General features: G+C 36.8%; 1 non-coding gene across 1 annotated transcript; it reads right to left on the bottom strand.

Moving 5' to 3' along the window:
* Nucleotides 1-34,205: 34,205 nt before the first annotated feature.
* TRNAH-GUG (transfer RNA histidin (anticodon GUG)) lies at nt 34,206-34,278 on the bottom strand. Its single transcript has one exon. It is a non-coding gene; the product is annotated as a tRNA-His (tRNA).
* Nucleotides 34,279-72,089: the final 37,811 nt, after the last annotated feature.

Genomic DNA, 72,089 nt, shown 5'->3' with positions numbered 1-72,089 from the left:
CTATTATTAAGAAAGATTATTATCTTAATTATATATATTCATACAGTTGTTACATAAGATTTCAAACATAATTCTTAGTAAATATTATGGACCATTCTAAAGAGTAAGAAGAATGGAGTTATATATTGGTACTAAGTTAAAAAAAATCAAATTGTTTGCTACTAATTGATGTACATACTACTTTGTTCTTTCATAAAGGGAGTTTTTTATTTAAAATTATTTTTAAACAACCTCATAATATTCTTTATGTATCAGTTAAGTAACTTTGTATTGAGTGAAGGAAAAATACCTTAACTTTGGGGTCTTGCTCTGTGCATTAAATTACATTTGTAAATGCTTCACTGAACAGTATTTTTCAAATATAATCCACATATAGTAATCATGTTTAAAATATAATTTTTCATAGTTACTACCCATCTGCTCAATACTGATAAGAAGTTCAATAAAGCTGGCTGTAAAAATCAATGCTGTTAAATGTTTATTAATTATCTAACACATTGCTTAGCTTACTGAGCACATTTAATACCCCAATACATATTTCAAGGTATATATGGAAATTTTGTACTTAGGTTTAAAGATACATTTTAAGTATCCTTTCAGCTAGTTCTCTTAATCCAAATTTATAAGCATTGCTTTTATTCCATTTAATCTGATCTTTCATTGAGGATACAGTTTCGCTGAAGGTAAGGCAGACAATTTCTATCTGGGGAAAAAAATCTTAAAAGTACATTGTACATTAAAAACCACTGAAGCATAATGTGCTAAACTGCACATGGACCAAATTTCAACATTTGCCAAAATTATCAGTAAATTTAAGACTCATTCTAATTTTCTCAGCCATTATTTTAGACTCCAATAGCACTAGGAACTGATTTAATCAGGCAGTAAAGCATAAAGTATTCAGGTCAAGTAGATCAGCACAAAAATGTTTTCTAATTCCTTTCATTCTCATCTCATGGAGGCCTTTTGTCACTAAGATTATTAGTGCTTGGGTTCTAAAATTATTTCTCTTTCCAAGCTGTATTAGTGTGTTTTAAGATAGTACCCCCCCCCCCAAAAAAAAGCCATTTTAACTATTGAGGAACTAAAATGGAACAATAAAGTTTAATTCATATCTACTAGCAGCCCTATTTTTTTGCATCTGTACTTCATGATCCTTATTCCATTCCCACCTCTGCCTCTTCATCTAACTTCATGCCATAGCAATAGTAAGTAACCTAATGCTCTAGCATCTAACATAATGCCTTAAACACAGTATCATTCCAGAATGCATGTTTTAAAAATATGTTGAAATAGATGTTCACAATTCTGGTGTCAAACTCATGAGGTAAGAAACTTAGATGGTTTTGGTTAATAAGTGTGTTTTGATCTTACCATTGTCTTTTTCTGTTAACATGGTATCTAGCAAAGAGTTTATTAATGGTGATCTAAAATGAACTAGATAAAATTTTACATACTCAATGCCTTTCCAAGTCATAATGCCTACAATTCTTTCATTAAGGACTTACTCTCTGAGTTTGATGCTTTTGAGAAGTCTACAAGTTATACTTGGGCTATTTTGGTGGCCTAGCCACTTCTGGTTTCCTGGCCATTCTTTATATAGCCATCAGGATGAGCTTCTCATAGTTTTCACATTTGATTATTTGTTTCCCAGTGTAATACTAGTGGCTCTTCCATTGCCAGAAGGATAAAATCAAAACTCCATAGTAATATCCACATAGTCTCCATGTGTTTGCCTCGGCTTCTCTTAACAGATTTGCTCCCATGAATGTTATACTCTCTTCCCATCTATCCATGTACCCTCCTCCGTCATGCATCCTTTATTTCTTAATTATCCATTCATGTACCCCATCTATGACTTTATATTACACTCTTACCTATCCCTGTAGTTTCAATCATGCATCCTAGGTTGTCTCCCCATTGAACTTTTCACTGTTTCTGATGTTATCTCAGAACTTTGTATGTTTTATGTGATGTGCCTAGAATCATGCTGTTGTTGATGTTTTTCAGTTGCTAAGTTGTGTCTGACTCTTAGTGACTCTATGGATCATAGCCTGACAGGCTCCTCTGTCCATGGGATTTCCCAGGCAAGAATACCAGAGTGGGGTTCCATTTCCTTCTCCAGTTGGATCTTCCCAACCCAGGGATTGATTCCATGTCTCCTGCACTGGCAGGCAGATTCTTTACCACTGAGCCACCAGGGAAGCTCTATGCCTAGAATATCTTCAACCAGATCTTTCCTGTATAATGCCCTCCTACACATTACAAATAATCTAAGCTCATAGTTCATATCTTCTGTGAAGTTTTCCTGACAACTTCTGGATTTTCTACCTGTCCTAAACCCTACACACTTTTCCCTCCTATCATTTAACTCTTTCTGGGATCCATGCTCATATTTTATCTCCCTTCCATTTTTAAAATAATCCAAATAAATTCATTTCAGAATTTATCATGAAGTTCAATAATTTAATTCATTTCATAATTTAATATCTTTATATGGCTAAATTTAAGAAAGACCTCACCTTAAAATGTCTAGTACAAAGCATTATCCTGTATTTATTATTTGTTATTTACTAGCTACTGTAAAAATGATAGAACAAGATGAATCATTAAGAGACTACTCAGGAATATTCTTAGGAAAACTACCTTGAGTTGTAAAGAGAAAACAGTCACCTTTATCTTAGTTTGAACACATTAAGTAACAAGGAAATAAAATAAATAAATAAAACAAGGAAATAAAGCAGGGCTAAACTTAATCTAAAATGTAATACTCTTTAGCTGTCATGTTTTCAGAAATTGATCTAAATGTTATAAATTTTGAGCCTTTTCCAGGGGCTGTTTTCTTGTGATTTCTGCATTTTAACCTGTCTACTGTGACACTGTCTCACTGAATCTTTCCAACTGCAAAGTGGTTCTTTTAGGGGCTTTAACTTTGAAAAAGCAGAGCAAGTTTTTGTACTGATATGTGTTTTACTAACCTAATATCTATGAGGAGTGTGTGTGTGTGTGTATGTGAGTGTGTACGTGTATGTATTTGATGCTATGTACAAGTCTTGATTAAGACTTGAACATCTTATATATCAAGTAGATATAACCTAAAATTCATCCATTTTACCAGGGACTTTATTACCAAGCTTCCTTTTGAAGAACAGCAAGAGTATTACTATAGAATTAATGTTAGTTATCTTTTCAAACCAAGTGCTTTGGGGACAATAGAAGATAGAGCAATATAATACATGTAAAAACAGTAGTAGAACAATTATTTGAAGAATATAAAAGATTATTTTCCATAAAGTATTAATTTTGTTTATATTTTACTTATAATCAAATAAAGTGCAGACAGTGTATTCTTCCTCCAGTATAATTACTACAAAGAAAACTTAAATTGCTAATAAGGGGCTAACCGCTTGGGGCCATATACTGCTGATGGATGACCAGAGGATAATGATAAATGAATCTCATTCTAAATTCTGTCAACGAAATAAATCACAAATGTCATCAATTTCATTAATATATTAACATTCCACTTAACCAGCATACATACCTCTCGAGTGCCTGTTCCAAGGGAGCCCGTTCATTTTAGTCATATTTACCCTGAGCTTCATGGATCTGGAAAATTGTTATTAATTGTGGTCACTCTATATAGAGAAGCCTTTTGGTAGGTGTTATTTGTGGAGAACTGCCCTCTATTTTCAGACTACATAGTCACTCATCCTTTAGGTGATAAAAACATCATTTCTCAGAAAAATGGGCAAAGTTCTTGGAAACTATGTGCAGGAGGGAGAGTTCCTATTTCTTGAGAGCGTGTTTAGTATACAGACATGAGAATATCTGGCTTATACAGAAGAGAAAATAGTCATAAATAAAATGCCCCTCATGGATACTCTAATAACACTGCAGATTATATTGTGTTGAAAAACACAGTTGCTGATAATCCTGAGTTGAAAGTATAGTCAGATAAACTGGATACTAAAATGAAGAAGGTTTACGTATATCATCTTCAGTTTTTTCCACTTGCATTTTCTTTTTATGAGTATGCAGGAGAGTGACATATGATTAAAATCTAGGTCTAATTAGTTTCAAAGATCTCTTTCATTAGATATAAAATAGCAATTTAAGTAATGAGAGGATTTTGTTAATATTATTGGCAGTACTTTTAAAGTAGTGATTGTATTAGCTACATATCTACATATTGCTCAAACTTAAAGGTCTTAAAATAAAAGTTAACAGGTATTATTCTCATAGTCTCTATAGGTCAGGAATGATAGTTGCTTTACTGGGCAGTTTTGGCTATCTTCTCTCATAAGATTATAGTAAAAAATCAGCTGAGACTGCAGTTATTTGAAAGCCTAATTGGAACCAAATAATTCACTTCCAAAGTGACACACTCCCAGGGATGGCCAGTCGGTGGTGCTGATTGTTTGAAGGAAGCCTCACTCCTTTCTATGTGGGCATCTTCACAGTTTTCATGATATTCATGGTTGCTGACTTCCCACACAGCAGGCCACTCAAGAGACTTAGACTCATTGTTACTTCTGGCACATTCTATCCCTTAATAACCATCTCATCCGGCTTCCACTGAAGGCTCATTGCTAGTTCCAGCATCTTTTATTCATTAATAATCATTTCGTCTGGCTTCCATTCAAGAGGATCAGAATTACACTCATTTGTTGAAGAGAGGAGTGCCAGAGAACTTATGTATATCTTCTAAAGCCACAATGTGGTAAACTAACAATATTTTTATGCATATTATGTTACAGAATCACTGAAATATAATAAGTCCTATGGTGGTGGGAGGAAACAAGCTGAGTTAGATAGACTGAGCATAACAAGGTTCTGCTACTTTAGGAATGGACTTTTTGAAGTGATGAATAAGAAACTGAACCAAGTGAAAAATCTGTAGGCAGGTTCCTAGAGCAAAAGCTGAAAATATCAGGGTACCTGGATGCACAAGAAGTTAGCAAGGAAACTGGTAGAACTGCCTTATGTATTTTCCTTTAGGGTATTTTTAATTGGAAGATAATTGCTTTACAATATTGTGTTGGTTTCTGCTGTACAAAAGGATGAATGAGCTATAAATATAAATATAACCCCTCCCTCTCCAATAGGATATATTTAAGTGACTTTAATTAACAACTGACATTTTAAGGAGGAACTGTAAAGATGGCGGAGGAATAGGACGGGAAGACCTCTTTCTCCCTCACAAATTCCTCTAAAGAACATTTCAAAGCCGAGCAAACTCCACAAAACAACTTCTGTAGGCTGGCAGAGGACATCAGGCAACCAGAAAAGCAGACCACTGTCTTCAAAAACAGACTTTTAATCTTTGCTCTTAGGTTTTTGTTGTCAATTTTGTACATTTAAAAACCCAAACTTCACTACTCAAGTTTACCTGAGAGCGAGATTACTGGCTTGACCACTCTCTCCTCCTCTGGACTCTCCTTTTTCTCCACCAGGTGGCCTCTGTCTCTTTTCTCCCCCATCTCTTCTCTATCCAACTCTGTGAATCTCTGTGTGTTCTAGTTGGTGGAGAACACCTAAGGAACTGGTTACTGGCAGGATTTTTCTCTCTCCTTCTCATTCCTCTCTCTTATCCTCCTGGTCACCTCTGTCTACTTCCTCCCTCTCCTCTTCCCCATATAACTCCGTAAATACCTCTGAGCGGTCCAGACTATAGAGCACACATAAGGAAGTGACTACTGGCTAGCTTGCTCTCTCCTCTTGATCTCACCGCATCTCATTCCAGTTACCTCTAACTACCCCCTCCATCTTCTCTTCACCTTGTAACTCAGTGAACCTCTCTGAGTGTCCCTCAATGTGGAGAAACTTTTCATCTTTAACCTAGATGTTTTATCATCGGTGCTGTATAGATGGAGAAGTCTAGAGGCTACTGTAAAAATAAAACTGAAAACCAGAAGCAGGAGGCTTAAATCCAAAGCCTGAAAACATTAGAGAACTCTTGAATTCAGGGAACATTAAGCAATAGGAGCTCATCAAATGCCTTCACACCTACACTGAAACCAAGCTCCACCCAAGGGCCAACAAGTTCCAAAACAAGACATACCACTCAAATTCTCCAGCAACACAGGAAGACTCCCCTGAGCTTCAATATACAGGCAGCTCAAAATTATTCCAAAACCTTTGATGTCTCATAACCCATTACGGGTCACTCCACTGCACTCCAGAGAGAAGAAACCCAGCTCCACCCACCAGAACTCCAACAAAAGCCTCCCTAACCAGGAAACCTTGACAAGCCACTGATAGAATCTCACCCACAGTGAGGAAGCTCCGTAATAAAGAGAACTCCACAAATTACCAGAATATAAAAAGGCCACCCCAAACACAGCAATATAACCAAGATGAAGAGACAGAGGAATACTCAGCAGGTAAAGGAACAGGAGAGTTGCCCACGAAACCAAACAAAAGAGGAAGAAGTAGGGAATCTACCTGAGAAGGAATTCCGAATATTGATAGTGAAAATGATCCAAAATCTTGAAATCAAAATGGAATCACAGATAAATAGCCTAGAGACAAGGATTGAGAAGATGCAAGAAAGGTTTAACAAGGACCTAGAAGAAATAAAAAAGAGTCAAAATATAATGAATAACGCAATAAATGAGATCAGAAACACTCTGGAGGCAACAAATAGTAGAATAACGGAGGCACAAGATAGGATTAGCGAAATAGAAGATAGAATGGTAGAAATAAATGAATCAGAGAGGAAACAAGAAAAACGAATTAAAAGAAACGAGGACAATCTCAGAGACCTCCAGGACAATATGAAATGCTCAAACATTCGAATTATAGGAGTCCCAGAAGAAGAAGACAGAAAGAAAGATCATGAGAAAATCTTTGAGGAGATAATAGTTGAAAACTTCCCTAAAATGGGGAAGGAAATAATCACCCAAGTCCAAGAAAGACAGAGAGTTCCAAATAGGATAAACCCAAGGTGAAACACCCCAAGACACATATTAATCAAATTAACAAAGATCAAACACAAAGAACAAATATTAAAAGCAGCAAGGGAAAAACAACAAATAACACACAAGGGGATTCCCATAAGGATAACAGCTGATCTTTCAATAGAAACTCTTCAGGCCAGGAGGGAATGGCAAGACATACTTACAGTGATGAGAGACAAGAACCTACAGCCCAGATTACTGTACCCAGCAAGGATCTCATTCAAATACGAAGGAGAAATCAAAAGCTTTACATACAAGCAAAAGCTGAGAGAATTCAGCACTACCAAACCAGCTCTCCAACAAATTCTAAAGGATATTCTCTAGACAGGAAACACGAAAAGGGTGTATAAACCCGAACCCAAAACAATAAAGTAAATGGTAATGGGATCATACTTATCAATAATTACCTTAAATGTAAATGGGTTGAACGCCCCAACCAAAAGGCAAAGACTGACCGAATGGATACAAAAACAAGACCCCTCTATATGCTGCTTACAAGAGACCCACCTCAAAACAAGGGACACAAACAGACTGAAAGTGAAGGGCTGGAAAAAGATATACCACGCAAATAGAGACCAAAAGAAAGCAGGAGTGGCAATACTCATATCCGATAAAATAGACTTTAAAACAAAGGCTGTGAAAATAGACAAAGAAGGCCACTACATAATGATCAAAGGATCAATCCAAGAAGAAGATATAACAATTATAAATATATGTGCACCCAATATAGGAGCACCGCAATATGTAAGACGAATGCTAACAAGTATGAAAGGGGAAATCAACAATAACACAATAATAGTGGGAGACTTTAAAACCCCACTCACACCTATGGACAGATCAACTAAACAGAAAATTAACAAAGAAACGCAAACTTTAAATGATACATTAGATCAGTTAGACCTAATTGATATCTATAGGACATTTCACTCCAAAACAATGAATTTCACCTTTTTTTCAAGTGCTCATGGAACCTTCTCCAGGATAGATCACATCCTGGGCCATAAATCTAAGCTTGATAAATTCAAAAAAATCGAAATCATTCCAAGCATCTTTTCTGACCATAATGCATTAAGATTAGATCTCAATTACAGGAGAAAAACTATTAAAAATTCCAACATATGGAGGTTGAACAACACACTTCTGAATAACCAACAAATCACAGAAGAAATAAAAATATGCATAGAAACTAATGAAAATGAAAACACAACAACCCAAAACCTGTGGGACACTATAAAAGCAGTGCTAAGAGGAAAGTTCATAGCAATACAGGCTTACCTCAAGAAACAAGAAAAAAGTCAAATAAATAACCTAACTCTACAACTAAAGCAACTAGAAAAGGAAGAACTGGAGAACCCCAGAGTTAGTAGAAGGAAAGAAATCTTAAAAATTAGGGCAGAAATAAATGCAAAAGAAACAAAAGAGACCATAGCAAAAATCAACAAAGCCAAAAGCTGGTTCTTTGAAAGGATAAATAAAATTGACAAACCATTAGCCAGACTCATCAAGAAGCAAAGAGAGAAAAATCAAATCAATAAAATTAGAAATGAAAATGGAGAGATCACAACAGACAATACAGATATACAAAGGATCATAAGAGACTACTATCAGCAGTTGTATGCCAATAAAATGGACAACGTGGAAGAAATGGACAAATTCTTAGAAAAGTACAATTTTCCAAACCTGAACCAGGAAGAAATAGAAAATCTTAACAGACCCATCACAAGCACGGAAATTGAAACTGTAATCAGAAATCTTCCAGCAAACAAAAGCCCAGGTCCAGACAGCTTCACAGCTGAATTCTACCAAAAATTTTGAGAAGAACTAACACCTGTCCTACTCAAACTCTTCCAGAAATTGCAGAGGAAGGTAAACTTCCAAACTCATTCTATAAGGCCACCATCACCCTAATACCAAAACCTGAAACAGATGTCACAAAAAGAGAAAACTACAGGCCAATATCACTGATGAACATAGATGCAAAAATCCTCAACAAAATTCTAGCAGTCAGAATCCAACAACACATTAAAAAGATCATACACCATGACCAAGTGGGCTTTATACCAGGGATGCAAGGATTCTTCAATATCCACAAATCAATCAATGTAATTCACCACATTAACAAATTGAAAAATAAAAACCATATGATTATCTCAATAGATGCAGAGGAGGCCTTTGACAAAATTCAACATCCATTTATGATAAAAACTCTCCAGAAAGCAGGAATAGAAGGAACATACCTCAACGTAGTAAAAGCTATATATGACAAACCCCACAGCAAACATTATCCTCAATGGTGAAAAATTGAAAGCATTTCCCCTAAAGTCAGGAACAAGACAAGGGTGTCCACTTTCACCGCTACTATTCAACATAGTTCTGGAAGTTTTGGCCACAGCAATCAGAGCAGAAAAAGAAATAAAAGGAATCCAAATTGGAAAAGAAGAAGTAAAACTCTCACTGCAGATGACATGATCCTCTACATGGAAAACCCTAAAGACTCCACCAGAAAATTACTAGAGCTAATCAATGAATATAGTAAGGTTGCAGGATATAAAATCAACACACAGAAATCCCTTGCATTCCTATACACTAATAATGAGAAGGCAGAAAAAGAAATTAAGGAAACAATTCCATTCACTATTGCAACGAAAAGAATAAAATACTTAGGAATATATCTACCTAAAGAAACTAAAGACCTATATATGGAAAACTATAAAACACTGATGAAAGAAATCAAAGAGGACACTAATAGATGGAGAAATATACCATGTTCATGGATCAGAAGAATCAATATAGTGAAATGAGTATACTACCCAAAGCACTTTACAAATTCAATGCAATCCCTATCAAGCTACCAGCCATATTTTTCACATAACTAGAACAAATAATTTCAAGATTTGTATGGAAATACAAAAAACCTCTAATTGCCAAAGCAATCTTGAGAAAGAAGAATGGAACTGGAGGAATCAACTTGCCTGACTTCAGGCTCTACTACAAAGCCACAGTCATCAAAACAGTATGGTACTGGCACAAAGACAGACATATAGATGAATGGAACAAAATAGAAAGCCACGAGATAAATCCACACACATATGGACACCTTATCTTTGACAAAGGAGGCAAGAATATACAATGGAGTAAAGACAATCTCTTTAACAAGTGATGCTGGGAAAACTGGTCAACCACTTGTAAAAGAATGAAACTAGATCACTTTCTAACACTGCACACAAAAATAAACTCAAATTGGATTAAAGATCTAAATGTAAGACCAGAAACTATAAAACTCCTAGAGGAGAACATAGGCAAAACACTCTCAGACATAAATCACAGCAGGATCCTCTATGATCCACCTCCCAGAATTCTGGAAATAAAAGCAAAAATAAACAAATGGGATCTAATTAAAATTAAAAGCTTCTGCACAATAAAGGAAAATATAAGCAAGGTGAAAAGACAGCCTTCTGAATGGGAGAAAATAATAGCAAATGAAGCAACTGACAAACGACTCATCTCAAAAATATACAAGGAACTCCTGCAGCTCAATTCCAGAAAAATAAATGACCCAATCAAAAAACGGGCCAAAGAACTAAATAGACATTTCTCCAAAGAAGAAACAAACACATGAAAAGATGTTCAACATCACTCATTATTAGAGAAATGCAAATCAAAACCACAATGAGGCACCACTTCACACCAGTCAGAATGGCTGCGATCCAAAAATCTGCAAGCAATAAAGGCTGGAGAGGGTGTGGAGAAAAGGGAACCCTCCTACACTGTTGGTGGGAATGCAAACTAGTGCAGCCACTATGGAGAACAGTGTGGAGATTCCTTAAAAAATTGCAAATAGAACTACCTTATGACCCAGCAATCCCACTGCAGGGCATACACACCGAGGAAACCAGAATTGAAAGAGACACATGTACCCCAATGTTCATCGCAGCACTGTTTATAATAGCCAGGACATGGAAACAACCTAGAAGTCCCTCAGCAGATGAATGGATAAGAAAGCTGTGGTACATATACACAATGGAGTATTACTCAGCCGTTAAAAAGAATTCATTTGAATCAGTTCTGATGAGATGGATGAAACTGGAGCCGATTATACAGAGTGAAGTAAGCCAGAAAGAAAAACACCAATACAGTATACTAACGCATATATATGGAATTTAGAAAGATGGCAATGACAATCCTGTATGCAAGACAGCAAAAAAGACACAGATGTGTATAACGGACTTTTGGACTCAGAGGGAGAGGGAGAGGGTGGGATGATTTGGGAGAATGGCATTCTAACATGTATACTATCATGTAAGAATCGAATCGCCAGTCTATGTCTGACGCAGGATACAGCATGTTTGGGGCCGGTGCATGGGGATGACCCAGAGAGATGTAAAATGTTTCACACAAAGTCTGGAAAAAAATGAGTGAGTGATAGTTGCTCAGTCATGCCTGACTCTTTGCAAACCTATGGACTGTAGTCTGCCAGGTTCCTCTGTCCATGGAATTCTCCAGGCAAGATTACTGGAGTGGGTTGCCATTTCCTTCTCCAAAATGAATTGACTTACCTCCTAGATATAATAAAATTAATACTGTTATTATCAATGTGATAATCTTTAGGACTCTGTTCTATTCAGATTTCATTTGGAGGGATTATCTCTGATCTCACACACATAGACGTACATCAGTTCAGTCCAGTTCACTTCAGTTCAGTTGCTCAGTCGTTTCCGACTTTGCAACTCCATGAATCGCAGCACGCCAGGCCTCCCTGTCCATCACCAACTCCAGGAGTTCCCTCAGACTCACGTCCATCGAGTCCATGATGCCATCCAGCCATGTCATTCTCTGTCGTCCCCTTCTTCTCCTGCCCCCAATCCCTCCCAGCATCAGAGTCTTTTCCAATGAGTCAAGTCATTGGCCAAAGTACTGGAGTTTCAGCTTTAGCATCATTCCTTCCAAAGAAACTGCAGGGCTGATCTCCTTCTGAATGGACTGGTTGGATCTCCAAGGGACTCTCAAAGAGTTTTCTCCAGTTCTTCAGCGCTCAGCCTTCTTCACAGTCCAACTCTCACATCCATACATGACCACAGGAAAAACCATAGCCTTGACTAGACGGACCTTAGTCGGCAAAGTAATGTCTCTGCTTTTGAATGTTATCTAGGTTGGTCATAAGTTTTCTTCCAAAGAGTAAACGTCTTTTAATTTCATGGCTACAGTCACTATCTGCAGTAATTTTGGAGCCCCCAAAAATAAAGTCTGACACTGTTTCCACTGTTTCCCCATCTATTTCACATGAAATGATGGGACCAGATGCCATGATCTTCGTTTTCTGAATGTTGAGCTTTAAGCCAACTTTTTCACTCTCCACTTTCACTTTCATCAAGAGGTTTTTTAGTTCCTCTTCACTTTCTGCCATAAGGGTGGTGTCATCTGCATATCTGAGGTTATTGATATTTCTTCCAGCAGTCTTGACTCCAGCTTGTGTTTACATATATATGTATGCATATATGTGTGTGTGTGTGTGTACATATATATATATATGTGGGTGTGTATGTGTATATATTGAGAAAAGAAAAAAATTAGGAGCATTGGAAGAAATTCATTGGAAGTTATGTTTAAAGTCATTTAAAAATTAAAATGTATAGCAGATTTATTCAAACATAAATGAGGTTTCTTAAGAAATAATTATTTTATTTTCACAAAAATGTGTTCTATCATAACCTAGAAAAGCTCTTGACATAAGTCACATGCATCTGGTGAAATTGCATTAAACGGTCTGTAATTTCGCTTCCTATTTTGAGATTCTACAATAATACGGCTGCTCTGATTAGAGAATGAATGAGCTATCCTGTCTTCACTCCATTTCCCCTTTCTTTTTCATCCCCTTTAATAACTTCTTATAACACTGAAACAGTTGAGACACTGTATTATTTTTGACATCTACCAACCTGGGAGTAGAATGGGAAGTAAGTATGAAAGTAGAAAGTGATGACTGGTGCTGTGCTGTATTCTTATCTATGCACCAAAGTCTGTTGTCCATCTTCTTGTGTTTACAGCTGGTGGGATATTTGGGTTGGAATGCTAGTTTAGAATTCCTGTTTATGTAAGAAAAATATAGTCAAAGTGTAGATGACAAGGACAATATAATGGAATTTAGTAACATGGATTATTCAGGGACAAGCAGCAGATTAATTTTTAAGATATTAACTTCAAGCATTTGTTTTCTTAATTCCTGATAGTGAAGTATGAGAAAAGTAGCTTCTGCTCTTTGGGTCTCAGTTTTCTTTTGTGACATGGGAGGAATTATTCCAGATGGGCTCTAAATTTCTTTAAATCTCTAATATTTATGAGTGTATCGTACATGTATGAAGTCTTACAAACCATCTTATCTCAAATTTTTATTGATAATTTTTATTTATTTAAACTAACTTGAAAAGGAAGACTCAGTTCAGTTCAGTTCAGTTGCTCAGTCATGTCCGACTTTTTGCTACCCCATGAATTGCAACACGCCCGCCTCCCTGTCCATCACCAACTCCCGGAGTTCACTCAGACTCACGTCCATCGAGTCCGTGATGCCATCCAGCCATCTCATCCTCTGTCGTCCCCTTCTCCTCCTGCCTCCAATCCCTCCCAGCATCAGAGTCTTTTCCAATGAGTCAACTCTTCCCATGAGGTGGCCAAAGTACTGGAGTTTCAGCTTCAGCATCATTCCTTCCAAAGAAATCCCAGGGCTGATCTCCTTTAGAATGGACTGGTTGGATCTCCTTGCAGTCCAAGGGACTCTCAAGAGTCTTCTCCAACACCACAGTTCAAAAGCATCAATTCTTCGGCACTCAGCCTTCTTCACAGTCCAACTCTCACATCCATACATGACCACTGGAAAAACCATAGCCTTGACTAGACGGACCTTAGTCGGAAAAGCAAGAATATTCAGTAGTAAATATCTGCAATAATTTTAACTGATACAAGCTTAGTTTAGTGACATGGCAATTTAGCTTTTATTTTCAGTGTAGGTTTTCAATGTAGCCAATCCCAATAATGATATTCCCCTGTATGTCTTCTATCGTTTTAATGGTGTGCATATAACTACAAAGAATTTAATATGCTCCTGGATATTATGAAGTAAACCATGTAAGAGCAATTATATTCATATACAATAAAAGATAATAGGCATTCACCTGACATTTTATTTCTGTACAATCTTATTAATTTCTCTCTTTCAGAATTGAAATAAAATATTCATGTATCTCAGTGTAACAAACGGTTTCTCATTTCTTTTATCTCCTCTCAATGTTCTTTTCTTTTTACAACTGTTGAGTGTTTTTTCCATCTTGACTTGCCAAACCAATTTATACATATTCTTTCCTTTCAGAAGCAATAAATGGTTATATGATAATTGTAGAAAATTAATAAAATTGCAACTCTAAAAATATTAAGGCCAGATTAATTGTAATCTATCAAGAAAGCTCTGTTAACATCTTTGGATTTCTTCCACTGGAACCTATTAAATCAGGCCAGTGACATAATCTGACATGTTAAATCAATTCAGTTTGGTTGCTGTATGCAGAGTACAATGCAAGGGCAAGAGTAGAAACAGGGAGATCAGTTAGGAGGCTATTAAACAGAGCAGGAGGCAGAATATATGTTTTGACCTAGGATGGTAACAACAAAACTGCAGAGAAATGGTTAAATGAAAGGGAACTATAATTTAAATAGCCAGAAGAATTTGATAATGGAATGAATGTGGGATATTAAAAAAAAAAGGAGGGATAAAATTATGATCCTGAGCAAATGAAAGGATAATGAAACCATTTACTGAAGTGTAGAAAGCTAGGGAGGAGTTAGATTGACTTCTGCTTTGGATATGACAAGTTTGAGATGCCTAATAAATATCTAAGTAAAGATTACATTGCTAGTTGGATAAACAGGTTGAGTGCAAGGGACTTATTCAGGCTGGAAATATGATTTTAGTGATCTCCCTAGAAATACTTATTCTACTAAAAATTTAGAGAGAACTAACACGTATCCTACTCAGACTTATCCAGAAAATTGAAGAGGAAGGTAAACTGCCAAATGAATTCTAAGAGGCCATCATCACCCTAATACCCAAACCAGACAAAGATGCCAATATTACTGATGAACATAGATGCAAAAATCCTCACAAAATTCTAGCAAATAGAACCCAAGAAAATATAAAAAAGATTATACATCATGCTGCTGCTGCTGCTAAGACGCTTCAGTCATGTCTGACTCTGTGCAACCCCATAGATGGCAACCCACCAGGCTCCCCTGTCCCTGGGATTCTCCATGCAAGAACTGTGTAGTGGGTTGCCATTTCTTTTTCCAATGCATGAAAGTGAAAAGTCAAAATGAAGTCACTCAGTTAACTGGTAGCGACTCCATGGACTGCAGCCTACCAGGCTTCTCTGTCCATGAGATTTTTCTAGGCAAGAGTGCTGGAGTGGCTTACCATTGCCATCTCTGCATATATTGTGACCAGGGCTTTATCCCAGGAATGCAAGGATTCTTCAATATTCACAAATCAATCAATGTGATACAGCACATTAACTGAAAGATAAAAATGATATGATTATCTCAATAGACACAGAGAAAGCCTTTGACAAAATTCAACATCCATATATGATGAAAACTTTCCAGAAAGCAGGCATAGGAGGAACATAGCTCAATATAATTAAAGCCATATATGATAAACTCACAGCAAACATTGTCCTCAGTGGTGAAAAACTGAAAATATTTCCCCTAAAGTCAGGAACGAGACAAGGGTGCCCACTCTCACCACTACTATTCAACATAGTTTTTGATGTTTTAGCCATAACAATCAGAGAACAAAAAGGAATAAAAGGAATCCAGATTGGAAAAGAAGTAAAACTCTCACTGTTTGCAGATGACATGATCCTCTACATAGAAAACCCTAAAGACTCCACCAGAAAATTACTAGAGCTAATCAATGAATGTAGTAAAGTTGCAAGATATAAAATCAACACACAGAAATCCCTTGCATTCCTATACAATAACAATGAGAAAACAGAAAGAGAAATTAAGGAAACACTCCTATTCACCATTGAGACAAAAATAATAAAATAGGAATAAATCGACCTAAAGAAACAAAAGACCTATACATAGAAAACTATAAGACACTGATGAAAGAAATCAAAGATGACACAAATAGATGGACAAATATATCCTGTTCATGGATCGGAAGAATCAGTATAGTGAAAATGAGTATACTACCGAAAGCAATATATAGATTCAATGAAATCCTTATCAAGTGACCAACGGCATTTTTCACGGAACTAGAACAAATAATTTCACAATTTCTATGGAAATACAAAAAACCTCAAATAGCCAAAACAATTTTGAGAAAGAAGAAAGGAACTGGAAGGATCAACCTGTCTGACTTCAGACTATACTACAAAGCTACAGTCATTAAGACAGTATGATACTGGCACAAAGACAGAACTATAGATCAATGGAACAAAATAGAAAGCCCAGAGATAAATCCATGCACCTATGGACACCTTATGTTTGACAAAGGAGGCAGGAATATACAATGGAGAAAAGACAATCTCTTTAACAAGTGGTGCTGGAAAAACTGGTCAACCACCTGTAAAAGAATGAAACTAGAACACTTTCTAACACCATACACAAAAATAAACTCAAATTGGATTAAAGATTTAAATATAAGGCCAGAAACTATAAAACTCCTAGAGGAAAGCATAGGCAAAACACTCTCTGATATAAATCACAGCAGAATCCTCTATGACCCACCTCCCAGAGTAATGGAAATAAAAGCAAAAATAAACAAATGGGACCTAGTTAAAATTAAAAGCTTTTGCACAATGAATGAAACTATAAGCAAGGTGTAAAGATAGCCTTCAGAATGGGATAAAATAATAGCAAATGAAGCAACGGACAAAGAATTAATCTAAAAAATATACAAGAAGCTTATGCAGCTAAATTCCAGAATAACACCCAATCAAACAATGGGCCAAAGAACTAAACAGAGATTTCTCCAAAGAATACATACAGATGGCTAACAAACACATGAAAAAATATTCAACATCACTCATTATCAGAGAAATGCAAATCAAATCCACAATGAGGTACCATCTCATGCCGGTCAGAATGGCTGTTATCAAAAAGTCTACAAAAATAAATGCTGGAAAGGGTGCAGAGAAAAGGAAACCATCTTACACTGTTGTGGGAATGCAAACTAGACAGCCCCTATGGACAAGAGTGTGAAGATTCCTTAAAAGACTGGAAATAGAACTGCCATGCTTCTGCTGCTGCTGTCAATTCAGTCGTGTCCGACTCTGTGCGACACCATAGATGGCAGCCTACCAGGCTTCCCCGTCCCTAGGATTCTCCAGGCAAGAACACTGGAGTGGGTTACCATTTCTTTCTCCAAAGCAAGAAAGTAAAAAGTGAAAGTGAAGTCACTCAGTCGTGTCCAACTCGTAGCGACTCCATGGACTGCAGCCTACCAGGCTCCTCCATCCATAGGATTTTCCAGGCAAGAGTACTGGAGTGGAGTGCCTTTGCCTTCTCTATAGAACTGCCATACAACCCAGCACTCCCACTGCTGGGCATACATACTGAGGAAATCAAAATTGAAAGAGACACGTATACCCCATTGTTCATCACAGCACTGTTTACAATATCCAGGACATGGAAGCAGCCTAGATGTTCATTGGCAGATGAATGGATAAGAATCTGTGGTACATATACACAATGGAATATTACTCAGCTATTAAAAAGAACACATTTGAATCAGTTCTAATGAGGTGGATGAAACAGGATCCTATTATACACAGTGAAGAAACTCAAAAAGAAAAATACCAATACAGTATATTAATGCATATATATGGAATTTAGAAAGATGGTAAAGATGAACCTAAATGCGAGACAGAAAAAAGACCCAGATTAAAAAAATAGACTTTGGACTCTGTGGGAGAAGGAGAGGATAGAATGATTTGAGACAATATTATTGAAACATGTCTATTCAGTTCACTTCAGTCACTCAGTCATGTCCGACTCTTTGCGACTCCATGAACTGCAGCACACCAAGCCTCCCTGTCCATCACCAACTCCCGGAGTTCACTCAGACTCACGTGCATTGAGTCAGTTGTGCCATCCAGCCATCTCATCCTCTGTCGTTCTCTTCTCCTCCTGCCCCCAATCCCTCCCAGCATCAAAATCTTTTCCAATGAGTCAACTCTTTGCATGAGGTGGCCAAAGTACTGGAGTTTCAGCTTTAGCATCATCCTTCCAAAGAAATCCCAGGGCTGATCTCCTTTAGAATGGACTGGTTGGATCTCCTTGCAGTCCAAGGGACTCTCAAGAGTCTTCTCCAACACCACAGTTCAAAAGCATCAATTCTTCAGTGCTCAGCTTTTATCAATTCTTCGGCGCTCAGCTTTCTTCACAGTCCAACTCTCACATCCGTACATCACCACTGGAAAAACTGTGGCCTTGACTAGATGGACCTTTGTTGGCAAAGTAATGTCTCTGCTTTTCAATATGCTATCTAGGTTGGTCATAACTTTTCTTCCAAGGAGTAAGTGTCTTTTAATTTCATGGCTGCAATCACCATCTGCAGTGATTTTGGAGCCCCCCAAAATAAAGTCTGACACTGTTTTCATGTTTCCCCATCTATTTCCCATGAAGTGACAGGATCAGATGCCATGATCTTCATTTTCTGAATGTTGAGCTTTAAGTCAGTTCAGTTCAGTTCAGAAGCCCAGTCGTGTCCGACTCTTTGCGACCCCATGAATCACAGCATGCCAGGCCTCCATGTCCATCACCAACTCCTGGAGTTCACTCAGACTCATGTCCATCGAGTCCATAATGCCATCCAGCCATCTCATCCTCGGTCGTCCCATTCTCCTCCTGCCCCCAATCCCTCCCAGCATCAGAGTCTTATCCAATGAGTCAACTCTTTGCATGAGGTGGCCAAAGTACTGGAGTTTCAGCTTTAGCATCATTCCTTCCAAAGAAATCCCAGGGTTGATCTCCTTCAGAATGGACTGGTTGGATCTCCTTGCAGTCCAAGGGACTCTCAAGAGTCTTCTCCAACACCACAGTTCAAAAGCATCAATTCTTTGGCGCTCAGCCTTCTTCACAGTCCAACTCTCACATCCGTACATTACCACAGGAAAAGCCATAGCCTTGACTAGACGGACCTTAGTTGGCAAAGTAATATCTCTGTTTTTGAATATACTATCTAGGTTGGTCATAACTTTTCTTTCAAGGAGTAAGCATCTTTTAATTTCATGGCTGCAGTCAGCATCTGCAGTGATTTTGGAGCCCAAAAAATTAAAGCCTGACACTGTTTCTACTGTTTCCCCATCTATTTCCCATGAAGTGATGGGACCAGATGCCATGATCGTCGTTTTATGAATGTTGAGCTTTAAGCCAACTTTTTCACTCTCCACTTTCACTTTCACCAAGAGGCTTTTTAGCTCCTCTTCACTTTCTGCCATAAGGGTGGTGTCATCTGCATATCTGAGGTTATTGATATTTCTCCCAGCAATCTTGATTCCAGCTTGTGTTTCTTCCAGTCCAGTGTTTCTCATGATGTAGTCTGCATAGAAGTTAAATAAGCAGGGTGACAATATATAGCTTTAACATACTCCTTTTCCTATTTGGAACCAGTCTGTTGTTCCATGTCCAGTTCTAACTGTTGCTTCCTGACCTGCATACAGATTTCTCAAGAGGCAGGTCAGGTGGTCTGGTATTCCCATCTCTCTCAGAATTTTCCACAGTTTATTGTGATCCACACAGTCAAAGGCTTTGGCATAGTCAATAAAGCAGAAATAGATATTTTTCTGGAACTCTCTTCCTTTTCCCAAGATCCAGCAGATGTTGGCAATTTGATCTCTGGTTCCTTTGCCTTTTCTAAAACCAGCTTGAACATCAGGGAGTTCACAGTTTACGTACTGCTGAAGCCTGACTTGGAGAATTTGAGCGCGGGCGGCTACGAGTCAGCACACTAAGCACAGCCAAGAGGAGCTACCCCCATGTCTGAGGTCAGGGGCAGCGGCCTAGAGTGCCAGGCTGCGACAGCCCAGGAACAACCGAGAGGAGCTATCCTGCATCCGAAGTCAGGGGCAGTGGCTGAGAGGAGCTAGCCCTTTTTTGAGGTCAGTGGCGGCCAGGAGGAGTCACCCGGCGTCCGAGGTCAGGGCAGCGGCCAGGAGGAGCTACCCCGCTTCTGAGGTCAGGGGTGGCTGGTAGAAGCCACCTTGTGCCCGAGGCCAGGGGCAGTGACCCTGAGGAGCCACCCCGAGCCCGAGGCCAGAGGCGGCAGCTGGGAGGAGCCACCCACGCCCGAGGCCAGGGCCCGCAGCTAGGAGGAGCAACTGGAGGAAAAGTGGCTGAGCAGGCACAGGAGGGCCTAGAGGAGCTATCCCACGTTGAAGGTCAGGAGCGGTGGTGGTAAGGAGATACCCCTTGAACAAGGAAAGGAACAGTGACTGTGCTTTGCTGGAGCAGCCGTGAAGAGATACCCCACGCCTAGGGTAAGAGAAACCCAAGCAAGATGGTAGGTGTTGCAAGACGGCATCAGAGGGCTGACACACTGAAACCATACTCACAGAAAACTAGTCAATCTAATCACACTAGGACCACAGCCTTGTTAACTCAATGAAACCAAGCCATGACTGTGGGGCAACCTAAGTTGGGCGGGTCATGGTGGACAGGTCTGACAGAATGTGGTCCACTGGAGAAGGGAATGGCAAGCCACTTCAGTATTCTTGCCTTGAGAACCCCATGAACAGTATGACAAGGCAAAATGATAGGATACCAAAGAGGAACTCCCCAGGTCATTAGGTGCCCAATATGCTACTGGAGATCAGTGGAGAAATAACTCCAGAAAGAATGAAGGGATGGAGCCAAAACAAAAACAATACCCAGCTGTGGATGTGACTGGTGATAGAAGCAAGATCCGATGCTGTAAAGAGTAATATTGCATAGGAACCTGGAATGTCAGGTCCATGAATCAAGGCAAATTGGAACTGGTCAAACAAGAGATGGCAAGAGTGAACATCGACATTCTAGGAATCAGCGAACTAAAATGAACTGGAATGGGTGACTTTAACTCAGATGACCATAATATCTACTACTGCAGGCAGGAATCCCTCAGAAGAAATGGAGTAGCCATCATGGTCAACAAAAGAGTCTGAAAGGCAGTACTTGGATGCAATCTCAAAAACGACAGAATGATCTCTGTTCATCTCCAAAGCAAACCATTCAATATCATGGTAATCCAAGTCTATGCCCCAACCAGTAACGCTGAAGAAACTGAAGTTGAACGGTTTTATGAAGACCTACAAGACCTTTTAGAACTAACACCCAAAAAAGATGTCCTTTTCATTATAGGGGACTGGAATGCAAAAGTAGGAAGTCAAGAAACACCTGGAGTAACAGACAAATTTGGCCATGGAATCTGGAATGAAGCAGGGCAAAGACTAATAGAGTTTTGCCAAGAAAATGCACTGGTTGTAGCAAACACCCTCTTCCAACAACACAAGAGAAGACTCTACACATGGACATCACCAGATGGTGAACACCGAAATCAGATTGATTATATTCTTTGCAGCCAAAGGTGGAGAAACTCTATACAGTCAACAAAAACAAGACCAGGAGCTGACTGTGGCTCAGGTCATGAGCTACTTATTGCCAAATTCAGAATGAAATTGAAGAAAGTAGGGAAAACCGCTAGACCATTCAGGTATGACCTAAATCAAATACCTTGTGATTATGCAGTGGAAGTGAGAAATAGATTTAAGGGCCTAGATCTGATAGATAGAGTGCCTGATGAACAATGGAATGAGGTTGGTGACATTGTACAGGAGACAGGGATCAAGACCATCCCCATGGAAAAGAAATGCAAAAAAGCAAAATGGCTGTCTGGGGAGGCCTTACAGGTAGCTGTGAAAAGAAGAGAGGTGAAAAAGTAAAGGAGAAAAGGAAAGATATAAGCATCAGAATGCAGAGTTCCAAAGAATAGCAAGAAGAGATAAGAAAGCCTTCTTCAGCGATCAATGCAAAGAAATAGAGGAAACCAACAGAATGGGAAAGACTAGAGATCTCTTCAAGAAAATTAGAGATACCAAGGGAATATTTCATGCAAAGATGGGCTCGATAAAGGACAGAAATGGTATGGACCTAACAGAAGCAGAAGATATTAAGTAGAGTTGGCAAGAAATCATGGAAGAACTGTACAAAAAAGATCTTCACGACCCAGATAATCATGATGATGTGAACACTAATCTAGAGCCAGACATCTTGGAATGTGAAGTCAAGTGGGCGTTAGAAAGCAAGTCTATGCCCACTATGTGCCACTATGAACAAAGCTAGCTGAGGTGATAGAATTCCAGTTCAGCTTTTCAAATTTTGGAGATGATGCTGTGAAAGTGCTGCCCTCAACATGCCAGCAAATTTGGAAAACTCAGCAGTGGCCGCAGGACTGGAGAAGTTCAGTTTTCATTCCAATCCCAAAGAAAAGCAATGCCAAAGAATGCTCAAACTACTGCACAATTGCGCTCATCTCACATGCTAGTAAAGAAATGCTCAAAATTCTCCAAGCCAGGCTTCAGCAATACGTGAACCATGAACATGTGTATTACCATATGGGAAATAGATCACCAGTCCAAGTTCAATTCATGAAACAGGGCACTCAGCACCAGTGCATTGGAATGACCCTGAAGAATGGGATGGGAAGAGTGGTGTGAGGGGGGTTCAAGATGGGGGACACATGTACACCCATGACTGATTCATGTCAGTGTATGGTAAAAACCACCGCAATACTATAAAGTAATTAGCCTCCAATTAAAATCAATATTAATTTAAAACTAAATAAATAAAAACAGGGAGAGTAGTAAAATTGTTACTTACCTGAAACTAATTTTTAAGCAAATAAAAAAGCAAGTAGCAGAAAAAAATGGTTAGTTATAAAAATAGAAAGTAAGGATAGAAATATGCTTCCCTCATATCTTCCTTCATAGCTCAACTGGTAAGGAATCCACCTGCAATTTTGGAGACACCAGCAAAGGGATAGGCTATCCACTACAGTATTCTTGGGCGTCCCTGTGGCTCAGCTGGTAAAGAATCCACCCACAATGTGGGAGACTGGGTTCTATCCCTAGGTTGGGAAGATCTCTTGGAGGAGGGAAAGGCTACCCGCTCCAGTAATCTGGCCTGGGTCACAAAGATTCAGACACAACTGAGTGACTTTCACTTTGAAGCATAGAAATACTTCGTTACAAAAAACATGGGTTCACTAAAGACTGAGTTTTGATAGAGAAATGAAGAGATATGAAGAGTAGTCTTGACGCTCTGCAATATTTGGAGGGAAAGAATTCAACGCAGCACACTAAAAAGTAGCACACTGTAAGATATAAGTAAAAGGGTATGGCGTTCCAGAGAGCAAGTGACATCAGTTTTCCAGATGAGACTGCAGCTGCAACAAATGGTAATGCTGAAAAGTCGTTATATTTTCCTATCTCAAACATTTTTAAAACATAATTCTTAATGTTAATAACAGTGTCTCATCATTTATCTGCACCACAATATATTTAACCAATTCCCTAAAGCTGAGATTCCATTTATTATTGTTGCTTATGTAAATAACATGTCAATAGTCTACATGATTCAGTAAATAAAATATAATGTAAAATTTGCTAGAAACACAAGCAATAGAGGGGAGATAAAAGATAGAAAAAGAATGATGATTAAAACAAAACAAAAGCAAAAAACTCTCTATTTCTCTCCAGCACATATCTAAGAGAAAAATTCTGTATATCAGGATAGATATAGGCTTAAATTTACATATAAGAAACTGGCAAAAATTTTCCCCCATGGTTGTACTGTTTTTCATACTCCCACAGGACTAACTTCCTGCTAAGCTTCTCCACATGCCTGCCAACACTTGATATTAATATTTTAAAATTCTAGTCATACTAGTGGCCCTGTAGTGACATTTAATTATTGTTTTAATTTGCCTCTAAAACCAGTAATCCTTAATAATTTCTCAAATGTCTGTTGGTCATTTTTAAGTCTTTTTAGGCAAATTGTTTTTTCTTATTCTTTGACCCAATTTCAATCAGAAATTGGTCTTTTTTCTTTTTCATTTTTTTTGGCCTTGTCACATGGCATGTAGGATTCTAATTCCCTGAGCAGTTATTGAACCACACCCCCTTTGTTGGAACTGGGAAGTTTTAACCACTTGATCACCAGTAAATCCCAGAAATTTATCTTTTAATTGATGTATTTATATACTCTGGAAATAAGTTCTGTCAGACACAGGTATTGCAAATATATTTTCCCAAGCTTTATTTTGGTATTGATTCTATCATCAGTGTTTCTTGTTTGCATAAGTTTATTTTAATGAAGCATAATTTATCAGTTTTGATCTTCATAATTATATAACTGTTTGTATTCTAAGAAATATTTATCATCCATGGTCATAAAGACATTTTCCCTTCCTAGTTTTCTGAGAATTTTTAAAGTTTATTTTGAATGGATACCAGATTTTATAATTACTTACAAAATTTTCATGGGAGATTTTAATTTAAAAATCTGTGTCCATTGAAATTATTATATCATTCCCCTTTATTTTGTTAATTTTAATTGCGATGATGTTTCTATGTACAATCTTGCATTTCTGGATTTGCTTTGTTAATATTTTCTTAAAGATTTTTGCTTTCCTGTAAATAACTATTCGGTTCAGTTCAGTTCAGTCACTCAGTCGTGTCCGACTCTTTGCAACCCCATGAATCGCAGCACGCCAGGCCTCCCTTTCCACCACCAACTCCCAGAGTTCACTCAGACTCACGTTCTTCGAGTCCGTGATGCCATCCAGCCATCTCATCCTCTGTCGTCCCCTTCTCCTCCTGCCCCCAATCCTTCCCAGCATCAGAGTCTTTTCCAATGAGTCAAGTCTTCACATGAGGTGGATGATGTGGAATTGTCTCCTGTTGTAGTGCTCTTGCCTGTGTTTAGATTTGAGATTTTGTTGACTTCATAACATGATTTGGGAAGTGTTTCTTCTACTTTCTGAAATAATTTGTCTAATATTAGTATAGTTTATTCCTTAATTATTTGAGATAATTTATGAGAGAGGCCATCTATGCATAAAGGTTTTGTTGTGGAAAGATGTTAACGGTTAATTCAATTTTTTGAATAGCTTTTTTCCTTTCTTCCTTATTTAAAAGTTTTCCTTTTAAATGTAGATTTAAATATTGCCGATTTTAATTTGCTAATTTTCCTTTATCTATAAATAGGTCCATTTCATCTCAGGTTGTTGAATTTACTGACAAAAATAGTTTATGTGTCTAGAAACTATTGGGAAATCTTTTATTTGACATCTGTTTCTAGCAATGCTTTTTCTATTTAGTCAAGTCAGTAGTTGATCAACTATATTGATTATTTGAAAACACTAAATGCTTAATTTTGTTAATTTCTCTGATGCTGGTATGCTTTTATTTCAATTATTTCAACCATTATCATTGCTCTTTCCTTCTTCCTGCATACTTTTCTAATGATTTGGTCTTCTTTTTTAATTTCTCCAAGTGAAAGTTTAGATCATTGATTTAATTATTTTAACAAACATTCCCTGAAGAAGGAAATGGCAAGTCACTCCAGTATTCTTGCCTGGAAAATTCCATGGACAGAGGAGCCTGGCAGGCTACATACAGTTCATGGGGTCACAAAAGAGTCAGACATGACTTAGCAACTAAAAAACAACAATAAACATGCAAAGCTATTCTATTTCTCTAAGCACTTGTTTTAGATGCATCACACAAATTTTGGTAATGTGTTTTTAGTTTCATTGACTTTGAAATAATATATAATTTCCTGTGTAAAGTCTTAGACCTAAGGATTATATAGTAAATATTAGCTAATTTCTGAATATTTGGAGATTTTCCCACAAAATTTTAAATTCAGTTCTAATTTAGTTGTATTTATTGTTGTCCCAGAAAACTAATCTAGTCACATGGACCATAGCCTTGTCTAACTCAATGAAAAAGTGACTGTTGTCACAGCACCTACTCTGAATGATATGAATTATTTGAAATTTATTGAGACTTGTTTTATGCACATAAAATAATCTATATTTTGAAGTACTTGGGTGTAGTATTATTTACATGCTAATTGCTTATTTATTAAGTTAAGTATATTTCACTATTTGACAAATTGCTCTTGTCTATTGTTCCATCAATTAAGAGGAAGAGTTATTAACATTTTCCATAATTATTGCTGAATTTTTATATGGCTTTGTTAGTTTCATTTCATCTTTTTTTGGAGTCTCCAAGGTTGCTAAGTGGTAAAGAGTCCCTCTGCCAATATAGGAGACACAGGAGATGTGGATTCCATGCTTGGGTCAGGAAGATCCCCTAAAAGAAGAAATGGCACCCACTTCAGTGGCTCAGAGGGTAAAGTGTCTGCCTACAATGCAGGAGACGCAGGTTCAATCCCTGGGTCAGGAAGATCCCCGGGAGAAGGGAATGGCAACCCACTCCAGTACTCTTGCCTGGAAAATCCCATGGACTGAGAAATCTGGTAGGCTACAGTCCATGGGGTCGCAGAGAGTCGGACACGACTGAGCAACTTCACTTCACTTCAGTATTCTTGACTGGAAAATACCATGGACAGAGGGTCTGGCAAGCTATACTCCATGGGGTTGCAAAGAGTCAAACATGACTTAGTGACTAAACAACATTTGTCATTATGAAATATCCTTAGTAATACTACTTCTCTTTAAATATTTTTATTTAAAATCACTTTAAACCATTATTTTTAATTTTCACTTTTTAAATATAGTAGAAAATTTCTGTCTTTCAATTGAAGTATTTAGTTTATTTACATTGAATGTAATTATTAACATGTTTGGACCTATTTTCCTATTTGTTATTTGTTTGCTCTTTGTCCCATTTTTCTCCCTTCCTGATTTTTGCGTTAAGTGAAAGCTTTTGGTATTTATTTTCTGTAACAACTTTTTAGTTGAGTATGTTAATTAATTCATTTTTATTTTATTATTTTATCTAGAGATTACACTATATCATCATTACTTTCAATAATACATCATTATTTACTTTGAAATGAAATCAAACAAATATATATTATAATAAACTTACAAAAGTATAGTTTTATTTTACTTTCCATTCTTTTTCCTCTTTCGTTGTGTAGTTGACTGTTCATATATTATAAACTCCACAGTACATCATCATTATTCTTATATATTCAGTTATCCTTTAATGAGATTAATGTTTAAAAAAAGCCCAGATCATTAATAATCATGTATTAGCTCTTTCCAGTGATCGCTATTTTTCTATAGATTCAAGTTTTCTATAAGGCATTTTGCTTGCTCAAGCCTAAAGAACTTCTTTTAAAATATCTCCTATTGTAATGACTTATATGGGGAAAGAATCTAAAAAAGAGTAGATATATGTATATATGTATATATATATAACAGATCCACTTTGTTGTACAGCTGAAACTAACACAACATTGTAGATCAACTATACCCCAGCAAAAATTTAAAAAATAAAATATCTCCTAGTATAGTTCTAATAATGACAAAAATTTTCTTAGCTTATGTTCCCAGAATAATTTCTAAGTAAGTAGTATCCTTATATTCTTTGAGATAAGAGTTCACAGGGGTCGCTTTTTGAGACTAGTGCCCTTGTATAAAAGCAGTTTAAACCATTCTCTATTTTATAGTGGCACCAGGAAAGACAATGACTCTGCTAAGTTCTATTACAAATAATACTGTGTTTGTTAAAGATCATTATGTGTCCTCTTTCTCTTTCACTGAATAATAGTAATTTGAAAAGAAGCATATGAGGCATGGAAAGTGAAAAAATGGTTATATTTTATATGTAGGAAGTATTTTAGACATTTAAGAATTACAATTCTATTGACTTTTAATCTTTCATTACATATAACCTTTTTTCTAGTGTTTTTCATTATCTCATAATTTATTAAATATTCATTTTGTAGGTTTTTGTTTTCCAGCTATGAATAGAGGGAAATATTCCTATTCTTTCAAGCTGTTGATAGTTCTAAAAATTAATTTTTATATACTATTCATTTTTACAAGGGTATTTTTATTTGAGGAAATAAAAGGATTAAAATTTCTTGCAGTTGCCATATGTAAAAAAAAATACTCTGCAAAAGTACATTTATTTAAAAAAATCTACATATCTGGTTCCTATAGTGTATTTTCTACTGCATTTACCACATATTTCTTAAACCTGTCAGACCAGGAATGCTATTCAAAGATATAGAATTAGCTGACTCACTAAAGCTAGTGGTTAAATTTCCTTAGCTCTTGTTAAGTCATTATGTTACAAAATATAGAACCACAAAAAATAAACATTTATTTGTAGTCATAATAACTGCCGGCTCTACCGTGACTTCTAATCAACTATATAATTAACTAAAATAACAAGCTCACAAATATGTATTTGCACTACAATTTTTGCTAGGTGCAAGCTGTTAAAGTGCAAATTTTCATGCTGTTGCAAATCATGTTAATATTAAATATATCTGGCACTTTTCACCCCTATTAAGAAAAATAAGTAAACATTCAAAAATATTGAGGCATTCATAAAATTTTCCTTGTCAAGAGATTCCTGTATCTTCTACTGAAAGGCTAGACATTTATTTTCAATAATTCTTCCCCTTTTAATCCCAAGGAATTTCCTTTGTAAGTGATTAGATTGAAGTAATGTGTTTTGTCAGTTCATATATTTGTTCACTTACTTTAAAATTCCTATTTATGAAAACAGTTTATGAATTTAGTTAACCACAATAGTTACTGCCACTCTAGCAATGAGTGTTCTCCAAAATGAAGATTAAAAGCCTTTAATAAGTAATGTGGGAATAAAATTTTTTTCAAAGGATCTGAAGAATTAAGAGTATTGGCCATATCTTAGCCTTTGCCTGACACACCATTTTTGAAAACCAATGGCCACCAATTTTTCAAAATAATTATTATATTACTTTTGATTATACTAGACAAGTTTTTGCAGTGGCTTCCCACTCTAATACTGAAAGTAAGATGATACCTCACTTATTATTTGTTGTCAGTACTTTATATGTGCAGTTACATGCTGTAAGGATTTAGTTAATGCCAATCTTTTTGCTATTGTTTCACCTACAGCAAGTTTATAATGACTGTTGGCTTCCTTCTCCTTTCCTTTTCCTTTATCCACTTCCTCCTTCTCCTCTCATCTTATTATCTCACGTCTCATTTACAATACTTTGACTTTATTATTGTGTACTATCCAAGAATTAATATAATAAGACTAACATCCATTATTTAATCAGATGATATTGTGCCTTTATATATCTGATAAATGATTTATATAATCCTTTGTATTAACATCTATTCGGTGGATGAGGTTGGTGAGTAATTAATTAGCATACTTAGGGTCACATGGGAAATTAACAATGAGCATCAAATTTGAATCTGATTTTATTTGATATCAAAATTATACTATTGTATTAAATTTTCTTTTAAATAACAGATTTATACATACTCAATGTAGGAAGTGAAAAAATATTCTAAATAAATAAATGAAAAGATTAAAAATTTGCTACCCCCAGACAGCAAAAAAGACACAGATGTGTATAATGGACTTTTTTTTTTTTTTAATCTTTAATTCTTACATGCGTTCCCAAACATGAACCCCCTCCCACCTCCCTCCCCATAACATCTCTCTGGGTCATCCCCATGCACCAGCCCCAAACATGCTGTATCCTGCATCAGACATAGACTGGCGATTCGATTCTTACATGATAGTATACATGTTAGAATGCCATTCTCCCAAATCATCCCACCCTTTCCCTCTCCCTCTGAGTCCAAAAGTCCGTTATACACATCTGTGTCTTTTTTCCTGTCTTGCATACAGGGTCGTCATTGCCATCTTTCTAAATTCCATATATATGTGTTAGTATACTGTATTGGTGTTTTTCTTTCTGGCTTACTTCACTCTGTATAATCGGCTCCAGTTTCATCCATCTCATCAGAACTGATTCAAATGAATTCTTTTTAACGGCTGAGTAATACTCCATTGTGTATATGTACCACAGCTTTCTTATCCATTCATCTGCTGATGGACTTCTAGGTTGTTTCCATGTCCTGGCTATTATAAACAGTGCTGCGATGAACATTGGGGTACATGTGTCTCTTTCAATTCTGGTTTCCTCGGTGTGTATGCCTAGCAGTGGGATTGCTGGGTCATAAGGTAGTTCTATTTGCAATTTTTTAAGGAATCTCCACACTGTTCTCCATAGTGGCTGCACTAGTTTGCATTCCCACCAACAGTGTAGGAGGGTTCTCTTTTCTCCACACCCTCTCCAGCCTTTATTTGTTGCAGATTTTTGGATCGCAGCCATTCTGACTGGTGTGAAGTGGTACCTCATTGTGGTTTTGATTTGCATTTCTCTAATAATGAGTGATGTTGAACATCTTTTCATGTGTTTGTTAGCCATCCGTATGTCTTCTTTGGAGAAATGTCTATTTAGTCCTTTGGCCCATTTTTTGATTGGGTCGTTTATTTTTCTGGAATTGAGCTGCATAAGTTGCTTGTATATTTTTGAGATTAGTTGTTTGTCAGTTGCTTCATTTGCTATTATTTTCTCCCATTCAGAAGGCTGTCTTTTCACCTTGCTTATATTTTCCTTTGTTGTGCAGAAGCTTTTAATTTTAATTAGATCCCATTTGTTTATTTTTGCTTTTATTTCCAGAATTCTGGGAGGTGGATCATAGAGGATCCTGCTGTGATTTATGTCTGAGAGTGTTTTTCCTATGTTCTCCTCTAGGAGTTTTATAGTTTCTGGTCTTAAAGATCTTTAATCCATTTAGAGTTTATTTTTGTGTGTGGTGTTAGAAAGTGATCTAGTTTCATTCTTTTACAAGTGGTTGACCAGTTTTCCCAGCACCACTTGTTAAAGAGATTGTCTTTACTCCATTGTGTTTTCTTACCTCCTTTGTCGAAGATAAGGTGTCCATATGTGTGTGGATTTATCTCAGGGCTTTTTATTTTGTTCCATTGATCTATATATCTGTCTTTGTGCCAGTACTATACTGTTTTGATGACTGTGGCTTTGTAGTAGAGCCTGAAGTCAGGCAAGTTGATTCCTCCAGTTCCATTCTTATTTCTCAAGATTGCTTTGGCTATTCGAAGTTTTTTGTATTTCCATACAAATCTTGAAATTATTTGTTCTAGTTCTATGAAAAATATGGCTGGTAGCTTGATAGGGATTGCATTGAATTTGTAAACTGCTTTGGGTAGTATACTCATTTTCACTATATTGATTGTTCCGATCCATGAACATGGTATATTCCTCCATCTATTAGTGTCCTCTTTGATTTTTTCATCAGTGTTTTATAGTTTTCTATATATAGGTCTTTAGTTTCTTTAGGTAGATATATTCCTAAGTATTTTATTCTTTTCGTTGCAATGGTGAATGGAATTGTTTCCTTAATTTCATTTTCTACTTTCTCATTATTTGTGTATAGTAATGCAAGGGATTTCTGTGTGTTGATTTTATATCCTGAAACTTTACTATATTCATTGATGAGCTCTAGTAATTTTCTGGTGGAGTCTTTAGGGTTTTCCATGTAGAGGATCATGTCATCTTCAAACAGTGAGAGTTTTACTTCTTCTTTTCCAATTTGGATTCCTTTTATTTCTTTTTCTGCTCTGATTGCTGTGGCCAAAACTTCCAGAACTATGTTGAATAGTAGCGGTGAAAGTGGACACCCTTGTCTTGTTCCTGACTTTAGGGGAAATGCTTTCAATTTTTCACCATTGAGGATAATGTTTGCTGTGGGGTTTGTCATATATAGCTTTTACTACGTTGAGGTATGTTCCTTCTATTCCTGCTTTCTGGAGAGTTTTTATCATAAATGGATGTTGAATTTTGTCAAAGGCCTTCTCTGCATCTATTGAGATAATCATATGGTTTTTATTTTTCAACTTGTTAATGTGGTGAATTACATTGATTGATTTGCGGATATTGAAGAATCCTTGCATCCTTAGGATAAAGCCCACTTGGTCATGGTGTATGATGTTTTTAATGTGTTGTTGGATTCTGATTGCTAGAATTTTGTTGAGGATTTTTGCATCTATGTTCATCAGTGATATTGGCCTGTAGTTTTCTTTTTGTGACATCTTTGTCAGGTTTTGGTATTAGGGTGATGGTGGCCTTATAGAATGAGTTTGGAAGTTTACCTTCCTCTGCAATTTTCTGGAAGAGTTTGAGTAGGATAGGTGTTAGCTCTTCTCGAAATTTTTGGTAGAATTCAGCTGTGAAGCTGTCTGGACCTGGGCTTTTGTTTGCTGGAAGATTTCTGATTACAGTTTCAATTTCCGTGCTTGTGATGGGTCTGTTAAGATTTTCTATTTCTTCCTGGTTCAGTTTTGGAAAATTGTACTTTTCTAAGAATTTGTCCATTTCTTCCACGTTGTCCATTTTATTGGCATACAACTGCTGATAGTAGTCTCTTATGATCCTTTGTATTTCTGTGTTGTCCGTTGTGATCTCTCCATTTTCATTTCTAATTTTATTGATTTGATTTTTCTCACTTTGCTTCTTGATGAGTCTGGCTAATGGTTTGTCAATTTTATTTATCCTTTCAAAGAACCAGCTTTTGGCTTTGTTGATTTTTGCTATGGTCTCTTTTGTTTCTTTTGCATTTTTTTCTGCCCTAATTTTTAAGATTTCTTTCCTTCTACTAACTCTGGGGTTCTCCAATTCTTCCTTTTCTAGTTGCTTTAGATGTAGAGTTAGGTTATTTATTTGACTTTTTTCTTGTTTCTTGAGGTAAGCCTGTATTGCTATGAGCTTTCCTCTTAGCACTGCTTTTTTAGTGTCCCACAGGTTTTGGGTTGCTATGTTTTCATTTTCATTCGTTTCTATGCATATTTTGATTTCTTTTTTAATTTCTTCTGTGATTTGTTGGTTATTCAGAATTGTATTGTTCAACCTCCATATGTTGGAATTTTTAATAGTTTTTCTCCTGTAATTGAGATCTAATCTTAATGCATTATGGTCAGAAAAGATGCTTGGAATGATTTTGATTTTTTTGAATTTATCAAGTTTAGATTTATGGCCCAGGATGTGATCTATCCTGGAGAAGTTCCATGAGCACTTGAGAAAAAGGTGAAATTCATTGTTTTGGGGTGAAATGTCCTATAGATATCAATTAGGTCTAACTGATCTAATGTATCATTTAAAGTTTGGGTTTCTATGTTAATTTTCTGTTTAGTTGATCTGTCCATAGGTGTGAGTGGGGTATTAAAGTCTCCCACTATTATTGTGTTATAGTTGATTTCCCCTTTCATACTTGTTAGCATTTGTCTTACATATTGTGGTGCTCCTATATTGGGTGCATATAAATTTATAATTGTTATATCTTCGTCTTGGATTGACCCTTTGATCATTATGTAGTGGCCTTCTTTGTCTCTTTTAACAGCCTTTATAATGGACTTTTGGACTCAGAGGGAGAGGGAGAGGGTGGGATGATTTGGGAGAATGGCATTGTAACAGGTATACTGTCATGTAAGAATCGAATCGCCAGTCTATGTCCAATGCAGGATACAGCATGCTTGGGGCTGGTGCACGGTGACGACCCAGAGAGATGTTATGGGGAGGCAGGTGGGGGGGGGGCGGTTCAAGTTTGGGAATGCATGTACACCTGTGGTAGATTCATGTCAATGTATGGCAAAACCAATACAGTATTGTAAAGTAAAATAAAGTAAAATTAAAAATTAAAAATATATATATATATAAATAAAAATAACAAAATAAAAATAAAAATTTGCTACCCCCTTTCTCACCCCTAGTTCATTTTTGGCCTTTTACCTTTCCTGATGTTTATGTTAACTATTTCAGTATTTTTAATAATTGTTGTTCTTTGTGACATTTTTGCCTAAATCATACCATATTTAGATATTACTCTAGAAGTTACTTTGCTCATGTTAAACCAGAGTGAAAGTGAACATCATGACTAACTCTTTGCGACCCCATGGACTATACAGTCCATGGAATTCTCCAGGCCAGAATACTGGAGTGGGTAAACTTTTCCTTCTCCAGGGGATCTTCCCAAACTAGTCATCAATCCCAGTTCTTCCTCATTGCAGGCTGATTCTTCACCAGCTGAGCCACAAGGGAAGCCCAGCGTATTGGAGTGGGTAGTCTATCCCGTCTCCAGAGGATCTTCCTGATCCAGGAATTGAACCAGGGTCTCCTGCATCACAGGCAGATACTTTACCAACTGAGCTATCAGGGAAGCCCTTGTTGAACCAAAGTATGTTCTAAACCTCCTTCTAGCTCAGCAGACAGGCCAGTCCCATTTGTTAGACTGATATATCATTGTTAATAGCTGTATAATTTTCCTCACTAAGATTACATATATATATATATATATATATATATATATATATCACATTTTAGTGCATTGTTTTCTTTATGGATATTTTTGTTATTTTTGGTTTTGTCACCATAAGCAATGCCTCAGTGTATTTATCTAGACATACATTTATATTTGCAACTTTACTCATATATTTCTAGACATTAGATTTCTAAAGGGGGAATCATTTTATCAAACAATGTCTGTATTTTAATTTTTGGTTGGTATTTTCCAAAAGGGCTAATGCTATCACACTTTGACTAACAATGTTCTGGTTCTGCATTCTTACTGTTATTCAAAATAATCACCATTTAATATTTTGTCAATGTTATTGGAGAAGGAAATGGGAACCCACTCCAGTATTCTTGTCTGGAGAATCCCAGGGACGGGGCAGCCTGGTGGGCTGCCATCTATGGGGTCACACAGAGTCAGACATGACTGAAGCGACTTAGCAGCAGCAGCAGCAGTATGGGAGAAACAGCATCTCATTATTGCTTCAATTTAAGGGTGAAAAAAACATTCAAGTACTTCATTGTTTTTTAGAATTTCTTGATCATATAATGCTATTTATATCTTTCACCTGGTTTTCTACTGGATTGTTTGTGTTTTCTTATCAATACATAGATAACTATCCAGAATAGATATTTTAACTTTGTTTATATTTTAATCTAGTAAATTTTTAATTTAAAAATGCCAGTTATATTTTTCTTTGTGATTTTTATGTTTCTAGTCCTCTTTTGAAGTCTATCTGTCCTAATTTAGATAAATATTCTCTAATTTTACTTTCTGAAATTGATATCATTTCTTTATTCCCTTAATGTATTTAATTTATTCAAAAATATTTATTGATCATAAAATGTGTGTAAGGCCAAATCATGGGTTGTTGGGAACCTTGAGTGTTAAAACAAAACAATAAAAAAGTTGACAGAATTGTGATATGTGCCATAGAAAAATACAAGATGGAGAAGATGATGGGAATTAAAGTCTAAAGATGTAGGTATCAGTGTCTGGGTATATTTATGAAGGGAATGTTCAGGCAGTCCTCACTGAAAATAAAATTTTAACCAAGATCTGAAGTATGTGATGTGAGATGAGCATATATTTGACAGAAGATGCTCCCAAGCAAAGCAAAGAGTTAATGCAAAACCCCTTAATCTTTTTTAAAATGTTATTGGGGTATAGTTGATTTACAATTTTGTATTAGTTTCAGGTGTACGACATACACAGTGAATCAGTTATACATACATACATATATCCACTCTTTTTTAAAGATTCTGTTCCCATATAGGCTGTTGCAGAGTATTAAATAGAGTTCCCTGTGGTATACAGTAGGTCCTTATTAGCTATTGTAGTTGTATATATGTCAGTTCAAATATTCTAGTTTATTCCCCTCCTCTGCTTACCCCTGGTAACCTTAAGTTTGTTTTCTATATCTGTAACTCTATTTCTGTTTTGTAGATAAGTTCATTTGTAACCTTTGCTTTTTAGATTCAACATACAAGCAATATCATATGATATTTGCCTTGTCTTTAAACAGGATGCTTGCTTTTTAAGGGAAAGTGGAAGGCCAGTATAGCTGAGATAGAATGAGAGAAAAATAGGAGATAAAATTAGAAAAGAGATGGGAGTTGGTGATAGCAACAATGAGGATAGAAGAGTAGGAGAAATTAAATCAATATGTACATGCCATCCTTAGAAGTTTGGCTTTAACTGTGAATGAAATGGGAAGCTATAGCAGGAATTTGTGAAAAAGAAATAATTTGATTTGAGCTATAATTTTAGAGGATCATTCTCTGTGTTCTTCATGAGAATACATTTTAGAGGGACAAGAGTGAAGATAGGAAGACTGTTTAGGGGCTAGTATAATCTAAGTGAGAGATAATAGTGGCTTCTGGTAGCTCAGTTGGTAAAGAATCTGCCTGCAATGCAGGAGACCCAGGTTTGATTCCTGGGTTGGGAAGATCCCCTGGAGAAGGAAATGGCAACTCACTCCAGTATTCTTGCCTGGAGAATCCCATGGACAGAGGAGCCTGGTGGGCTACAGTCCATGGGGTCGCAAGAGTTGGGCACGACTTAGCGACTAAACCAACCAACCAACCAACAGAAAAGTAACAATGGGTGTGGCAAAAGTGGTCCTACTATGGATACATTTTAAAGATAGAACCAATAAAATTTCCTTATATTAGATTATGTGTGGCCAGGAAAACTTCTCAGCCAATACTGTAAAACCAAACCTGTTGATGAAATCTTAATAGAGACTAAAATTAGGAATGTTAAGAGTTAAAAGAGGTCTCATTTCATCGGCTACACTGATGAGAGTATTCTTGATGTCCTTTGCCTATGGATTCTTCATCAATTCCTCTTTGCTCTTTGATTCTTAAGACTCCTTCAACTTGTTAACCTTTGGGCTAATTTGCTGGAGGTCAATATTAATGAAGTCTTCAACACTGTCAACTTGGTATGAATCCTTATTTTCAAAGGCATAAACTTATCTATGATCTCAAAACCCAGATGAGCAGTTGGTCAACAGTGGCAGGGAAGGGAAGTTAAGCACAATGCCAGGAACCCCCATCTTCTCAGAATCTGGCAAAAGAAATCCTCAATGCTACATAATGCGTATATGCCATTATATTTGTATATAGCAATAGCATGTGTGTGTATATATATATTTTCTGTAGCTAACTTTTTCGTATTTTCTCTAACTCAACTGCATTGTGATCAGAGGATTATACTATATATCAATTCAAATTCTGAAATTTCATATGTGGTTGCAAATTAAAAGGTTATTCTGCAGTTCTTGCTTAGAATGACGTAACAGTGAACACACACACACACACACACACAATACATTTAATATTAAGTCAAGTTTCCTAAACAGGCTGTTTAGGTCTTCTAATCACTTATTACTGATTTCATGGCTTCTGTTCTGTAGTTAAAAGAATTCTATTCAAGTTTTTTGATAGAATTATAGACTTGTCCAATTCAATATTTAATTCTTTAGACTTTTGCTTCATATGTGGTAAGCCTATGTTTGTATGTTGCAAACAAAATTAGAATTATTATGTGCCTGGCCAATTGGTGTCTCTTTGCCACCCCATGGACTGTAGCCCAGCAGATTCTTCTGTCTATGGGAGTATCTTGGCAGGATTATATTGGCAGCTCACTGGAGTGAATTTTCATTCCCTCCTCCAGGGGATCCTCCTACTCCAGGGTTCAAACCTGTGTCTCCTGGGGCTCCTGCATTGGCAAATGAATTCTTTACCACTGAGCCACCTGGGAATCCCAGAATTGTTATATATTCTACTAAATTGACTCTTTTATCACTGTGAAATACTCTTTTTCTCTAGAAATGCTTTTTATCCTAATGTCTCATATTAGTATTATATATGTTTTATTTTAATTGTCTTCATATGTCATCAGTTCAGTTCAGTTCAGTCGCTCAGTCGTGTCTGACTCTTTGCGACCCCATGAATCTCAGAACGCCAGGCCTCCCTGTCCATCACCATCTCCCGGAGTTCACTCAGAATCACGTCCATCGAGTCCGTGATGCCATCCAGCCATCTCATCCTCGGTCGTCCCCTTCTCCTCCTGCCCCCAATCCCTCCCAGCATCAGAGTCTTTTCCAGTGAGTTAACTCATTGGCCAAAGCACTGGAGTTCCAGCTTTAGCATCATTCCTTCCAAAGAAATCCCAGGGCTGATCTCCTTCAGAATGGACTGGTTGGATCTCCTTGCAGTCCAAGGGACACTCAAGAGTCTTCTCCAACACCACAGTTCAAAAGCATCAATTCTTTGGCGCTCAGCCTTCTTCACAGTCCACCTCTTACATCCATACATGACCACAGGAAAAACCATAGCCTTGACTAGGCGGACCTTAGCTGGCAAAGTAATGTCTCTGCTTTTGAATATGCTATCTAGGTTGGTCATAACTTTTCTTCCAAGGAGTAAGCATCTTTTAATTTCATGGCTGCAGTCAGCATCTGCAGTGATTTCGGAGCCCCAAAAATAAAGTCTGACACTGTTTCTACTGTTTCCCCATCTATTTCCCATGAAGTGATGGGACCAGATGCCATGATCTTTGTTTTCTGAATGTTGAGCTTTAAGCCAACTTTTTTGCTCTCCTCTTTTATTTTCATCAAGGGGCTTTTTAGCTCCTCTTCACTTTCTGCCGTAAGAATGGTGTCATCTGCATATCTGAAGTGATTGATATTTCTCCCGACAATCTTGATTCCAGCTTGTGTTTCTTCCAGTCCAGCGTTTCTCATGATGTACTCTGCATAGAAGTTAAATAAGCAGGGTGACAATATACAGCCTTGATGTACTCCTTTTCCTATTTGGAACCAGTCTGTTGTTCCATGTTCAGTTCTAACTGTTGCTTCCTGACCTGCATACAGATTTCTCAAGAGGCAGGTCAGGTGGTCTGTATTCCCATCTCTTTCAGAATTTTCCGCAGTTTATTGTGATCCACACAGTCAAAGGCTTTGGCATAGTCAATAAAGCAGAAATAGATGTTTTTCGGGAACTCTCTTGCTTTTTCGATGATCCAGCAGATGTTGGCAATTTGATCTCTGGTTCCTCTGCCTTTTCTAAAACCAGCTTGAACTCAGGGAGTTCACGGTTCACAGCTTTCTGCATTCTTTAATTCCATCTTTTATGTATCTTACTGTTTTATAAACAATAAACAGAACTCTGATTTTTAAAATCAAGTAAAGCAACCTTTGCATTTAGAGTTTTATCCATTTATCTTTAATGTAATCATAAATATTGAATTTTAATTTTAGTGAGGACTTTCTACTTTTATGCTTGTTATAGACTTTTTTGTTCACATATTTTCTACTTAAAAATTTTTTTTGTGTTTAACCTAGAAATTGCCACATGAATCTTGATTTATCAAAGTCTAATGACAATTAGACACTTTGCTTCTTTTAAGCACTTTTGATTACTATTTATTGCCTCTTTAGTTATATACTAGTTATGTTTGTTAATATATTTATTTGTAAGTACCGGCAATTGATTGTATATTTTCCCTTTTCTTGCTGTTTACATTTTCCTGCAAAATGCTATTTGTGTGTGTGTGTGTGTGTTTTTCTTCTTCTTACTGTGGAATTCCTGTATATTTTTCTTTATTGCAGATTTTCTGGAGACATTTTTTCACCTTTTCTTGTCTGGAAATTTATTTATTTCACTTTTATACTTAATGAATACTTTGTACTGGACATAGAATTCTAATTTAATAGCTGTCTTCCTTCAGCACTGTAAAGGTATCATTTCGTTATCTCCTATTCTCTATTGAATTGGTTGATAAGCTCACAATGTTATTGTTTTCCTTTTGAAGGCAATCAGCTTCCGATTGTATAGCTGCCTGCAAGCTATCACTCTGCTTTAGCTTTTGGTTTTCAGAGGAATTACTATAATGTGATTTGAACTATATTTCTTGTTTCTTTTTAAAACTTGACATTTCAGCACTTCTTGAATTTGTGGCTGATATTAGTCGCTACTTCTGTATATTCTTAGCCACCATCTCTTCAATACTGAGCACGTTTCATCCTCTCCTGCCTTTCATCTGGGGGATTCAACATGTGCATTATATATTTTCACATTTTACCTTATATCAAATACTTCCTTTTTATTTTCCATTTTATTTTCATTTTATTTTCCATTGTCTTTTCTGTCCACATTTCAGTCTGCATATTTTATTTTTTGAGTTGTGTGTCAGATTACACTGAGTTCTTAATTTTAGTTATTGATACCCTTCATTCTGGATTTTCTATTTGCTTTTCTCCAGCTATCCCATGTTTCTGCCAAAATTTCCAAAGAAATATTTTTTACCCTGAAAAGTTAAGCTTGAGAGTGTGCTAAATCGCTTTAGTCATGTCCAACTCTTTGTGATTCTATGGACTGTAGCCTACCAGTCTCCTCTGTCCAAGGGATTCTCCAGGTAAGAATACTGGAGTGGGGTGCCATGCCCTTCTTCAGGGGATCTTCCGATCCAGGGATCAAAACCACGTCTTATACATCTCCTTCATTGGAGACAGATTCTTTACCACTAGTGCCACCTGGGAGGCCTGAAAATTTAAGCTTAGTTATTTTGTATTGTTAGCCTGTGGCTTCATTTAATTTAGCATATGGAGAACCTGTGGATCTCTCTCTTTTGTTTATTATTCTCATCTATGTAATTTTGTCTCTCCATTATTACTTCTTATTTATAATTTTGTGATATACATTACACGTTTAACATATGAAATAATTTATATCTTAGAATGTCAGTCATCTTCATATCTCAAAGTTTTATGCTTATTTCTCTCAGGTGTCTGTAGCACTCACAATCTGCACACATCCTCATCCAGTTTCAAGGATTCAAGCAGTTTGGAGTTAGGTCCTTGGAAGGGCCAGTTTACTTCTAGTTTGATTTAGCGTTTTGTTTTGTTTTTCAAAAGGTATTGTCCTCTTGGCTCCAAGCAAATTCAAGTAGTTTTCAGGCCCTCCCACAATTAGGTGGCCATGTTTTCCCATATTGTTCTTTTAGCATAAAGTGAAACTGAAAGTGAAGGTCATTCAGTTCAGTTCAGTCGCTCAGTCATGTCCGATTTTTTGTGACCCCATGAATCGCAGCACGCCAGGCCTCCCTGTCCATCGCCAACTCCTGGAGTTCACTCAGACTCATGTCCATTGAGTTGGTGATGCCATCCAGCCATCTCACCCTCTGTCATCCCCTTCTCCTCCTGCCCCCAGTCCCTCCCAGCATCAGTCTTTTCCAATGAGTCAACTCTTCGCATGAGGTGGCCAAAGTACTGGACTTTCAGCTTTAGCATCATTCCTTCCAAAGAACATCCAGGGCTGATCCCCTTCAGAATGGACTGGTTGGATGTCCTTGCAGTCCAAGGGACTCTCAAGAGTCTTCTCCAACACTACAGTTCAAAAGCATCAAATCTTTGGCACTCAGCCTTCTTCACAGCCCAGCTCTGCATCCGTGTCACTCAGTTATGTCCAATTTTTTGGAACCCCACATACTATGCGGTCTGTGGAATTCTCCAGGCTGGAATACTGAAGTGGGTAGCTTTTCCCTTCTCCAGGGGATCTTCCCAACCCAGGGATCGAACCCAGGTCTCCTGCATTGCAGGCAGATTCTTTACTAACTGAGCAACTATAAGGAGGCTATCAATTAATACACTCAAAATCTCTTAGAACCAGCAAATATCCAAAGATTGAAAAGTCCAGATATTGAGTTCTTATATCTGAATTTCTGTCTGCTCCTGAATTTGGTCTGGTAATTATTTATTTCTTAGCTGTTCTGTGCCTTCAAGCAAAATTTTCCCTCCAGTTTTCTGAATTTTTTCAGAAGGAAAGTCTATTATTTAACCTGCACTTACTAAAATCATAAATTTTTATGGATTTTTAATTAGCAAAGGAAATATTTACATAAAAAAGAAATAACATTTTCTAAACAATCTTAACATTTTGAGATTATTTTGAGCTAATCTGGGGTGCAAATGTATTAAGCCTTAACAATAACACTATTTTAAATTCATTCCACCATTAAGGGTCCAACATGGTCTCTCACTTTAAATAGACACAGATTGTCAGTACTTTTTGCTTTCCTTTCTTGATCATCAGCTAAATTAGCAATTTAATACATTCTATGTTTCAAATGTTCATGTCAATTATTACTTATGTTTCAATTGCACTCTCAGTTCTGATACCAAACTCTTAATGTAAATTTTCCATGTGCTAAATTTTGAAAAGAATTTAGACTTTATTATAAAAGGTGGGTCATTAGCTCACCAGGCTCCTCTGTCCATGGAGTTTTCCATGCAAGAATACTGGAATGGGTTGTCAGTTCCTTCTCCAGGGGAGTCTTCCCAATCCAGGGATTGAACCCAGGTCTCCTGCATTGCAGGTGTCTCTTCACTGAGTGAGCCACCAGATGAGTTATGTGATATTAAATAAAATTCCATTAAATTCATTTGAATAAGCTAGGTTTAGGTTTTTTATTTGTATATATTCTTACTATTTCAATTCAGCTTAGTGGCAACTGATAGATAGTAGCATTTATTTATCATAATATACATAATATATATATATCATTATATTACAGAGATTTTCTGTGTATTTTTCTTATTTTTCCTCTTAAAGTTAAGCCTTGTTACTAATTTGATTATGAAATCCTTTTAAAACATACATAGATTTAGCAGTTTAAAATCTTTTTAGTACTATCTATTTCAGAAATCTATTTCTCAGAGAAGTTTTAGTACCATATTTTATCATATAGAGATATGTTTAAAGTAGTTGCTCATCTAATTATCTTAATAACTTTCACCACAATATTTAATTATGGATCCTTAGGGAAAGGAGATGTCAATATCATTTATTAACTATCATACATGTTTTTTATTTATTTAATTTACAACCTCTAAGTTGCATAAATTGCTCTTCAGTTAAATTTCATCATTTTAATTTTATCAACACCAATAACATATACTTTTAGCAGTCTGTTGCATTAGAACTAGAAAATTATTCTTAGAATTTATGACTAGATTTTTTTCAGTTAACTGCACTTGAAATAAATATTGCTAAAATTTAGCTTAGATGTTAGGAGAAAATGTCTATATCTGTTTCTTTTTAGAATGTAAAAATCCTATGTCTCTAATGTGATTTTCGGTTCATTGATTAAATTTCCCTTTAAAGTAACAAGTGTGGATATAAAAGAAACATAACGAGTTTTATTTCCTAGGAATAACAAGTTTTTTACTCTTTATTTTTTATCTTAAAGCTAAGATTTTAACCTCATAGATACATTAATTTTCACTAGAAGATGATAGCAGCATTTTGGTAGCTATGTTTAGAGGTCGTTAATACTAAATGTGCTCTTTGTGTGAGGCATGATGCAGTTAACTGAGGGTAAGTGATCAATGTCACAGACTTCTCCCTCAAGGACATTTTCTCCAGGGAGACAGAGAAGTAAATAGTAATGATGAAATATAATAACTTCTATTCTGGAACTTTGTAAGATGACATCATAAGATAAGAGTAGAAGCAAGGATTGGTTTTTATTCCAGAAATATTATAATCGTAACTGAGTAAGAGATATTTGAGCTAAATTTTAGAGTTAATAAGAAGAAACTCATTTAATGCCTATTTATACTAGAGAGTTTTAAAAATTTTACATGTGTACACATATAGATATGATTTATTTTACTGCAAATATTATAGTAGACATTATAATTGTCTCACTTGTTTTAGCAATTTCTTGGAGAAATTAAGTAACTTGACACCAATCAAATATAATGTTGAACCTAGCACAGTCTAACTCAAGAGCTTGTGTATTTAACAGCTATGATAGACTGTTTCCTATTATGAACATTTTTAAATAATAGGAAGATGATTAAGTTGGTAAATGAATTTCTCAACACAAATTGTACTCTTGGGAAGGAGAAGATAAGATACGGTGTAAAAAATATTTTGGCAAACATACTGGCACCTTATGGTGATTATTGAGACGATGAGAGGAAGAGAAAGAAAGTATAGTTTTAGTTGGAAAAGCTGCTACTGTTGAAGAAAATGCCACTGACTTATAGAGGATAATGGCTTATCATCCCAGAGATATTCATATCAAGTTTTAGGATTATGTCTATTGGTTTGTTTCAATAAATAATTCTTTATAACATTAATTTATAAAAATTACCAAGATAATATCAAACTTGTTTTAAATATTAAATATTATAAGATTATAGCATGATTTAAAATATGATTTACTCTTAGGGCTTCCGAGGTGGCTGAGTGGTAAAGAATCTGCCTGCCAACGCAGAAGATGTAGGAGACACAGGTTAAATCCCTGAGTTGGGAAGATTCCCTGCAGTAGGAAATGGTAACCTACTCCAGTATTCTTGCCTGGAAAATTCCATGGATAGAGGAGACTGGTGGGTTGTAGACTATGGAGTTGCAAAGAGCTGGGGATGACTGAGCAGCTGAGCACACACACACACACACACACACACACACACACACACATGTTATAAGCAATGAGCTTGGGTATATAGTTGGGGCACACTAGTACTTGTGTGCAGAGAAAACTGGATGAAAGAAGATAGGAGATGACTTGGGGTGATGTGGAGAAAAGTAAGTCCAGCACCAGATGGCTGCCTGTAATGACCTGAATGTCCTCACTCTTCATCAACCTATAATAGCAATCAAATCAGATTGCCAGATCTCATTTCTCATTGACTTTATCTGCCTATGTACCACTTTGTATGCTTAGTTGCTCAACTGTGTCCAACTCTTTGTGACCCCATGGACTATATTAAACCTCCACAAATATCCAGATCATTCACCTAACAATTTTCAAGGAGCACACCAAAGGTGCTCAGGAATAAGTCTATTTATACTCTTCAGTTTTAGTCTTCAGATTAGAAGATATCTTTGAGATAACTATCTTTCAAATCATTCAAATTGCATTTGGAAGCCCATGTCTATATATGTGAAATTATTTTAAATATGGAATCTTAAATCCTTACTTTTCCTTCTATATTCTGAGATTCTATGTTACTATGATTCTATGTCATCAATAAAATTACATGGAAACTATTAGTCTCAAATCTACAAGTACAATTAATAACAGAGGCTGAAGAGTAAGACAGTTCTATATATATCCAAATCTTTAATTCCTTTAAATAATTCTACTAAGTAGTCTTCAGTTGCCTTCATAAATCTCAAAGTGTAAATGACCTATATCTTCTCTATGACTTTGATTAGTGTCTTGAATGACAATGTTATAAAATAAGATGCCTGTGTTCTTGAGTTGAATTTAATGTTCCAGTCAATTGGTTTTCAATCTGGTTGATGTTATTTAAGCAGGAGATGGATGAAAAATGTCCTGACCCAGAGAAAGATGTAACTCTGTTTCTAAGAAGAGGTAGCTAATTGAATTCTTCATTAATCTGCATTGCCCCTGAAACTTGCTCTTTTTTTTTTCCCAAGAAAATATGTTAACCACAATATGACCTATGACTTCAGATTGTCTTTGACTGATTAGATGTCTAAAGCCTATGATAACTATGAGATATGACCTTGGTGTGTGTGCATGTGTGCTAAGTCGCTTCATTTGTGTCTGACTCTGCAACCCCATGGACAGTAGCCTGCCAAGCTCCCTGTCCATGGGATTCAACAGACAAAACACTGGAGTGGATTGCCATGCCTTCCTCCAGGGGATCTTTGAGGGTTCTCCAGGGTTGCAATACAGGCTGATTCTTTACCACTGAGCCAGGGGTAAACCTTGACCTCACTGTACCAATTGTCAAAGATCATCTATGTGCCTGATCAGAAGAAAAAAGAGAAAATACACCAAATGCTTGAATCTAAAATGAAAACAAATAACGTATGCATTTATTCTGTATTTCCAAGAGAATAATTCAATACTCAACGTTAATGTGATGGGATCCTGCAATATCATTGGAATCTTGTCTGTCTACACACATACCAAACACAGGTGCCAAGCAACTTTAAACAGAGAAACATAAGCAAGAAAGATAAATATGTAAGATTTAAAACAATTATAGCATAATTATAAACAATACAGTGTGTTGTCCGAGTAAGCGATAGTAGCACAGGGCCAATATGGTATAAGGACATCAGAGTTAGTAGAAAGAAAACTCCTAAGAAGATTAAATAAATCTGTATATCTCTTCTAAAGTGGAAATAGCTGTCCAATCTATGCAAACGTGTTACTTTTCTTTAGATATTCCAAGAGGATGCAGCTTCACTGCTCACTCATTGTCTAATAATTTTGGGGAGTAAAGTTAGAAATAACATTTCACCCATTCAATTCTGCCCTAGTTCCTTTAAACAAAGACTATGAAGTAAAATATGATGTTTATGTGAACATGTAAATTTTATACATATTTCTATAAAATATGTATTGGCAATGATACATTGAAATAAATGGAGAAGACAATGTTTAAGCAATGATGGATGCCTAAATAGAAAAAGCAAGAGAGTTTCAGAAAAACACCTATTTCTGCTTTATTGACTATGCCAAAACCTTTGACTGTGTGGATTACAATAAGCTGTGGAAAATTCTGAAAGAGATGGGGATACCAGGCCCCATAACTTGCCTCTTGAGAAATCTGTATGCAGGTCAGGAAGCAACAGTTAGAACTGGACATGGAAAAACAGACTGGTTCCAAGTAGGAAAAGGAGTACATCAAGGCTGTATATTGTCACCCTGCTTATTTAACTTCTATGCAGAGTACATCATGAGAAACGCTGGACTAGAAGAAACACAAGCCGGAATCAAGATTGCTGGGAGAAATATCAACAACCTCAGATATGCAGACGATACCACCCTTATGGCAGAAAGTGAAGGGGAGCTAAAAAGCCTCTTGATGAAAATAAAAGAGGAGAGCAAAAAAGTTGGCTTAAAGCTCAATATTCAGAAAAAGAAGATCATGGCATCTGGTCCCATCATTTCATGGGAAATAGATGGGGAAACAGTAGAAACAGTGTCAGACTTTATTTTTGGGGCTCCAAAATCACTGCAGATGGTGACTGCAGCCATGAAATTAAAAGATGCTTACTCCTTGGAAGAAAAGTTATGACCAACCTAGATAGCATATTCAAAAGCAGAGACATTACTTTGCTGGCTAAGGTCCGCCTAGTCAAGGCTATGGTTTTTCCTGTGGTCACGTATGGATGTGAGAGTTGTACTGTGAAGAAGGCTGAGTGCTGAAGAATTGATGCTTTTGAACTGTGGTGTTGGAGAAGACTCTTGAGTGTCCCTTGGACTGCAAGGAGATCCACCAGTCCATTCTGAAGGATATCAGCCCTGGGGTTTCTTTGGAAAGAATGATGCTAAAGCTGAAACTCCAGTACTTTGGCCAATGAGTTGACTCATTGGAAAAGACTCTGATGCTGGGAGGGATTGGAGGCAGGAGGAGAAGGGGATGACAGAGGATGAGATGGCTGAATGGCATCACGGACTCGATGGACATGAGCCTGAGTGAACTCTGGGAGTTGGTGATGGACAGGGAGGCCTGGCGTGCTGTGATTCATGGGGTCACAGAGTCAGACACAACTGAGCGACTGAACTGAACTGAACTGATGCCTAAATAGATGCTTTCTGAAGGAAAGTCTTTTGAAAAGATGTAGCAGCTTTAAGAATAGGACTCAACTGAGCACATACTGTATAAAACAATTTTATCTATACAGTATATTCAATTAAAGTGTTATATAATAACCTTATACCATATTGCGTATATTTCTTCATGTCACAATGTCTGTGTATTTCTTTACTAAAGCTAACATCTTTAGTATTCTTCCATGTGAAAGCATTAGTTGCTCAGTCATGTCCTACTCTTTGCCACCCTGTGGATTTTAGCTCCCCAGGCTCCTCTGTCCATGGAATTCTCCAGGCAAGAATACTAGACTGGGTAGCCATTTCCTTCTCCAGGGGATCTTCGCAACCCAGGGGTTAACCCTTGTCTCCTGCATTCCATGAAGACTCTACCACCTGAGCCACCAGAGAAGCCCCATACTACCAAATATAATACCGCAAGTTTGATTATTCTAGACAAGAAGATCTGTGTGTTAGCTGAAGATAGTAAAGCAAATCCATCATTATAATGATTCAATAGGCTGTGGCATTTAAGATTCACCAGCTCTACAGTTGTTGAATGGCCCTTTTGTGTAAACTTCTTTTCTTTTCTTTAAACATTCTGAGCAACAATTCATCTTTAACATACCCTGTCAGACAAACTACAGATATGTCTTTATATGTAATGTTATAGAAAAGTTACTATAAAAACCACGTTATAGTTAATTTTAATCTTATGATAAAATCTAACAACAGCTTTTAGCTCTAAAATTGAAATAAGGATTATTCTCAAATCATGATTTGATGAGTGGAATAAAAACAGTGTTGTACAAATGACAGCAACCATGCATACATAATGTGGGGTTCTATGATTTGATCAAGTTTTATCACTATGCAAGAAGGGTCTAATATCCTGGATATTTTACAAGATTGTTTCCTTTTTTATTTTAGCATTATTTCACCATGAATTCATATAAAACACAAAATACATGTTTCTAAATTGAGTTTCCTGTGAAAGTGCTGCACTCAATATGCCAACAAATTTTGAAAACTCAGCAGTGACCACAGGACTGGAAAAGGTCAGTTTTCATTCCCATACCAAAGAAAGGCAATGCCAAAGAATACTCAAACTACCGCACAATTGCACTCATCTCATGCGAGTAAAGTAATGCTCAAAATTCTCCAAGCCAGGCTTCAGCAATACGTGAACCATGAACTTCCAGATGTTCAAGCTGGCTTTAGAAAAGGCAGAGGAACCACAGATCAAATTACCAACATCTGTTGGATCATCAAAAAAGCAAGAGAGTTCCAGAAAAACATCTAATTCTGCTTTATTGGCTATGCCAAAGCCTTGAATGTGTGGATCACAATAAACTGTGGAAAATTCTCAAAGAGATGGGAATATCAGACCACCTGACCTGCCTCTTGAGAAACCTATGTGCAGGTCAGGAAGCAACAGTTAGAACTGGACATGGAACAACAGACTGGTTCCAAATAGGAAAAGGAGTATGTCAAGGCTGTATATTGTCACCCTGCTCATTTAACTTATATGCAGAGTACATCATGAGAAACACTGGGCTGGAAGAAGCACAAGCTGGAATCAAGATTGCTGGAAGAAATATCAATAACCTCAGATATGCAGATGATACCACTGTTATGGCAGAAAGTGAAGAGGAACTAAAGACCTTCTTGATGAAAGTGAAAGAGGAGAGTGAAAAAGTTGGCTTAAAGCTGAACATTCAGAAAACGAAGATCATGGCATCTGGTCCCATCACTTCATGGCAAATAAATGGGGAAACAGTGGAAACAGTGTCAGACTTTATTTTTTGGGGCTCCAAAATCGCTGCTGATGGTGAGTGCAGCCATGAAATTAAAAGATGCTTACTCCTTGGAAGGAAAGTTGTGACCAACCTAGATAGCATATTAAAAAGCATAGGCATTACTTTGCCAACACAGGTCCATTTAGTCAAGGCTATGGTTTTTCCAGGAGCCATGTATGAATGTGAGAATTGGACTGTGAAGAAAGCCGGGTGCCGAAGAATTAATGCTGTTGAATTGTGGTGTTGGAGAAGACTCTTGAAAGTCCCTTGGACTGCAAGGTTATCCAACCAGTCCATTCTAAAGGAGATCAGTCCTTAGTGTACATTGGAAGGACTGATGCTAGAGCTGAAACTCCAATATGTTGGCCACATTATGCAAAGAGTTGACTCGTTGGAAAAGACCGTGATACTGGGAGGGATTGGGGGCAGGAGAAGAAGGGGACGACGGAGGATGAGATGGCTGGATGGCATCACTGACTCGATGCACATGAGTTTGGTTAAACTCCAGGAGCTGGTGATGGACAGGGAGGCCTGGCATGCTGCAATTCATCGAGTTCCAAAGAGTCAGACACGACTGAGCGACTGAACTGAACTGAACTGAAGTGGAAATGCTTTTGATATTTTCACTGTTGGTATTATTTGTTTAACTTTTCAGGATCAGTTCAGTTCAGTTCAGTTCAGTTGCTCAGTCGTGTTCGACTCTTTGCAACCCCATGAACCGCAGCATGCTAGGCCTCCCTGTCCATCACCAACTCCTGGAGGCTACCCAAACTCATGTCCATTGAGTCAGTGATGCCATCCAATCATCTCATCCTCTATCATCCCCTTCTCTTCCTGCCCTCAATCTTTCCCAGCATCAGGATCTTTTCAAATGAGTCAGTTCTTTGCATCAGCTGGACAAAGTATTCGAGTTTCAACTTCAACATCAGTCCTTCCAATGAACACCCAGGACTGATCTCCTTTAGGATCAACTGGTTGGATCTCCTTGCAGGCCAGGACTCTCAAAAGTCTTCTCCAAAACCACACTTCAAAAGCATCCATTCTTCGGTGCTCTGCTTTCTTTATAGTCCAAATCTCACATTCATACATGACTACTGGAAAAACCATAGCCTTGACTAGACGGACCTTTGTTGGCAAAGTAATGCTTCTGCTTTTTAATATGCTCTCTAGGTTGGTCATAACTTTCTTTGCAAGGAGTAAGCATCTTTTAATTTCATGGCTGCATCAACCATCTGAAGTGATTTTGGAGCCCCTTAAAATAAAATCTACCACTGTTTCCACTGTTTCTCCATCTATTTGCCATGGAGTGATGGGACCAGATGCCATGATCTTCGTTTTCTGAATGTTCAGCTTTAAGCCAACTTTTCACTCTCCTCTTTCACTTTCATCAAGAATGTCTTTAGTTCCTCTTCACTTTCTGCCATAACAGTGGTGTCATCTGCATATCTGAGGTTATTGATATTTCTTCCAGCAATCTTGATTCCAGCTTGTGCTTCATCCAGCCCAATGTTTTTCATGATGTACTCTGAAAGAAGTTAAATAAGCAGGGTGACAATGTACAGCCTTGATGTACTCCTTTCCTTATTTGGAACCAGTCTGTTGTTCCATGTCCAGTTCTAACTGTTGCTTCCTGACCTGCACATAGGTTTCTCAAGAGGCAGGTTAGGTGGTCTGGTATTCCCATCTCTTTCAGAATTTTCCACAGTTTATTGTGATCCACACATTCAAGGCTTTGGCATAGCCAATAAAGCAGAATTAGATGTTTTTCTGGAACTCTCTTGCTTTTGATGATCCAACAGATGTTGGCAATTTGATCTGTGTTTCCTCTGCCTTTTCTAAAACCAGCTTGAACATCTGGATGTTCACAGTTCACGTATTGCTGAGCCTGACTTGGAAATTTTTGAGCATTACTTTATAGCGAGTGAAGTAAGTGCAATTATACTTAAATCTATAAGTCATAATGCAATTTTGTGTAATAGTAGCACTGAAAACAATAAAATCACTCTTTCCTACCTGTTCCCCTCCCCACCTTCCTGCAGCATTACTGTCCCCTGTGTAGTGAGAGGCAACCTTATGTGATATGGCCTATATGCCACATCGAACACTTCATATGATGATTTAGGTCTGATGGTGAAAACCAGGATTTTTTTCTATGAAAACTTAATCCTGGTAGAATTTCTTAAAAGGGATGCTTTGTATACTATTGATGGGAATGTAAAGTGTTATAGTTATTATGCAAATAGTAGGAGATTCTCAAAATATTAAAATAGAATAACCATATGATCCAGTAAGGCTTCCCTTGTGGCTCAGATGGTAAAGAATCTGCCGCAGTGCAGAGACCTGAGCTTTATCCCTGGGTTGGGAAGATTTCCCTGCAGGAGGGCATAGCAACCCACTCCAGTATTCCTGCCTAGAGAATCCCCATAGATAGAGGAGCCTGGTGGGTTACAACCCACGGGGTTTCAAAGAATCAGACACGACTGAGCAACTAATCACAGCACAGTGCATGATCCAGTAATCCTACTTCCGGAAATATATACAAAGGAAAAAATTTCATTATCCTGAATACATATGTACTTCCATCTTCATGGCAGTGTTATTCAAAATAATAAAAGTATGGAAACAACTTAAGTATCTGTCAACAAATTAATGGACAAAGAAAACATGATATATATATTATAACAGAATGTTATTCAGCATTATAAAAAAGGAGCTCGTCATTTGTGATGACATTGGTGAACCTGTAGAATATTATGCTGAGTGTAATAAGCTAGACAAATAAAGTATTGTATATTATCATTTATATATGCAATCTAAAATAAGTAGAGGGCTTCCTTGGTGGCTCAGCTGGTAAAGAATCCAGCTGCAATGCAGGAGACCTGGGTTTGATCACTGGGTTGGGAAGAACCCCTGGAGAAAAAAAAAGTAGAAATAATTAAAAACAGATAATGTAAAAAGAATTGCCATGGTCTGAATGAGGGTGATGTAAAATAAGGAATGGTTGGTAAAATGTTACAAACCTTCAGTTAAAAGATGAGTGAGGTCTGAGGTAACTACAGTTGGTAGTACTGTATTGCATAGTTGAAATATTGAATTTACTAAGAGAGTATAACTTAAATGGTCTCACCAAGAAAAAATAAAGATAAATACATAAGGTGATGGATGTGTTAATTAGCTAGATAGAATCCTTTCACAATGTATATGTATATCAAATCATCACATTATTTATTTAAAATATATTATAATTTTATTTGCCAATTATACTTCATTAAAGCTGAAAAAATAAAGTTTTAAAAAGGTGGGGCTGAATGTTTTATTCAATAACTGAATCCATGTCTAAAAGTAGTAGTTTATTCCTCTGTAAAACCCATTTTCCAAAACTAGATATTCTTTTATGGTTCAGATTCGGAATAAATTCAGATTCAGAAAAATGATTGAGAATAAATTCAAGAAAATTATTTGGGGGGGGGAGATAAAGATATCCATATGCACTAAAGTGAAATTAGTTTTCTATAAACATGATTTTATTTATATGTAAAAGAAAACATAGTTCAGAAACTGAAATAAGTGATTAAAGTGATGATACTCATGTGTATTACTGATCAATAAATTATTTAAAATCTAAATAAGTGCTTTTTATAATGTACATTTTTCATTCAGCTCGAACACATGCTATGGACAACAGTCAACATACATGATTGGGAATAAAACTGAGAGGTGTGGTTTTTGTCTCCATGCACTTGCAATCTTGTGAGAGATGTTTTTTCCAAAAGCATTCAAGCAGTAATTAACTCAATGCAATTTTTGTAAATGCCAGGAAATAAAATTATAGGATACTGTAATGTCTGTAACAGGGATTCTGATCTATTGCTTGAAGTTTTAAAGCAAAATATTTTATATTTTCTAATACTTTTCCTGCACTCAGTACACAGGCTGCACTCAATATGCTGGCAAATTTGGAAAACTCAGCAGGGGCCACAGGACTGGAAAAGGTCAGTTTTTATTCCAATCCCAAAGAAAGGCAATGCCAAAGAATCCTCAAACTACTACACAATTGCACTCATCTCACATGCTAGCAAAGTAATGCTCAAAAATTCTCCAAGCCAGGTTTCAACAGTATGTGGACCATGAAATTCTAGATGTTCAAGCTGGATTTAGAAAAGGCAGAGGAACCAGAGATCAAACTGCCAACGTCTGCTGGATCATTGAAAAAGCAACAGAGTTCCATAAAAACTTCTACTTCTTCCTTATTGATGATGCCAAAGCCTTTGACTGTGCGGATCACAATGAACTGTGGAAAATTCTGAAAGAGATGGGAATACCAGACCGCCTGACCTGCCTCCTGAGAAATCTATATGCAGGTCAGGAAGGAACAGTTAGAACTGGACATGGAACAACAGACTGGTTCCAAATAGGAAAAGGAGTACGTCAAGGCTATATATTGTCACCCTGCTTATTTAACTTATATGCAGAGTATATCATGGGAAATACTGGACTGGATGAAGCACAAACTGGAATCAAGATTGCTGGGAGAAATATCAATAACCTCAGATATGAAAATAACACCACCCTCATGGCAGAAAGTGAAGAAGAACTGAAGAGCCTCTTGATGAAAGTTAAAGAGGAGTGAAAATTTGGCTTAAAACTCAACATTCAGAAAACTAAGATCATGGCATCTGTTCCCATCATTTCATGGCAAATAGATGGAGAAACAGTGGAAACAGTAACCTACTTTATTTTGGGGGGGGGGTTCCAAAATCACTTCAGACAGTGACTGCAACCAGGAAATTAAAAGATGCTTGCTCCTTGGAAGGAAAGGTATGACTAACCTAGACAGCTTGTTAAAAACTAGAGACATTAATTTGCCAACAAAGGTCCATCTAGTCAAGGCTATGGTTTTTCCAATAGTCATTTTTGAATGTGAGAGTTGTTCTATAAAGAAAGCTGAGCACCGAAGAGTTTGTACTTTTGAACTGTGGTGTTGCAGAAGTCTCTTGAGAATCCCCTGGACTGCAAAGAGATCAAAGCAGTCCATCCTAAAGGGAATCCGTCATGAATATTCATTGGAAGGACTTATGCTGAAGCTGAAACTCCAATACTTTGGCCATGTGATGCAAAGAACTGACTTTATGGAAAGACCCTGATGCTGGGAAAGATTGAAGGCAGGAGGAGAAGGGGATGGCAGAGGATGAGATAGTTGGATGGTATCGCCAACTCTATGGACATGAGCTTGAGTAAACTCTGGGAGTTGGTGATGGACAGGGAAGCCTGATGTGCTGCAGTCCATGGGGTCACAGAGTTGGACACAACTGAGCAAGGGAACTGAACTGAATACTTTTTCAGCTGCCTGTGAGTACTTTATATTTCTAAAAATTTCCGAATGTCTCAATGTTGCTTTTATTGTCCATCTACTTTTGCCAAGGGCCTTTCTGTCACACAGATTGATTGATGCTTTTGCTACTTAATAACATGGACAACAGTGATTAGTCTTTAAAAATATTCTCAAGTTATTTTATTTTAAACACAAATGATTTTTTAAGATATAATTTTGGGAGGTTTACAGCTTTGCTATACACTTATGCAAAAGGGAATTTATAAGTAAAATGCTGACACAATCAATACTATAAAAGCATGAACAGCCTTTGGCTATAAAAATGCTTATGATTGCTTTCGCTTCCTTTGCAGAGTGTGTGTTCCACAGAACTGCTACATTAGAAACAGTTGTGATGGCAAATAATAGTGCCTTACATAGGATTCTTATCTGCTCATCATATGCTATTTTTATGTTATTGCTGAAACTTCTCCTATACTTAAAATGGCATTCACTTTATTTCCACTCAGGGAAGATAGTGTGTAATAAGCAATCTCAATTAAGCTGAACTTAAACATGTCCAACTTTTCAAGAGTAATAAATTGGATTTGACAGCAATTGACTTTGACATGTGCTGTCACACCTTATCAAACCAAAGGCATTTTGCCACATGTATAATCCATTTGGAATCTGAATGGAAAACTTACCAAGAGATTTTAAGGAAATTCAATAACCTGTCTGAAATAACGCAGTTAGGTAAATTTTCTACCGAAAAACATTCTACCGTCTTTGTTACATGATGAGAAAGTAACAAGAATGAGTTTAAGAGGCCTGGAGGGAAACAGATGGCTCCCTTATGGGCTTCCCTGATAGCTCAGTTGGTAAAGAATCCACCTGCAATGCAGGAGACCGCGGTTCAATTCTTGGGTCGAGAAGAGCCACTGGAGAAGTGATAGGCTACCCATTCCTATATTCTTGGGCTTCCCTCTGGCTCAGCTGGTAAAGAATCCACCTGCAATTCAGGAGACCTGGGTTTGACCCCTGGGTTAGGAAGATCCCCTGGAGAAGGGAAAGGCTACCTACTCCTGTATTCTGGCCTAGAGATTCCAAGGACTGTATAGCGCATGGGGTTGCAAGGAGTCGGACACGACTGAGTGGCTTTCACTTTCCTGTGAAAAGATAATGAAGACTAGCACCTGATGGTCCAGATTGCATTGATAAAAAGTAGCCTGGATTTCTAGAAGTCAAACAGTTTGCATCTACCAACAATCTTAGCAATATACAACTTGCTAACTAGGTCATTCAGTTGTAAAGTTTATCTTTAGAGATGGCAGTGCTTACTGATAAGATAAATTTTGTTTGTTTGTTTGTTTGTTTGTTTTGATACAAACTTCAGCCAGTGTTTGGAGTTTTAGGATGCTTCCCTCCTCCCCCACCCCATGAAGAGTGTATTGCCATTGTCACTAAGTTCCCTGCAAATCAAATCTGAGAATGATGTATACGTATGGAAGTAACATCGGGAAGATCGCCTGGAGAAGGAAATGGCACCCCACTCCAGTGTTCTTGCCTGGAGAATCCCATGGATGGAGGAGCCTGGTGGGCTACAGTCCATGGGGTCGCAAAGAGTCGGACACGACTGAGCGACTTCACTTTCACTTTCAACATGATGTTATATATTCACTCTAAGGTATTTAGATTCAAAGACAGCTTGTATGACAGGGACACAGGAGACCAGAAAGTCTGAAAACAAGGGTGTTAATTGAAATTTTATGAATGGCAACTGTATATACATCAGCCATTTACACCAGGCAAGATACCAGAGAATTCTTTTAGAAAGAAGTGGAGAGGGAGGGCTCCTTATAAGAGATAGAATGGTTAGTTTTAACGCTACACTTTGAAGTAAAGTCTTCTAATTCTGCTCTTTAGAGGCCTCCAGCATCTCATCCAAACATGGAGCTCTCCATCCATTGACCTATAGCTCTCTATCATTATTCCTGTCCTCTAAGTCTAAACTATGACTGGAAGGACAAATCACCAGATATTTGAAATGGATGAAAGAAAAATGTAACTTAGCCTGCCATACAGGAAAATGGATCTAGCCAAAACTGAAATAGTTTAGCAAAGAAAATTGTTTCATTTGTGAATACATATGTGCATGCACAGATCTGCTCACAGACCCGTGTGCTCCGGGATTGTCTGAGATATTTGATAACCTGGTGATACATATGATACAAAACTAGGTAAAATATTTGGAATTTAAAGCCAAAATAGCATCTTAGAATGCAAACAGAGTCATAAAGCTCAAGGAAAAATGATAATTTAGAGGGTATTGTTTTATGATACTGGCTTTCAGGCTAATTTGATAAATATCTACAAGGAGCTTTTAGTGAAAACAATCACACCTACTTCTTAACAGTCAACAGAGCAATAAAGGAGGAGCAAAAGCAATGCTTTTTCTTCATGCACATTTTCTTATTTATCAGTGAAGTCTCACACAGATATAGCTACATGAATGTTGATAAACTATTTATAAAAAACACTGCTAAAATGTATTTTTATCATTATATGCTCAGAAAGTTAGGCAAAGACTTTTTAAACTTTATTCATTAAGATAACATGAATAGGTTTCTTATCTTCCACTTAATAAGAGTTGGACACAACTGAAGCGACTTAGCACCCACGCACTTCTAAATGCTAAGTGAGAAAATGACATTCACAAACAAAATCCAGCCATTACCTGTTTTTGTAAACAAAGTTTTATTAGAACACTGCATCTCCATTCATTTATTTTATTGTCATTTGCTGCTTTTGGAATAGGAAATGGCCACTAATTCCAGTATTTCTTTCCTGGAAAATCCCACGGACAGAGGAGCCTGGTGGATGAGTTCATAGGGTCGCAAAGAGTTGGACATGACTGAATTTTGCTGCTTTTGTGCTACAGTGGCAGAGTTTAGTACAGTAACATATACCATATAGTTTGCCAAGCTGAAAATATTTATTATCTGGTCCTTTACAAAAAAAAAAAAATTGCTAACCCTTGAAACACAACTGTGGTTCTCAAAATGTGGTCCCTAGACCAACATTAGCATTACCTGGAAATTTCTTAGGGAGAAAATCTTGGGCCCTAGCCAAAACAACTGAATCAGGAATTTTGAAGATAAAGCCTAGCAGTCTGTTATAACTAGTTTTGTGAGTGATTCTAATGCACATGCAAGGTGAAGAATCACTGTTTAGAACAGGGGCTAGTGAACTATGACCTTTGGGTTAAATATGGCCCTCCTCCCTTTTTTTTTTTTTTTATATGCTTCAAGCTAAGAATGGTTTTTACATTATCTTAATGATCAAAAAAAATCAAGAGTAGTATTTTATGACTCTTGCAATGAAAGTTTCAGTATATACAAATAAAGTTATATTAGAACACAGTCATATTCGATTTGCTTACATATTGTCTATGTGCTTTTGCATTACAATGACAGATATGAGTAGCTGTAGCAGAGACCATATAACTTACAAAGACTAGTATATTTGCTATCTGGCACTTTATTCATAAATCTGCAAACTTCTGGCTTAAGCACTCATCAAAAGGCAATTTGTAGTATCATAATAGTAGGAAAATAAGGAACCTCAGGGATTAAAATTTTACCTGTTGAGGTGAACTCCCTCTGTCAAGACACTCTCAAGCACCAGTGTGAAATCAGAGGTGTGGAAACATCTGGAAAGTGCTGAGATGTCAGAAGCCAAGGTTCTCTATCCTTGTGGGCTTCTAGGCTCCTGAGAAGAACTGGGAAGAAACAAATCAGGTAGAGAAAAACAACAACTAAGCAAATAAGAAGTAAGAAAAAAAAGAGGGAAAAATAGCAATACTGGCATGAATTAAGATTTGTCACTTTTGATGCGTGATTCTGAAGAGTGGAGGTACACTAGGTGTAAATTCTTGATTTTCATTCTCTTTTCCAAACTTTATTGCTTCCACCAAAAAGCCTGTTATGAGGCCAGTGGGGCACATCTCAAAACTATCTGATCCTGTTTTGACTCTTAATGAGGATTATGCATTAAAAATTAATCATTTTTAAAGTATATGAAACTAAAAAAGAAACTAATGAACAAGTGACGTGAATTAATCCTACCCTGCCAGATCCAAACTAACAAAAACTTCTTGATAATAAATTTACAGCATTTGAACTTAAATTCCTAAGAATTTCACATGCATCCATTGCTTGTCTTGTACTTGCATATAATGGTTGCTATGGGTGACCTAGAAATGAAACCAATCACAGCACTGTAATTTAAAACTAAAACAGCTGGCAAAAATCTTTCCTCTCAGAGCGTGTTGTCAGAGAAGTAAATGAAAAGGTCGGGAGACTTTTCATTTGCTTCTGTGATAACACAGACTACTTGAACTAAGGAACATATTAATGTTTCCTCTGAAGCTTTCTATTATGTGTCAGGGGCCCTATTCCAGAATATCACAGTGGAGGTGATAGAAAAAGACAGATGATAGAATGAAACAGTTGGTTCTAACACAAAATAATCAGGCATCTTTATATTTCCACTTTACATTATAACAGGAAAGCTGATTAGATTCTGTGGTTTTACCTAAAAATAAACCTAGCTCAGAGGGAAGGTTTTTGTCTATGTACACCGATTTTTACTATAAAAGAATTTCTTTTAAAGGCACAGGCACATCTTCACATAATATGGTTAGTGCTTCTTATATTAAAAGCCAAGGAGCTCCCAAAGAGAGCTCCCATATGTTACTTCATATGTTTCAACTATTATAGTAATGAAGTTTGTCTTAAAAGAAATCTGCATTTGAGGTTTTTGAATGTTGACCTATTACAAAACAAAAATGAAACCCATACAACTATGGAAAAATACGCTTACTATTAAAAAAATTATAAAACTGCATTTAAATCTAGAGTACTGATTCTACTAAACAGACTCTTCTCATAGAATTAAAAATTAATGTAATAAATATAAAGCAGTTTTAGACTATACCTTCCAGTGTCCACTCAAGCCATAGTCTTTTGGTTAATAGTATGTTTGCATGTATTGCAAGCACAGTCACTCAGTTGTGTTGAATTCTTTGCAACCCCGTGGACTGTAGCTCACCAGGCTCCTCTGTCCTTGGGATTCTCCGGGCAAGAATACTGTAGTGGGTTGTCATTTCCTTCTCCAGGGGATCTTCCTGACCCAGGGATCGAATGCACATCTCCTGAACTGGCAGGCAGATTCTTTATCACTGACCCAAATTGTATGTTTCTGGTAGTTAAAAGGAAAAAAGCAATAAAAGAATGTTGTAATTTTAAAATCACTATAAAGAAATCTACATAAACATGGTTTATACATTGAATATTAGATAAATTTCAGGTATGATAAATATACATGAAAGATAAATCTGTAAATGCACTATACAAAGATATAGATGAACTCCTGGGAAAAGATAGAATAGGAATTATTTCTAATTATGACTCAATTCTCTAAATTTCCTTGTTTGTCCATACTACCGTAATACACATCAGTCATTGCATACTGTTGATATATCTTTTAAGTGCCTCTCAAATCCAGCCTCTCTTCCTCATATCTCTACTGACTCTATAGTTCAGTTTTTTTTTTTTTAAATTTTTATTTTTACTTTATTTTACTTTACAATACTGTATTGGTTTTGCCATACATTGACATGAATCCACCACAGGTGTATATGCGTTCCCAAACATGAACCCCCCTCCCACCTCCCTCCTCATAACATCCCTCTGGGTCATCCCCGTGCACCAGCCATAAGCATGCTGTATCCTGCATCGGACATAGACTGGCGATTCGATTCTTACATGATAGTATACATGTTTCAATGCCATTCTCCCAAATCATCCCACCCTCTCTCTCTCCCTCTCCCTCTGAGTCCAAAAGTCCGCTATACACATCTGTGTCTTTTTTGCTGTCTTGCATACAGGGTCGTCATTGCCATCTTTCTAAATTCCATATATATGTGTTAGTATACTGTATTGGTGTTTTTCTTTCTGGCTTACTTCACTCTGTATAATCGGCTACAGTTTCAAAAAAAAATTATGACTCAAAATTCAGAAGTCATAAAAATAAAGATTGATAAGTGTAGCTTCAAAAACAATAAAAATCTATATCATCAAAGCACCATAACAAAAGACAAATAATAAATTCTCTATTAAAACATTTTATATTGCAAAGAAATAATCTCTCTAACATATAATGGTCATCTAGAAATTTAAAATGATAAAGTAAAAAGAGATGATCAAATATAAAGTATAAGGAAGAAAAACAGACAATTCAGAGAAAAGGCAAAAAATATACAACAGGATGCTCATCTTTTCATGATAAGATAAATATAAGTTGAAATGATACTGAGATTCCATTCCCATCCTCATCAATGTGTTGAAAATTCTGAAGCTTGATGTCACACCCTGTTGGTAAAGCAAACAGTCTTACCCAACTGGTAATTCTGTAAATGATATAACTGCCTAGAACAGTGGCTCTTAATAGGAGTGATTTTATTCTCTCATTTGGGCTTCCCAGGTGGCACAGTGTAAAGAATTTGCCTGCCAATGCAGGAGACATGGGTTCAATTCCTGGTTCAGGAAGATCCCCTAGAGAAGGAAATGGCAGCCCACTCCACTATTCTTGACTAGAAAATTCTATGGACAGAGGAGCCTGGCAGGCTACAGTTCATGGGATCACAAAAGTCAAATATGACTGACTGCATACACACACACATACACACAGGGAACATTTGGCAATATCAGGAAACATTTTTGGTATCACGAACGTAACCGAGCAAAGTAGTGGAGAGGGGGAAGTGGTTATTGTGGGGAGGAGGGGAGGTGCTACCAACATCTAATGTGGCCACGGATCATTTAAGAATGTACAGGACAGTCTTCCACAACAAAGAACGATCTAACCCAAACGATCAATAGAATTGGTGTTGAGAAACCTTGTCACAGATTGCAATGTCATAATATTGTTCAAATATTATATAGTATAGCCTTCATATATAGAAATTTATCCTCCAGTTTCAGACAAATGCAATAAAAGAATAAACACACAGAGTTATTCAGTAAAGTGTGGCATGGAATAGAAAAAAAAAAAGTTAACAATCATGACATTCATCATTCAGAACCAGTTAAATACATGACTATAAGTGAATGGAGATGCTGTCTATGTTTCCCTAAAAAATTGTCTCCAAGATACCTTACAAAGCAAAAACCAAAACAAAACAAAACAAAGAAAGCACACAATACTGATCCATGGTTTATAATATGCTAACCTGGATATTGGAAAAAAAAGAGAGAAGCATATATATTCATATCATTTCTGTTTTTATGACATGATCATTTAGATCAAGGCAAGCAGGATATTTGTTTCAGTTTAATCAAATGTTTTAGAAGTGAAAATCAATGATATGTCTTTATGAATGAGAGTGATGATCAGTTATTTGCTGAAATTTGTCCCTTTAGTGGGAGAAGGCAATGGCACCCCACTCCAGTACACTTGCCTGGAAAATCCCATGGACGGAGGAGCCTGGTGGGCTGCAGTCCATGGGATTGCGAAGAGTCGGACACGACTGAGTAACTTCACTTTCACTTTTCACTTTTGTGCATTGGAGAAGGAAATGGCAACCCACTCCGGTATTCTTGCCTGGAGAATCCCAGGAACGGGGAAGCCTGGTGGGCTGCCGTCTATCGGGCCGCAGAGTCGGACTCGACTGAAGCGACTTAGCAGCAGCAGTTCCTTTAGTGCAAAATATGGAAAAGAAAAATATTTCTAAATAATTATTAATAATTCGAACAAAATGTTGCTTTAGTCATGTCTGACACTTTGCAGCTATAGCCTGCTGGGCTCCTCTGTCCATGAGATTCTCCGGGCAAAAATACGGGAGTGGGTTGCCATGCCCTTCTCCTGGGGATCTTCTTGATCCAGGGATTGAAGTCGCATCTCTTACGTCTCTTGCATTGGCAGGTGTGATCTTTACCACAAGCATCACTTCAGAAGCCTAGAACTAAACAGTAAAGAGGAATAAATAATAACTGAAGGAACATATCAGGTTTTTGGCTATGTTATCCACCCAAGCAAACCATAATTAGGTTTTGTTTTACATACACTGGGCCAGTGCCCAGTGGTTGTTCCATGCATCTTAATAGGGAACTGATTTTTTCTGGACAGCTGAGTGGGAAAACTTGAAACACTGCTCTAAGCAATTGTAAAGTATCCAGATAAAAGGGAGGAAAAGAGGCAACTATGAATAATTCTAGATAATATGGAATGGAATTTTAAATCTGTGAAAATCATCAATTAAAATACAGGCAAATCTTCTAATAGTAATTATTTTTAATATTAGCCACAATCAGTGAAAAAATAATAGAGTGACTTTTCTTCACAGTTCCAACTTCCAAGATCCACTGCTGTGTAGTATGTCTTCCAAGCCTTAATAAGAAATATGATGATAAATGGCCCCTGCTAATGTTTTTAAGGCAGCCAAGATCAGAAGATAGAGTTCTTGTTAATAGCTATATATTATATGGAAGAAATCTGAGCATGCAGCGAATGACAAAAGAGCTGCTATCACTTTTGGAAGATACTGTCCAAGCTGCACTTATTTTTTCTAAAACTTTGACTTCATTGTTGTTCCAAAATAGAAAAGGTAATCTCCTCCCTCTTGTTTCCAGTCCCCCAAGGTAAGCTGCCACATACCTGTGTTTTTAGTTGCCTGCTTCATCAAAGGATTTAGTACTATTTTTTAGATTTTAGTTATTGAGGCAAATGTATTTATTGTAATAATTAAAATTCAGGGACAATAAAATTAAAATGATGGCACATGTTAATTATCCTGGCTTCAGTGTTGGAGAAGGCAATGGTACCCCACGCCAGTACTCTTGCCTGGAAAATCCCATGGACAGAGGAGCCTGGTGGGTTGCAGTCCATGGGGTTGCTAAGAGTCGGACACGACTGAGCAACTTCACTTTCACTTTTCACTTTCATGCATTGGAGAAGGAAATGGCAACCCACTCCAGTGTTCTGGCTTGGTGAATCCCAGGGACAGGGGAACCTGGTGGGCTGCCGTTTATGGGGTCTCACAGAGTCGGACACGACTGAAGTGACTTAGCAGCAGGAGCAGCAGTGATAGTGTGGAAAATTATTCTTATTTCATCACATTATGTTGATGTCTAGCAGACAATTACATGTGATCACACAAGACTAAATATAAATTCACTTGCTATACTTTTTAAAGGAAAGACACTTTAGGATTTGAGAAATCTAAAACAGCATGTAAAATAATGATTGTTTAAAATGGTACCAACATCTTCTTACTAATCTGTAACTACAATCTACTATTGTCTTTGTCTAATAACTGAAACAGTCTGAAAACAAACACTTTAATATCTTAGATTTACCTGTAATTAATACTGCCTAGATATTGTTCAGCTTGATTCTGGGGACACATTTATCACAGAGGCTGTCTTTGAAACCAGAGAGAAGAAGATGGTATCTTCAAAGCGGACAGCCTACAGCACATGCAAAGAGCTACTCAAACCAACAAATCCCCATTATGTCTTTAACAAATTATAATAATAGCTACTCTAAATTACCATATTAGTAGAAACAGGAAAGAAAGGATGCTAAAATATTTTAAAATCTGGGAAGATTTTCTCAGCAGGAATTATGTTGCAATTCATTTACTGCATGAAATGTGTTATTTATTTCTTTTTGATATATTTACTGATAGCAAAGCTATCCTACTGCCAGAATCTTCTACAGTAGAAGGCATCCTCTGTTACTTAGGCATGACGCCTGAGCTAGAAGTATCTTTTTAAACATTGTTAGACAGCCTTGGTTTCCTCTGTGAAGTCTATAGACTAACACCAAGGAGCTGACATTTAGCTAACAAATTTTCTTTGAGATGAATGATTTGAGTCAAGTGGCATAAAATGACTTCAAAGTGTTCAGAAATTGAATCCAAGAATCTAACTGCTGAACAGCAACCTTCTGGGCCTGTTTTATATCCATGTCAAAAGTTCAACTTTTCTTTAACTGGAAGATTTGAGACTAATGCTCTGCATGGTAATTCCTGTAGTCTTAATTATTCTATCAAGTCCAATTATAAACTGAAGTTTTCAAGGACCAGAAAGATCTGATATTAAAAGAACAGATTAGGAGAACAACTAAATGTATAAATTATTTATATTCGAGGATCTTTGTTGTACAGAATCTTATATCAGTTACCCATAATATCTGGATTGCCTGATGATAGTAAAATTACAAAGTTAACAAACTGATTATACAATCTCTCTTGTTTTATTTTTATTTTTTATTTTCATCCTGTTTGCTTTTCAAATTAAAATTTTAGTTGAGGTAATTGTACATCCACATGAAGTTAAGAGATATAGAGGAATCATGTTTTGTTCACCCTGTTCTCTCCAATGATAAAATCCCACAAAACTGTAGTACAGAATATTGACATTGACTCAGTTCTTTGATCTTGTTCAGATATTACTAGTTAACATGCATTCATTTGTGTAATCACCATCACAGTGATGACAAAAAGCAGTTTTCTTGTCACAAGGATCTCTTGTGCTGCCCCTTTGTAACTATATCTACCTCCTTTGACAACCCTCACCCCTAACCCCTAGTAGTCACTAATCTGTGCTTCGTCTGTATAATTTTGTCATTTTAGAAATGTTATATAAATGGAATCACATAATAGGTAGTCTTTGGGGATTGGCTTTTCTCACTCTGCATAAATTTCTGAAGATACATGCAAGTTGTTGCAAGTGTCAGTGGCTTATTCCTTTTCGTTGCTGAGTAGTATTCCATGATATGGATGAGCTCATCTGTTTAACAGTTTACCCACTGAAGGACATTTGACCTGTTTCTAGTTTGGGGCTACTACAAGTAAAGTATCTGTGAATATTAACATACAGGTTCCTATGTATACATAAGTTTCATTTGCCTTTAGATAAATGCCCAAGAATGCAACTGCTGGATCGCATGGTAATTCACATTTAGTTTTATCAGAATTTGACAAACTATTTTCCAGAGTGTTTGTATCATTTTAAAATTCTTTTAGCAATGTATGATCCAGTTTCTCCACATTTTGTCCAGCATTTGGTGTTGTCATTTTTAAAAATTTTAGTCATTTCAACAGGTATGCAGTGATAGCTTATTGAAATTTACATTTGCATTTCTATAATATGTAATGATGTCAAACATCTATTTGTGCACTTATTAACCACCTAAACATATTATTCTATGAAATGTCAGTTCATGCCTTTTTTTTCCACTTTCTAATTGGATTGTCTACTTTTTCATTGTTAAATTTTAGAATTGTAGATACTGGTTGTAGAAACTAGTCTTTTATCAGCTATGTGATTTGCAAATATTTTATCCCAATATGTAGACTATGTTTTCATCTTTTGAACAGAGGAAATGATTCCATTCCATTTCACAGAAGAAAAGTCTTTAACTTTGACGAGATCCAATGGAAAAAGATAGGGAAACAGTGGAAACAGTGTCAGACTATATTTTTTTGGGCTCCAAAATCACTGCAGATGGTGACTGCAGCCATGAAATTAAAAGACACTTACTCCTTGGAAGAAAAGTTATGACCAACCTAGAGAGCATATTGAAAAGCAGAGACATTACTTTGCCAACAAAGGTCCGTCTAGTCAAGGCTATGGTTTTTCCTGTGGTCATGTATGGATGTGAGAGTTGGACTGTGAAGAAGGCTGAGTGCCAAATAATTGATGCTTTTGAACTGTGGTGTTGGAGAAGACTCTTGAGAGTCCGTTGGACTGCAAGGAGATCCAACCAGTCCATTCTGAAGGAGATCAGCCCTGGGATTTTTTTGGAAGGAATGATGCTAAAGCTGAAACTCCAATACTTTGGCCACCTCATGAGAAGAGTTGACTCATTGGAAAAGACTCTGATGCTGGGAGGGATTTGGGGCAGGAGAAGAAGGGGAAGACAGAGGATAAGATGGCTGGATGGCATCACTGACTCGATGGATGTGAGTCTGAGTGAACTCCGGGAGTTGGTGATGGACAGGAAGGCCTGGCGTGCTGCGATTCATGGGGTTGCAAAGAGTCGGACACAACTGAGTGACTGAACTGAACTGAACTGAACTGAATGTGTCAATTTATGGATTACACTTCTGGTTGTCAAGTCTAAAAATTATCTGCCTCGTCCAAGATAATATTTTCTCTTTTTGTCCCCTAAAAGTTTGATGGTTTTACGTTCAAGTCTAGGAGACTTTTGAGTTAAGTTTTTTATTAACTGTGAGTTTTAAGTGAAATATTACTTTGTATCAGTGGATGACTAAATGTTCTAGCATCATTTATTTAAAGGGCTTATATTTCTATTAACTGGGCATTGTAACTTTGTCAAAAATTAATAGAGTATATTTATGTGGGTTTATTTCTAGCTTCTTTTTTTCTCTTAATTTGTGTGTCTACCACTCCACCAGTGTGACACATCTTGATGCCTCTATATACAGGTAAGCCTTGTAAGGGGTAGACTGATACCTCCCACTTTATTTACCCTTTTCAAGATGGTTTTACCTATTCTAGAGCCTGTTCCTTTACATATTAAATTTAGGATAAGCTCTTCCATGTCTACAAGAAACTCCCCCCCCCCACAAAAAAAAGATATAATAAATATCAGAAATAAGAAGTCTCAATGAATAAAAAAACAAACGATGTCAGGGAATACATAGTGTCTTAGTCTGCTCAAACTATCCTACAAAATACCATAGACTGGGTGCTTTAGACTACAGAAATTTATTTTCTCAGTTTTGGAATTTGGAAGTTCAAGGTCAAGGTGCCAGCAAGATTGATGTCTTGTGAGAACTCTCCTGTTGGGTTGCAAATGGCTGCCATCTCACTGTGTGTTCACGTGGTCTTTCCTTGTTAGTGCAGGGAGGGCAAAAGCACTCTTTTGTGTCTCTTTTTATAAGGACATGTATCCCATGGGATCAAAGCCCCACCCACTGTTAGGACATCTTTTCATTACTTACTTGGAGGTATTATTTCCAAATATAGCCACCTTGAGAGGTAGGGCTTCAATGCTGAAGGGACACAGACATTCAGTCTATAACAGATAGAATGAGCAAAAATCTCTGGAAGGTCTGTAATGATTGCTGTCACTTTTGTGATATATGCGGGAGACTCTCCTAAATGTTTTATAAGCAATAACTCATCTAATATTTTTGATTCCCCTAGGAAATTTGAGTAATATTATTACTTCCATTTATAAGTAAGGAAAATGAGGTCTGGGGAGTCTAAGTAACTTGCTTAAGATCCACTCAGGTGAAAGGAGTTGTAAGTTTTAAACTCTATATCAGAGTGCCTCTCTGTAGTGATTTATTGGAAAAGAAAAGAAAATTTTTGGCTGCTATATTTATTTCAAATAATTTATAAAGCAGCATTGATTACTTTAAATGAAAATACAAAATAGGAAATATGGCGGGATTTTTTTTTTTTTTTTTTGACCCATAACCTTCCTACACTTAGTATCATCAGTAAGGACACGAAATGACAAGGAAATCTGGAGACTTTCTGGGAGGCGGTTTCTATAGGAGATCAACAAAGCAGACTCATTTTTCTTTTGCACAGCCCCAAATAAACCAATAAGAGTTAAACACAATAAACTGAGTTGAACAAGAAATGAAAGCTTGCCAAGGGCAACAAATAGATTTTTAATTTTTGTGTGTGTACAGCTTTCTACTCCTTAGTGTCTCTCTGTGATGAATGAGGTGAACAACAGACCTTCTGTAAATTACAGGCTCTGGATAAATTATGAGCAGAGTAACAATGCATAAACCACAACATTCTTCTTCAGCAACAACAGCGTTGGTTTTATCCTAGGGAGCCTCCTGCCCGGAAAGGAAATCTAGGTCATTAAGAAGCTCATAAATGCACTGTAAATTGTAGCCCTCATGTATTGGTAAGAAATTGAGTTTAGAAGTTATTTACATGTGTGAAATCTTGTTACTTTTCCTTCTCCAACTCTTTCAATTTTACCTCTGAAAGAATAACAGACTGAAAGTTTCTTGTGAATTTTTTAAAGAGTGATTTTCATTTAATAAAGCCACATGTGTTTGAATAACATAAAGTTTATATTTATGTTGAATCTACATGTTTGGTTACTTTCTTCAGTTCAGTTCAGTTCAGTTGCTCAGTCGTGTCTGACTCTTTGTGACCTCATGAATCACAGCATGCCAGGCCTCCCTGTCCATCACCAACTCCCAGAGTTCACTCAAACTCATGCCCATCAAGTCAGTGATGCCATCCAGCCATCTCATCCCCTGTTATCCCCTTCTCCTCCTGCCCCCAATCCCTCCCAGCATCAGAGTCTTTTCCAATGAGTCAACTCTTCGCATGAGGTGGCCAAAATACTGGAGTTTCAGCTTTAGCATCATTCCTTCCAAAGAACACCCAGAACCAATCTCCTTTAGAATGGACTAGTTGAATCTCCTTGCAGTCTAAGGGACTCTCAATAGTCTTCTCCAACACCACATTTCAAAAGCATCAATTCTTCAGTGCTCAGCCTTCTTCACAGTCCAACTCTCACATCCATACATGACCACTGGAAAACCATAGCCTTGACCAGATGGACCTTTGTTGGCAAAGTAATGACTCTGCTTTTGAATATGCTATCTAGGTTGGTCATAACTTTCGTTCCAAGGAGTAAGCATATTTTAATTTACTTTTTATTAATTATTTAAACTTTCTAATAACTAGAACATTAAAATTAAATAATGGTATAAAAATTTCCAAATAATTTTTATATAATACCACAATTTTTAATTTTGTAAATCAATTTATTTGTTTTAATTGGAGGCTAATTACTTTACAATACTGTAGTGGTTTTTGCCATATATTCACATGAATTAGCCATGGGTGTACATGTGTCCCCCATTCTGAACCCCCCCTCCTACCTCCCTCCCGTATCCCATTCCTCAGGGTTGTCCCAGTGCACTGGCCCTTAGCACCCTGTCTCATGCATCAAACCTGGACTGGCGATCTATTTCACATATGATAATACACATATTTCACTGCTATTCTCTCAAATCCTTTCACCCGCACTTTCTCCCGCAGAGTCCAAAAGTCTGTTCTTTACATCTCTGTCTCTTTTGTTGTCTTGCATATAGAGTCATCATTACCATCTTTCTAAATTGCATATATGCATTAATATACTGTATTAGTATTTTTCTTTCTGACTTACTTCTCTCTGTATAATAGGCTCCAGTTTCATCCACCTCATTAGCATTGTTTTTAATAGCTAAATAATATTCCATTGTGTATATGAACCACAGATTTCTTATCCATTCATCTGCCAATGGACATCTAGGTTGACTCCATGTCCTGGCTATTGTCAACAGTGCTGTGAGGAACATTAGGGTATATGTGTCTCTTTCAATTCTGGTTTCTTCAGTGTGTATGCCTAGTAGTGGGATTGCTGGGTCATATGGCAGTTCTATTTCCACTTTTTAAAGGAATATACACACTGTTCTCCATAGGGGCTGAACTAGTTGGTGTTTCCACAACAGTGTAAGAGGGTTCCCTTTTCTCTGCACACTCTCCAGCATTTATTGTTTGTAGACTATTTGATAACAGCCATTCTGAACAGCATGAGATGGTACCTCATTGCACTTTTGATTTGCATTTCTCTGATAATGAGTGATGTTGAGTATCTTTTCATGTGTTTGTTAGCCATCTGTATGTATTCTTTGGAGAAATGTCTGCTTAGTTCTTTGGCCCATTTTTTGATTGGGTCATTTTGTTTTCCTCTAGGAGTTTTAGAGTTTCTGGTCTTACATTTAGATCTTTAATCCATTTTGAGTTTATTTTTGTGTATAGTGTTAAAAGGCATTTGAGTTTCATTCTTTTACAAGTGATTGACCAGTTTTCCCAACACCACTTGTTAAAGAGATTGTCTTTTCTCTATTGTATATTCTTGCCTCCTTTGTCAAAGATAAGGTAGTTATAGGTGTGCAGATTTATCTCTGGGCTTTCTGTTTTGTTCCATTCACCTATGTTTTTGTCTTTGTTCCAGTACAGTACAGTCTTGATGACTGTAGATTTGTAGTATAGTCTGAAGTCAGGCAGGTTGATTCCTCCAGTTTCATTCTTCTTTCTCAAGATTGCTTTGGCTATTCGAGTACCATTATATATATATATATATATATATATATATATATATATATATATATACACATATATATACATACATACATACACACACACATATATATATAGAATTACATATCTATCTATCTATCTATCTATCTATCTATCTATATATATATATATCTTTCCATACAAACTGTGAACTTATTTATTCTAGTTCTGTGAAAAATACCGTTGGTAGCTTGATAGGGATTGCATTAAATCTGTAGGTTGCTTTGGGTAGTATACTCATGTTCACTATATTGATTCTTCTGATCCATGAACAGGGTATATTTGTCCATCTATTTGTGTCTTTGATTTCTTTCATCAATGTTTTATAGTTTTCTATATATAGGTTTTTTGTTTCTTTCAGTTCAGCTCATTTCAGTCGCTCAGTCATGTCTGACTATTTGCGACCCCATGAACCGCAGCATGCAAGCCTCCCTGTCCGTCACCAACCCCCTGAGTTTACCCAAACTCATGTCCATTGAGTCAGTGATGCCATCTAACCGTCTCATCCTCTGTCATCCCCTTCTCCTGCCCTCAATCTTTCCCAGCACCAGGGTCTTTTCAAATGAGTCAGGTCTTCGCATCAGGTGACCAAAATATTAGAGTTTCAGCTTCAACATCAGTCCTTCCAATGAATATTCAGGACTGATTTCCTTTAGGAAATACTGGTTCGATCTCCTTGCACTCCAAGGGATTCTCAAGAATCTTCTTAGGTAGATTTATTCCTAAGTATTTTATTCTTTTTGTTGTAATGGTGAATGGAAGTGTTTCCTTAATTTCTCTATCTGTTTTCTCATTGTTAGTGTATAGGAATGCAAGGGATTTCTGCGTGTTAATTTTATATTCTGCAACTTTACTATGTTCATTTATTAGTTCTAGTAATTTTCCGGTGGTGTCTTTAGCATTTTCTATGTAGAGGATCATGTCATCTGCAAACAGTGGTAGTTTTACTTCTGCTTTTCCAATCTGGATTCCTTTTATTCCTTTTTCTTCTTTGATTGCTGTAGCTAAAACTTCCAAAATTATGTTGAATAGTAGTGGTGAGAGTGGGCACCCTTGTCTTGTTCCTGACTTTAGGGGAAATGCTTTCAATTTTTCACCATTGAGGATAATGTTTGCTGTGGGTTTAACATATATACCTTTTATTATGTTGAGGTATGTTCCTTCTATGTCTGCTTTCTGGAGAGTTTTTTATCATAAATAGATGTTGAATTTTGTCAAAGGCTTTCTCTGCATCTATTGAGATAATCATACGTTTTTTTTTTATCTTTCAATTTG

Source organism: Ovis aries, chromosome 4 (assembly GCF_016772045.2).
Source record: "Ovis aries strain OAR_USU_Benz2616 breed Rambouillet chromosome 4, ARS-UI_Ramb_v3.0, whole genome shotgun sequence".
NCBI classification, from domain to species: domain Eukaryota; kingdom Metazoa; phylum Chordata; class Mammalia; order Artiodactyla; family Bovidae; genus Ovis; species Ovis aries.
Note: the sequence above shows the minus strand (reverse complement) of the source record. Positions and strands in the feature narration are given on the sequence as shown.